A 72089-nucleotide genomic window follows, 5' to 3' on the forward strand; every position below is an offset into this window, starting at 1 on the left:
TTAAAATGGTTTTTAAAAATTTTAAAGTGGGTTGTATTCTAGCCGAAATAAAACAAATAAGACTCTCTCCAGAAGAAAAAATATTATTATTAATTTCCTTGCTCTGTTAAACATAAAATTTTTTTTAAATAAAAAAATAAAAAATCAAAGGGGGCTAATAATTCTGACCTCAACTGCTTTTTTTTTCAAAATAATTTAAAAAAGTTCTTTAAAAACGAAATTATTTTACAACAAACTAGTTATAATATTAGTTATGAGTAGTTTTGCTAAAGGTTTTTAGATGTGTTGGTGATTGGATGCGTTTTTAATCAATTGGGTAGCTTTACATAAAGGAAAATTAAGACCTGTTTAAAATTATTTAAGACCTACAAGACAATATTTCATTGAAGACCTTTTAAGAACTAAAATTGTGCATTTTAAAATTTAAGACATTTTAAGACCCGGCGGATACCCTGTGAGTTCAAAACTCTTCAAATGAGTAGATTTAATTTTTAGTCAATTTTGAGGTAACTACACTCATTTCTTTTGATAAAGTTGACTGCTAGGTTTTACAGTTGAACCGTGCACAAGGGTTAATTCATCAGAAGATTGTTTCCCCCGCTAAATAGTCACTGTGTTTAGATCATTCACACCCCAAACCCAGATTCTCCTCTTGAAATCTTTTATTCTTCTTCACATATGCAAAACAATCACTCATCACGTGTCTCCAAAACCTTCCTGTGTTTGCTTCAGTGTATAGATCATTGTTGACTCAGCCAAAATGCTGTGTGGCACTGATAAGTTCGGTTACCTTGTTGGTGAAGTTCAATGACAATTCCCCAAAGCTTGAAGCTGCGGCGATAAACCAACCGAAAGGTTGAATTTGGATGAAACATTTCTTTCATTTAAACGAGTTAAACACCGTATAGCATCACAGGACACAGAATAAAATCATCCCATGTCAACACATTCATTTCAAACACTGTAAGATGATACAATTTATTGCCGTAAACAGTGTAGGAAAATGAAAAACCAATGAATAAAAACAGCCGACCTCTATAGTACAGTAAGAAAACCAAAAAATAATGAGCTTCCTCATTTAGATCCAGTAAATCGTGAAGAGAAGGGTTTTGCGGCATGGATTTCCCCATGAGGGCTCTACACTCGATCCACTAGAGATGAAACTACAGCGCCTGGTGTGTCTGGACATGTGTGAGCAGTTCATTTGTGTTCAATAAGCTTGGAAAGGCAGTAAACATGATGTTATGGACCATAGCTTCTACTGTTCCTGTAAAGAAATGCATTGGCGTCAAGAGGTGGATGCTGCTGTAGACTGTAGACCCATGTGTCACCAACCAAACCTATCATGCATGCAACGGTGCTCTTCTAAATGAGTGAGATAGATGTGGCACATTGTTCCTGAAAGCTCTGGATGAGCCAAATTTGGTCAAGCTGCGAAAAATCTTTCATAAAGACAAAAGCAAGAAGTCAAAAATAAAAATAAAATAAAAAGCTCTTCACTTTGAAATGGTTTAATTAAGAATCAAGCTCAACGTTGTTGTCGGTTTTTTTAATTTTCAAATACAGTAAAGAAATTTAAAGAGCAAAATATAAAATGACACGGCGGCTTTTATGCCCACGCGTCTACAAATTCGAAACACAAAGATACTTTGGAAAGGGAAAGAGATCTTGAAGTCCTTAAACACAATGGTATCAACCTGGAAATGGAGTTGTCCTCCAAGTTAGGGTTCTCTGAGGCGTGTGGGAGGAGTCAGCAAAAACAGGCAGAGGCGGAGTTAAGACTATGCCCCGCCCCGTTCTAGAAGACCCACCTCCACAAGCTTTTTTTTTTTTTAAAAGCCAATCGGAAGAGGGCTCGTTTGGATTCGAGAGGAGACCAGCACCTCGTGCCTCTGCCTGCGTGCCGCTGGGAGACGTCTTTGAAAGATTTTATGGTGATCAAAGCCAGGATCCAGTATAGCCTTCCGGAATAATGCAGCCACACTGACACAGATATTAATTCTTAAGAGAACGGAAACATAAAACAAGAACAAAATGGTTACACAGGGTCCGGAGATGATGAAAAGTTGCACATAATATTAGAATCAACTAAACACAAACAGGTGGGTCAAACTTGCGTCGATCTAGCTACGTAGTAACATCGGAAGATGCGCGGCTCCCAACACACCGACTGTACAACTGGACTAGGTTGTGCTTTAACGCGCCAATTTACAGACACAAAAAGGACTAGGGAGAGGACAAGCACCACAAGTACAATCCAGTGTGCATTCGAAGGTTTCGCGTAAATGTTCGAATTGGCGGGGAAATAAAAAAATAAGAATAAGAATAAAAAAATATGTGAGGGCTCGTGTCGCTGTTGGAAATCACACCAAAGTAGGCCACCAAAAATCCAAGGAACAAAATACAAACAATGGTAGTTCTATCCGATTAACCTAATACTGCTTTTTCGGAAACGCTAACGCGAGTCGAATGCCGACCATTGAAATGTTAACTAGCTGCCCTGCAATACAAAGCACACAAATCGAATCGGTGTTATTTTTTCGCACAATGAAAAGGCTCGACTCTTTAGTCTACGTCGATTAAACAAGCCAAAGAAAAACATTTAAAAATCACTTTCCATTCCATTTAACGGAGCAGCTCAAAAACAATCAAAACAAAAGAAACGCTTGAATCTCACCGAGGACGTGAAAGAACGTTCCCCCACTGAAAACTACAGTACAGAGCAGGCACTAATTACAGGGAAGCAAAGGTGGACATAAAACCATTGTTAAACAGTTTTGCCATGCATTCACGAGCTGCTCGTTGGTGTGCGCAGGTGTCATGACGATCGGTCAATGTGGGCGTGGTCTTTAGATTTGTTTTGTTTGTTCTCCGTTGAATAAATATATAGTCACGCGATCTGAATTCAGAAGGATGGACTCGGTTCATCTCTAATAGGTAGGCATGATGACAGAGGTCTTATCGCATTCCCATTGGCATGATACGCTTTGTTGTCGTCGTTTGTTGTCCCTGTACCTCGCCCTTCCCTCCCCCATTTACCCCTCCTCTTCTTCCTCTCTCCCTCCCTCCCATTCTTCCTTCCTTTTGGAGCGCCGAGGGAGGCTTCAGTCTCTCTTAGTGTTTGTCTTTGGTAATTACCTCCTCCCTGGGTTTGGCACCCCCAAAGATGGCCGAGTTGGGGTTGGCCACTTGGTTAAGGGGACCTGCCACTGTACGTGGCTTCAGCTGTAGCCTTGGTCTCTGCGCTCTTTCCTCTGCAAACAAAACAAAACATAATTGAGACAGTAGGTGTGAGTATTGTATGTTTCATGTAATTGACAGAAACTTGACGTCAAGTCAACATGAAATCAATTTAGGGCGTGCTCACACGATGCTATTCGAACCGTGACCAGGCCAGTTTACCGGATCGTTTGAGAAGTGCGAGTGCTCTGAATCGGGCTCAGGCACGGTTCATTCGGCCAGCCCTGCCCCGGTTGGAAGAGGTGTGCCAGAGCGTGGTACGCTTGCGTACAAGTACAAAACACGCCTGAGCCTGAAACTGAAAGCGAAACGTGACTTTTATTAATAATTTATTAATAATTCTTACGGTTCAATGAATGCAAACTATCGTAGATTATTAAAGACACAAACTCTTCACTGCACGACTGCCGCACCTTCAGCAAACCTCCTAATTTCCTGCAACACGAGGTCAAAAGTTGCTGATCTGTTCGGCAAAATATTGGCCTGCGTGTCACTGCATATCAAACGACTAAAACGACATAACTAAAGAAATCTCCACTGTGCTGAACGAGAGCGCCCACTGAACAGTGCATCATCGATGACGTAAGTGTGTCCAGGCCTGAATGTAATGTAAGTGGGGGCCGTCGGGGTAGACGGAAAAGGGGGGCAAGCGTGCTTTGGCCTGGTTCAAGGCAACTGTACATAGAGCGAGTACGCCCTTAATCAAGAGAAATATTTAAGAAACAATTTAGGCAAACTTAAATAATATTAAATTGGAATGAAGTATATGCACAGCTAGTGTTTTCAGCCAATGATAAACTTCCGGTAAAAGGTTTGTGTGGCTATTTTTAATTTCATAAGGTTCCTTTTACAGCATTGATGCTGTAACGCAATTACAACAGTTAAATAGAAAAACGTGATGAAACGCTGTGTAAACAAGCACTGTCTGAAGCAGCAGGCTAGGTCAGAAACTTCATTGAAAATACCAGTGTTGGGCACCAGCACCACAACAATTAGTGACGCTACTAGCTCATCTACAATTCTCAGTAGCATAGCAGTAGCAAAGCTATTTCTTTTTTCAGTCAAGCATCGCAGTAGCATCTACACAAGCTACATTTACTAATCGCGGATCAATACTGATGGAACAGACATTTAAATGCATATGATGGAGAGAACGACGATTTCTTTTTTTTTCCTATTTTACAACAAACTTTTTGGTGCGTTACTGCCACCTCTCGCTCTGGTCGGTGATGTCGCCAATCAATTAGGTGAACGCGAGACACTTGATAGAAAGATGACTGAGGGAGAAGAGTTATTTCGGAAGCAGGATTCCTCGAGACCATACCTCGAGAAGTACATGTTAAGATGCAATAACTTTAATTCTGATATTGTGCTCAAAAAAATACTTCAGTCATTTATACTAACTAATGTTTTTAAACTACAGAATAGTTAAGTACTAATATATATATATATATATATATATATATATATATATATATATATATATATATATATATATATATATATATATATATATATATATAAATAAAAGTCATGGCACTACATATATTATATAGTTTATAATATAGTATAATATGTACTGGTAAACTGGTAATAACTAGACCTGGTAATGACTATTAGTTCATGATAGTTACTAATGATACTACATTATGTAGTGTAATTCATTAATGAAGAGTTGTAAATAGATACACAATATAATGCTCATTTCTAAATATTTTCCATTTACTATAAATTACTATAGTATTTTAAATGTGTAACACCTGGTTTACTGGACTTTTTGTTTTTGATGTAACTAAGCTACTTTTGCCATGTAGCTTTTAGCTATTCTACATTTTCCAGAGAGTAGCTCTGGCTTTTAGTGTAGTTAAAGCGCACGTGTATGCTACAGCGCAGCCTCTGCGTTGACGCATAGCTCTACGCCGTGGCTGACGTGCACCTCTCAAAAAATTTAACTACACGTAGTAATGATGTGTAGCGCAAGCTCTGTGATTGGTCAGCTTGGTATGGCTGACAAGTCTGGGCGGGACCGATAGCTGCGCGAGCCCGATGGAGCGATTGTTCACAAGTGTGGAGTCCCGTGAAGGAGCTCCGCATGGAAAGTTTTGTTTTGTGTTTACCTCATGGTTAAAGTTTTTGCACGTCCGCCGGTTCCTGCCTCAAAATGTGCGAGCCACTTGTATATTAAGGAAGAGTTCTCAAAAAACAAAACACCAGTGAAGAAACTCGACACTGAGGAACATTAACACCTCACTGCCAACTAGCGTTTCGGAAGTGTTATTGCAGAACAGAAACAGCGCTACGCTACGCTCAATGCAGGCACTGTGAGTCACGCCGATCACTTGACGCACAAGTGTAAACCGGGCTTTAGCTGAAGACTGATAATAAATCGTGTCTAGCATGCTGTCCCGGGAGAGAGCCCTGAGCTCAGAAGATCTGCGAGCCCGGGGCTCTCTTCTATTTCATTGGGAGAGAGAGGAGTCTGAGCTCAGGTAGGTCTCGAGAGCTTCACCAAATTCGTTTGCTCAGCCTATTCCTTGATTATTAGGGAGACTATACCAGCATACGGCTATGTGGTGAACACCTAGTACTAAAACACTCATACACTGTGCCAATTTGGTTTATTCAATTCACTTATACTGCATGTCTTTGGACTGTGGGAGGAAACCGGAGTGCCCAGGGAGAACATGCCAACTGGCACAGCCGGGACTCGAACCAGCATTCTTCTTGCTGTGAGGTGACAGTGCCAGTGCCATGAATACAAACATGGTGACTGAAAGAGAAGAATAGTTTCATAAACATCCGTCAAACAGCCTTCTCCACAAGAAGTGTCACTGCATCACATCTTTACAATGTATTCTATTTGCCTGGTGACAAATCAACGTCTAGAGCAGGGGTCATCAATCTCGGCCCTGGAGTGCTGGTGTCCCTGCAGGGTTTAGCTTCAACTTGCTTTAACACACCTGCCTGGGTGTTTGAAGTATACCTAGTAACACCTTGATTACCTTGTTCAGGTGTGTTTGATTACGGCTGGAGCTAAAATCTGCAGGACACCGGCCCTTTAGGAACAAGTTTGGTGACCTCTGGTCTAGAGAGTCCAGCTCAACCCTTTAGGTAGCAGATTATTGTGCCAGGCACCCCAACAGAAGGGAACCACAAAAAACAATTATTGAGTCCATATTGATTTCATGTTGACATACAGTTAAAGTGAGAATTATTAGCCCTCCTGATTTGTTAGCCCCCTGTATATTGTTTGCCCAATTTCTGTTTAACAGAAAGATTTCAGCACATTTATCAACATAATAGTTTTTAATAACTTAATTTTTAATAATTTCTAATAACTGATTTAAAATTTGACTAGATATTTTTCAAGACACTAGTATGTAGCTTAAAGTGACATTCAACCCTCTACCGCATGCATTATGATAAATCTATTTAAAAAATATTTGACTGTTTTTCCTTTTCTTAAAACGGCTTAACTTCAAGAGCTGTAAAAAATAAATAAATAAAAAAATTTTTTTTAAAAAGTTGATTTTTTTTTTTAAGGGTGCTTTATGAAATTTTGCCAAATGGCAACAACGTCCAACAGTGAACCTAGAAATTTTACATTTAAAACTTTCCTTTTAATTAATAATTTTGTTGTTTGAAATTATTTATTTGGTGTTGCAGTATTACAAGCTTCAACACGGAACCTATAAATGACACCTTATCCATACTTTACCACAACTCATATTCCAACAGCTTTCATTCATACCACTCTTTTTTGCTGAATATTATTAAAAACAAACCTAATATTGTATTATCATGCATACAACATCCAGTGAACATAAATATTTTCTCCTATAAATATTATAACAAATAACAAGTCTAGTATATCCAGATGCATCAGAATAATGTAGCAACTAGCAAACAATGTTTATATATATTTTACTATATACTATGCTACATCTTATCTGCCTCTGAGCTAACTTACCTGAAGTGTCTCTATCATTCTCATGGTCACTAAAACCCATCTCACCCTCACTTTCATCTGCAGGAACAGCCAGATCTCTCCTTTTCTTCTTTCACTCACCTTAGAACATGGTGGTGCTCGCTAATACGCTGTTCCCTGCATTCATATCAATTCAAAATTGTATTGCCATAAAAACTAGATTTTATCCATAATGCAAATGCCATTAACACATGACTGGTCAACATTATATTCCTAGCATTCATGTTGTTATTGTTACAACTTAAAAGTTCACAGCTGACCTTGCTAGCAAGCTAACCCACTGCAATATTGCATGTTCGACTATTGGACAGTGTCGCCATTTGGTAACATATATATTTGATCAATTTACAAAAAAATAATTTGATTAACAATTTTTTTTGAGTTTTAAATATGTCATCATAACTTACTGGAGGTGCTGTTTCAGATTTTTTTTGTGGATCTGAAAATTTGATCAATTGTTTATATTGACGTTTACATTTGCATTCTGCAGTTACTCACAATAAACTCCAGTCAGTCAGAAATCACCCTACAGAAAAACACAGCATGTCATGTGACTTAACCAAAGCACATCATTGGCTACTCTAAGTTCTTCTCGTCCCCCAAAAAAATGTAATGTTGGCCTTTAAGAAACAGTGGCAGGGAAATTAACATAAGTATCATATTGCCATATGGTTACACCGTGGAGTAGAGGGTTAAAGGCTTAAATAGATTAAGTTAATAAGGCAAGTCATTATACAATTATGGTTTGTTCTGTAGACAATCAAAAACAAATATAGCTTAAAGCGGCTAATAATTTTGACCTTAAAATGTTTTTTTCAAAAATTAAGTGCTTTCATTCTAGCCGAAATAGAGCAAATAAGACTTTCTCCAGAAGAAAAAATATTATAGGAAATACTGTGAAAATTTCCTTGCTCTGTTAAACATAATTTAGGAAGTATATGAAAATAATAAACTAAATTCACAGGAGAGTTAATAATTCTGAATTCAACTGCTCAGTGTATCTGTTTTGAGAATGAATAAATGTGACACCATCAGATGGTTCTCTGAAGTCTGTCTGGCCTCCTCGAGGAGGTCCATCTCTGAAGCGTCCCATGCCGCCGCCGCCACCACCTCCACCTCCTGCACCCCCCCTTCTGTCGCCAGGGCGACCGCCTCCTCGACTCCTCCCACCCATGAAGTCATCATCTCTAAATCCTGTGGAGAGAGAGAGAGAGATATCTATGAGTACCATGTGGCCTACTCTCCCATTCCACGGCTAAGCTGTACTAAAATACTGATCCAGGAAAGGTAATACACAATAGAAGTTAAAGCTTGAAATGAAATGAAAAGGTAAGCCTGATCCCAGATCAGTATTTATAGACAACTTCTATTTGGAAGGAAATCTGACTTCACACCAGCAAGGAGACTCTGCAGACACATGACTGATGGTAATGAGATGGAGTCCCGGAGAGATCAATGCTCAAAAATTAACTTAAATATATGGAAAAATTAACATAACATCAAAACAGACAGTAGCTCATCATCTAAATACTGTAGCTCAGTCCTTAGAATTATATTTCATTAAATATTCTGGGTTATTCTCATAAAGGTTTGTTAAGTGAGACTAATCCCCTTGATAAAGTGATCAATAAACATGTTTTTTCTAATTGAATAAAAGACACATTTTATACAACAGTTCTCTCTGCTTATCCTGTCTGACTGGCTGATAGCGGTGCGATATTCTAGTAATATCAGAATATTATACTGTATATTTAGTATTCAGTCAGTATATTATACCTGGTAACACTTGACAATAAGGTTCATTAGTTAATGCATTTACTAACATGAACTAATCATGAACGACACATGTACAGCATTTATTAATCATAATTAAACATTTACTAATGTATTATTAACATCAAAGTGCATGCTTGTTAACATTAGTAAATGCACCATGAGTTAACATGAACTAACAATGAACTACTGTATTTTCATTACCTAGCGTTAACTAACATGAACAAATGCAGTAGTAAATGTATTGTTCTTTGTTTGTTCGTGTTAGTAAATGCATTAACATTAACTAATATACCTTATTGTAAAGTGTGACCTTATACCAATATACTATGTATAATAATAAATAAAGCCTATTGACAAGAGTCCAAACACTTTCACTACAGCACTCTTAACTTTATTGTAGGTTCATGTCAGCCCAGAGCTAATAGATAATATTTACTAACACATTAAACACTTTTTATTATTTGTTAAAGTGAACATTGAGTTGAATAAATGCTTTCTAAGTATTTTTTCATCTAACCTAATGCAGTTAACAAATAGATAAACTAATAGATAGAACATTAAACATGGTTTATAATGACAATTATTATTATTATTAAAAAACAAGATTTGATAAATTGTTAAATGTGATATTTGTGGTCAAAACAAAACTCTACTGAGAACAATAATAAAACGAACAAATTCAAGATGCTCCTATGCTCATCCATGCTAAGCATGTTATCTTATAATTCGTTTTATTTTCGGCTTAGTCCCTTTATTAATCTGGGGTTGCCACAGCGGAATGAACCGCCAACTTATCCAGCATCAGTTTAATGTAGCGGAAGCCCTTCCAGCTGCAACCCATCTCTGGAAACATCCATACACACTCAAACACTACAAACTATTCAGCTTACCCAATTCACCTGTACCGCATGTCTTTGGACTGTGGGGGAAACCAGAGCGCCCGGAGGATACTCACACAAACGCAGGGAGAACATGCAAACTCTACACAGAAACGCCAACTGACCCAGCCGAGGATTGAACCAGGGACCTTCCTGCTGTGAAGCGACATCACTACCTTCTGCGCTACTGTGTTGCCTGTTATCTGATCATTTTTGCATAATGAGAAATACTTTGCAATTGTCTGTGATCCTCAAATTCTTTATAAAATGACCATGTAGAGCCAATAATCTATTACTAAAACCCAGAGAGTTGGAATTCTTCCCCATTTCACATGCCACACCTCCTCCAGACTGGTTGAAATCTTTTTGAGTGGTTTTATATTTCCTCGGTTTGGAAGCGAAATGATAAACTGATTTAATTTAAGATCGATAAACAAACACTTCACTTCTTTGGAAAAATTGTACGTTTTACAAGTCACAGAGTTAAACAGTTGAGTTTTACCATTTAAAAAAAAATCCATTAAGTCGATCTCACAGTCTGGCAAGAGCACTTTTAGCTTAGCTTAGCATAATTCATTAAATCAGATTAGACCATTAGCATCTCTTTTTTTTTTTTTTAAATATATTTTCCCCCATTCACTCTTCTGTAGTTACATTGTGAACTAACAACGATCGAAAATGAAAATTATTTCTGTTCTATGCTCAAGGGTTTCATAATCATCTCAAACATGTTTACTGATCATTTCTGCATAATAAAAAATACTTTATAATTGTCTGTGATCCTCAAATTCTTGCTCAAATGATCATGTAGTGTCAATTATAAATAACTGAAACCCCCAAGGGTTGGAGTTCCTGCCCATTTCACACGCCGCACCTCCTCCAGATTGGTCAAAGTCTTTTTGAGTTGAGAGTCTTCATATTTCATCTGTTTAGAAGCTAAATGACAAATTGGTTTAATTTAAGTAACAGCGGTAAACAAACACTTCACTTTTTTGAAAAATGGTAAATTTTACAAGTCAACTAGAGTTTAACAGTCGATTTTAACCATTTTTAATCCATTCAGCTGATCTACCGGTCTGGCAAGAGCACTTTTAGCTTAGCTTAGCATAATTCATTGAATCAGATTAGACCATTAGCATCTCTTTTTTTTTTCTTGATGATTTCCCCCATTTACTCTTCTGTAGTTACATTGTGTACTAAGAATGACCAAAAAAATGAAAATTATTTCAGCTCCTATGCTCAAGGGTTTCATAATCATACCATACATGTCTAATGATAATTTTTGCATAATTAGAAATGCTCTGTAACTGTCTGTGATCCTCAAATTCTTGTTAAAACCATCATGTAGAGCCAATTATTAAGTACTAAAACCACCGAGGGTTGGAGTTCCTGCCCATTTCACCCGCCGCACCTCCTTCAGATTGGTCAAAGTCTTTTTGAGTTAAGTACGTCTTCATATTTCATCTGTTTAGAAGCTAAATGACAAACTGGTTTAATTTAAGTAACAGCGGTAAACAAACACTTCATTTTTCTGAAAAATGGTAAATTTTACAAGTCAGCTAGAGTTTAACAGTCGGGTTTAACCATTTTTAATCCATTCAGCCGATCTACCAGTCTGGCAAGAGCACTTTTAGCTTAGCTTAGCATAATTCATTGAATCAGATTAGACCATTAGCATCTCTCTCTCTTTTTTTCTTGATATATTTTCCCCCCAAAATGAAAATTATTTCAGCTCCTATGCTCAATGGTTTCATATTCATACCAAACATGTTTACTGATCATTTTTGCATAATTAGAAATGCTCTGTAACTGTCTGTGATCCTTAAATTCTTGTTAAACCATCATGTAGAGCCAATTATTAAGTACTAAAACCCCCGAGGGTTGGAGTTCTTGCCCATTTCACCCGCCGCACCTCCTCCAGACTGGTCGAAGTCTTCTCTGGAGTCTCGTCCCCCTCCTCGGGCCCCACGGGAGCCACCGCGGCCTGAAAGGGACACGGGCTGTTTAATAGGGGCAACAATTCAAAGCGGAGATCAGCGTGAAACAGAGGGCCAACCCCAGACAACGCTTCTACTGAACCAATCAGAGATTGCTGCTGACAGGAAGACACCAGCCGGAGAGGGAAGTGTAGCCTATGGGAAAGCACTCCGTGTGTTAGAGGGGAAGGAAGAGGAGCTACAAAGAGTTTCTCTATTGAAGGGTGAGGGAAAACAGAAGAACAAAAAGATGAAATATGAACAATGACTGTGAGAAACCCGGCTTAGGAGCAGCGAATGAGAATTGAAGCTGTAGAAGCGATGCAGTCATGCAGAAGAAGCACAGAAGACAAAAATACCACCAAAGCACACATACATATCAATACTGAGCATTGCTTGGGGTGGGTGGTTAGACCAACATTTTGGTCAAGGCTCTAACTAAACTGATCATAAATTCTAATAACACTAAAGATGGCTTAAATCAGTGGTTCTCAAACTGTGGTAAACGTACCACTAGAGGTACGCCGGCTTTCTTCTAGTGGTATGCAGAGAAATCGCTGAATAATTCAAGTAAAAAAAAAATTTGCACACTTTTAACCCTTTGCCGTGTACGTAGGGCTGGGCGATTTAGCAAAAAAAAAAAAAATCTAGATTTTTTATAAAGTTTGACCGATTCACGATTTCGATTCTTTTTTTTATTGTGTAACTTTTTTTATTGTGTAACTAGTCTTCTCAAAACATTACAACAACATGACTGAAGGTAACTTGAAAAACCATCTGGTTAAGGAATATTTTTAATGGGCATGTCCAAAAAAAAAAAAAAAAAAATTTCGGTCAAGGTGTAAATAAATGTAAAACAAATTCACGAGTTAAATAGCATTGCTGAAGATTTGAATAAAAAATATTTGTGTAAATATTGCAGTTGCAGGAATACAGAGGTATTTTTTGCAAGTTTTGCTGAGCCTAGGAAAGATTGGCTGTCAGCTCGGCTTTGACTTTGTCTTCTGATTGAATGTCAGGTTGTAATGCTGCTGCCTTTTTCTTAAAAAGATACAGTGGAAGTAAAGGACTGAACATGGAAACTACAGCCTAATTTAACCCAATGTATGAAGTTGTGGACGTATAGCAAGAGCAAATAAAAGCACCAGATGTGTGTTTAATATAAAATAATATATTTAATCTATTTTTCTTTTTCCCCCTTTTAAATACTGATCATTCGATGCGCTTTGCTGCACTCTCTGTATTATGCTGCCTGATCTGTCTGGTTTTCAACTAGGTCCGCTAAATGACGTCATGGGGGCGGGTACTTTCATTTTCCCTGCTACAGTGAGTCCCTCACTTCTACTTGTGTTCAAACCAAAAGGTCGGCGCGGTTTTTCACATGGCAGGCTTTTACGTCCTTCATACATGTTGAGATCGAGTTTATCGACTTGATGAGGAAAAGTCTTGACAATCCACACAGATGTGCAACAAGTAAAATCCTACATGACTTCACGCTTTAACAGGCAGTCAAGCAGGTCGCACACCAGAAGCGCCGCGACACGGCGCGAACGTGACAGTTTAAACTAACACACACCAAATGCGCACATTTGCATGATATTTAACATGAAACTAATCAGATGGCGCTCTGTGAGCCGGCTGAAATGAGAACTGCTTCGTGAATTGTGGCTGGGGGGCGCCGGTGTGTGTATAGAAACCTGTTTAGAATTCTAAAATCTATGGCGTGGTGCTGCGCGTCCCCGAGAGGCGCTTCTGGTGTGCTTCCTGCATCATACAGAGAGTGAACCAAAGCGCACTGGTGCCATTATAATGTATTAAATTTATATATTTTTAAAAAACGCAATTACTCGATTTAATTCAAAATTAAATAGTCTTAAAACGTAAATTCGAATTAATCGAAAAAAAAAAAAAAAAAAAAAAAAAACGGAAAAAAAAATAATAAAAATCGCCCAGCCCTACGTGTACGATAACACCGATTCGATCAGTACATTGATTTTAATAGGTTTTATTTAAAATTTTTGATGTTTATAATGTATTCCATCATTTGTTACTAATTTCCTCTCCATTGTAGCTCATTTTCTCTTCATTTTTGTAACAGTTGTTGGGGTGTATTTTTATATCCCAATGTTGACAGGTATGGTTTAATCACTTGCTTTTTTTTTGTTTAATCACGTCCTCAACAAAGAGTACAGAATACAATATAATTTAAAAATTATAACAATTAAAATTAATATTAAAGCGACTTTTGTATCAATAAAACACATTAAAAACGTGTGTTTATCCCATTTTATTGACTATTGTTAACTCTTTTATTGATTACTTCCTGTCATTTTTAGATACCATATCACATTTCTATTTGATTTGTTATTTGAAAGGATTTTTATAATTAGCATCGTAGTTTGTTAATTTATTTATTTGTTTGTTTGTTCATTCATTCATTTATAGAATCAAAGGAGGATTCGGTTTGTGAGCCTTAAAGCTCCCTCTAGAGGTCAACAGTTGAACCCGCCATTGCTGTGCTCAAGTTTAACCACTAGATGGCAGCACAGTAAGCAGATCTAATTTTTAATTTATGTAAATCCAATTCATAGATTTAAAATACAAGTTAATGTTTAGATTTCAAAGATATAAATATGTTGCATGTATATGATTTATTCGTAAATTTAAAAATGTATCAAAAAGAGTTTATATATGAATATGATGACATATATCTCATATCTATGAGGTCCAAGGAACATTTCCAGGTTTTGATAACCAGGCTACTATGTGATAACACTTTACATTTAAGTAGAGAAGTTTTATTTTTACTTTTTAAAAACAGTGTCAATTTAATTAACTTTTAAAAGGACATTTTAAACATTGACTTCTTTTTTTATATACTGTAAGCACAGTGCAATGTTAATGTTTAAACGATTTATAATATTTAAAGTGGCTGACGATAATAAATATTCTTAATAATAGGAATTAATCTGCCTGGGTTTTTTAATGCAGTGCTGTAGCTGCTTAATTAGGCCTACTATGCTACTGTACTTCAATACTGGTTATTATAGTCAGGGTTTTTACACCTTTTCCAACTTCAAATTCCAGCATTTCAAGCACTTTCAAGGTGCAATTTTCTGCTTTTCTAGCACGGTAAATTGCATTTGTACATGCTGTATGTACTTTTCACATCTGAATCCATTGTGCTATTTAAAAAAACACAATATAACATTTCAACAAAGTGTTGAATACTTCGGAGCATATATTTATTGGGATAGTCCACCTAAAAAAGCTAAAAAATAAATAAATAAATAAAAAAGTTCAGTTATTGAATGAAGTTTGATCTCTTACACAAAGCTAATATCTCAAAAAAATAAGCTTACAGCCAGATTTTGTTTGGGTGTAGTACCAAACTTTCATGACGTCGTTCATTATATTTCATGTGCATTGCTGTTCAACATTCATGTAACAACAACTTAAATGCCTAAAGTAGAATAGAATATTCTTGCTGCAAATTAATGAACTGTTCATGTATCACGCATTAATGCTACTCTGTAGGTTTATTGTAGACATTCATAAATATTCCTAGCAAATCTAATAATCGCTGGAGACATACTCGTTACATAAACGCACTAAATCACACTCAGCAGCGTTTATTTGAGAGCGCACAAGAAGATCTGCGCGTCCTTGAAGCAGCTTATATTTGAGGGGGCGTGCAAGAAGTTCTGTGCACGAGCAGAGGAAATCAGCGCAAGCACAGAGATTAGGCTATTACATAAATGCGATCCCGACTTCTAATACTGCGCTCACAACATTTGTCATTGAAATAAAGCCACAGGTAGTTAGTAGATCAGTGTAAAAAAAAAAGGCCTGCCTCCACATCTGGAAAAAAATCCTAGAGCAAACACTGAATCTAGTTCCAATTTATACGTATATCCATGTAAAAATTTATTTACATAATGCTTGCACCCCACTAATAATGTGAGAGTATGTGATTGGCCAAGAACAAAAAAGTAGTAAATAACCTATTTTCAAGTACACAGATATCAGTTTTCCATGACTTTTCCAAAACTTTGTGGGTTTTTCAAAACCTTTCCAGGCCTGGAAAATGCCACGTCAAAATTCCATGACTTTCCCAGGTTTTCCATGACCGTATGAACCCTGTTATTATCATCGTGATAATATTTTTTTCTATATTTTGTGCAGCCCTACTAGTGATTATTTTCAAGTGCTGTGTAATAGCACTGCACCAGCTTCAACCATGGTAAAGCAGCAAAAGTCCTTGATATTTACACCATTTTATTTTATTTATATGCTACTCCCATGTCCACTAGCAGGATACTAGGGCTGCTCGATTACGGGAAAAATCATAATCACGATTATTATTTTGGTCAAAATTGTAATCACGATTATTTAAAACGATTATCAGTTGAAGTCAAAATTATTCGCCCTTCTTTGAATTTATTTTTATATACAAATATTTCCCAAATTATGTTTAACAGAGCATTTGTTTTTACAGTATTTCCTGTAATATTTTTTCTTCTGGAGAAAGGCTTATTTGTTTTATTTCAGCTAGAAAAAAAAGCAGGTTTAAATATTTTGAAACCTATTTTAATACCTCAATATCATTAGCCCCCTTAAGTAATATATACGTTATATTGTCTGTAGAAGAAACTACTGTTACATAATGACTTGCCTATTTACTGTAATTAAGCCTTTAAATGTCACTTTAAGCTGATTACTAGTATCTTGAAAAATATCTAGGAAAATATTATGTGTTGTCATGATAGCAAAGATAAAAGAAATCAGTTATTAGAAATGAGTGATTAAATCTTTTATGATTAACCTGTTTTAACTGTAAGAAAAAAAATTAACTACAAAAGTCCTTCAGTCAAGAGCAGTGAGTGGATTTTGTCCTTTTGTTGTTTGATTAATAATAAAAACAGCAGCAGGAATATCGCACGCTGTCACTTTAATAATAGTGCGGCTCCGATATGACTTCTCTTTCACGTGTCTTGATTCTCAACTTGTTTGTATATTACACAAATGAGGATTAATATGAATAATCACTAAACACCGCGCATGCATTTGACCATTAAATCGCTCGCATTAAGATGGGGTTAGATGTCCGTGTGCTCTGTTGTCCGAGGCTAAGCGCGCAGCACACACACACAACAGCACGTGCTCTTTCGCGCTTTTAAAAATATGAATGATGCGCATCCCATGCTGCTCAAGTTACATTAGGGTACATGCTTTTAGTCACTTTCACGTGGAACTGGAAAGGAGGCGGTATATGATGGAATAATCGTTTATCTCGATTAATGGTTTTTTATGATCGTTAGAAGCCGTAATCGAAATCGAAACCGGATTTTCGATTAATTGCACAGCTCTACAGGATACAATAGTTCAAATCAAAGTCATCCGAAGACAAGAACATTAAGATTTTAGGACGACACTAATGAAAAGTTTTGATCCTCTACAAATGCTGACTAGCATGTACCATTGTTCAGGTGTTTCACACTATGTTTTACTCCTAAACAAACAATGATTGTGAATTAAAAAACTTTAAAAGACGTTCAAAACAGAAAAGGATCTTTACTTAACACTGTGTTTAAGCTGACTGTTATTATCTGTGGGCTGCCTTCATGCAAAAACAGCTTGTCTAATTTGTAAGCAAATATTATGGACCACCTCTTCCCCTGAATACAAATGCACAACTGTGAATCCGTCACTCGATGACCATATGACTCAGCTACTGAACACAGGTCATTAGTTCCAGGGATGACTTATTTTAAATGACCCAAAAACTGCCCTTTCACAAGGAGTTACTTAAATAAACGTGCATTTAAATATGTCTAGAAGGTAACGGTGTCTCTACAGTACATATAATTGGACCCACCAGCCCCAGCATTGCTCACATTGCTAAGAATAAAAACACAAAGCAGCAGAAAGTACACATATCGACAGGAAGACATGAGTAAGCGGCACTAACAGACGTAGATGATGAAAGGAGTATCAAGCAGCCAGTACCTCTGTCGTCTTTCCGGAAGCCAAAGCCTCCGCCGCCACGTTCTTGCCTTCGGCCCTCTGCGATGTCCACCCTCAAAGATCGATCTCCTAACAGCTGTGGAAGAAAGATCTCCATCAGAACAGACTCAATACAACAAACGGTACACTAAAACTCGGCTCACGCAGTCATGCTGTGCGTTTTTGAATAATTTAACAATGCAAAACGATTGTAGCATGTCAGATTGTGTGAATATGAAAATCAAGATGCGGCAAACACAGACACACGCTAGAAAAGTCACCAGGGCTTGTATGAACTTTGCGTACGCCAGAGTTCACACTCACGTTTGGATTTACTAACGATAACGTAAAATTGTGCATTGGTCCACGCCAACTTCATGTCTGGCGTACGCGTGTTTCGTGTGTGTGTTTTTTTCCATTGGCAACTCCTAGAGGCAATTACGTTAAATTGCACACTACAAAGTATCGCACCAACAAAGTATCTTGGCAACTGGTTCTTTCCAAAGGGAACTGGCAGATCGCTCGGGGTTAAGCCAGTCGTCTTTGAGCCGTGTAATGGCAGCTGTATGGGATGGGATCATCCGCATGTCTAGCAGGTATATAAGGTTTCCACACCATGCAGTTGGCCAGCCAAACATTAAAGCGCAATTTGCATCGATCACCGGTTTTCCTAATATAATTGGAGTGATCAACTTCACGCACATTGCTATGAAGGCACCATCTGAAGACGAATTTGCATATGTGAATAGGAAACATTTCCATTCTATAAATGTGCAAATAATATGTGATGCTCAAATGTGATTGGGCAGCTGGAATGCCGGTGATAAGAGCAGAGGGGGGCTGCTGTACAGCCCTAACAAAGTGTTCCCACAGACACAGATACTACTCCAGACAGTAGTGTCGCCCACAATTGAGGCAACTCTCTCCTCAAAGGGTGTAAGTTCAGCATCCCCTGTTCCCCTGCCTGTTCTACACTTTGATGGTGCGCCGCTGTTCTCCTCTTAACCTGCACCTTTACATCGGACCATTTCTTTATTTCAATTCCCACACAGTGCGATGTTCAGACCCAACTGCGTTAACCGCGTCAGCTAAACTCTCACTATTTTTTTCTTTTGTTATTAATTCCAGAGGACAAACTTGCAAATAAAATCGTTTTTTCCAGTCTATCTCTGATAGGAGCACCTCCAATTCACATTCTGTGAATTTTCTCTTTTTGCTTGCTTTTGCCATTGCGGTTTTCAAAGTAGAGTCATTATCATATTTATTAGGGGGAGGGGTTTTGCGCTCGTGTACGTGCGCTCAGTTTCACGTTAAGTCGGATGTACAAATATATGCGTGGGATTCCGCATACACAGTGTTTCATACATCTTTTTTTTTTTTTTACCATGTACGCACATTTACAGCTGTCCATATGCAATGTTTTAGTATTAACTCAACGCAAATCTTTGTACATGAGGCCCCTGGAGTTTGACGTCATCCATCAGTGACACTTTCCCCATTCAAGTTCTGACATGCTCATGGCAAACACAAATAATCTGTAACAGTAGTTTTGCTTACAGCATGCTTTAATAGTAAAAAAATCAGGAAAAGTATGAATAAACTTTATTTTTTAATAAACCACCAGAAAACCTCAATAAAACATTGGTCGTTTCTCTTTATTTCCCTGCAGATTCATTTTTAAACGATGTACAATGAACCCTTTTTTACAAGACTCTTAGGACATGTTTAGCTGTCATCAATCAGCGTCTTAAAACCTTGAAAGATTTTAATATTTAGATTTTTTTTTTAAACATGAATGGGCCTGGGATTTTACTGGGATTTTCACGCACAACCATCAAAAAAAGAGAAATTATCCAGCGAGCGGCAGTTCTTTGGGCACAAATGCCTTGTTGACGCAAGAGGTCAGAGGAGAATAGCCAGATCAGTGGATCAGTCGGTTCCAGCTGATAGGAAGGCAAAAGTAAGTCAAATAACCACTGCAGGTATGCAGACGAGCATCTCTGAACACACAACATGTCCAACCTTGAGGCAGATGGGCTACAGCAGCAGAAGACTACACCGGGTCAACCACACCCGGGGCCAGTGTGCGAGATGCTCGGGACAGTAGACAGCATCATTACTGGCCTGATTGGGCTGCCTTGTGAGTCAAGTTTAATTTGGCTTTGACTGTTGTCAGTTGCATGCAAATACAGTCTTGGGGTGCTTTCACACCTAGATGTTCTGTCTCGCTTGCCCAGTTCGTGCAGTTCGTTTGGCATATGTCTATCCTTCATAGGCCTGATCGGGCAAATAAAAAAAAATACTTAGCGTTGAACCCTGCAACAGAAGATTGGGGAAAACGTTGCCTGATTTGATGAGTCTCGATTTCTGCTGTGACCTTCAGATGGTCGGGTCAGAATTTGGCGTCAACAAAATGAAAGCATGAATCCATCCTGCCTTGTATCAACAGCTCAGGCTGCTGGTGGTGGTGTAATTGTGTGGGGATATTTTCTTGGCACACTTTAGGCCCATTAGTACCAACTGGACAGGTGTACCTAATAAAGGTGCTGGTGAGTGTATATCTAATAACTGCCAATATTTAGCCAAAAGCAGAAGACTCTTACATTACATATGATAAATATGCAAAAAAACACATCTCTACTATATCTAGTTCAAAGATCAAATTGAAGCACCCAAGCAGCTGTATTCAGCAATTGCATTGCTTTCCCATGCAACTGTAACCTAGCAACACCTGCCCCTGTGATGATGCAAACATTTTGCGAGTCAGAAGCCAAAAAACACTGTGTGGGCCAATTGAACTCGAATGCCAACCAGGAAATTGAACCCTAAACCCTACCACAGCAGCAACCATCCCAGACAAATGTAGACATTAAACCTTAGCATAAATTTGTATTGTTGGCGCACAGCCATGTTTTCAAACTATTAGAACTAATCTTAGAAGAGATAGTAAAGATTTAAAAATGTTAACTGATCAAATCAGACATAATTTTTATGTCCCAGTCTACATTCTGCCCAGTTTCAAACATGAATCCAACCATATGTTTAAATGAGCACAACATAGAATATAAATAGCCTATCACTGCCAAATTATGATGTTTTTTTTTTTAAATGTACAAATCTTGATATCATAAATGAATGCTTAAATTAACAAAATGGGTTATTCACAACCTCTAAAATACAGTAAATCGCAATATTATAAATTCAAGATTTTATTTGTCTAAAACAATTAAAAATCTGCCTTAAAGTCCAACTGATTTAAAAATGTCTACTTCATATACCTTAACTTTTAGATCTATATTCAGCTACAGTGTCACACAATGCTTCAGAAATTATTTAATATCCAAAATGATCAAGAAAAATCCTTTATCAGTGCTGAAAGGTTTGAACAAATTCAAAGAACAATATACTCAAGCTGCAAATCTTTGTAAAGGTATTTACTGTAATTAAATGTGTCTTTGCTGACCCCAAATAATTTACTGACCATAAAAAAAAAAAAAAAAAGTAAATTATGAAATTAACTTACGGCACCGTCATATGTCAAAGCCTCTTTCAGAGATTCCAAGTCGTCAAACTCCACATAACAGAAACCTGGGACAAGAAAAGAAACAATTATATAAAAAAAGCTTTATCTGCAGTTAAAAAACTACCCTAGAGCACCATCTGCTCTTTAAAAATTAGCCTAGAGCGCCATTTGCTGTTAAAAAAAATAGACTAGAGCAGTGTCTGCTGTTAATAAACTATTCTAGAGCGCTGCCCTGTTAAAAAATTACCCTAGAGTGCCATACACTGTTAAAAAAACTAGGCTATGGTCCGCTGTTAATAATTTAGCCAAGAGCGATGACCTCTGTTAAAAAAATTATCCTAGAGTGCCAACCTCTGTTAAAAAACTAGACTAGAGCACCATCTGCTGTTAAAAATCTAGCCTAGAGCACCATCTGCTGTTAAAAATCTAGCCTAGAGCACCATCTGCGGTTAAAAAAAATAGCCTAGAGCGCCATCTGCTGTCAAAAAACTAGACTAGAGCACTGTCTGCTGTTAAAAAAAACTAGCCAACAGCACCATCTGCTGTCAAAAAACTAGAATAGAGCACTGTCTGTTGTTAAAAAAACTAGACCACCATCTGCTGTTGAAAACTAACCTTAAGTTACATCTGCTGTTAAAAAACAAGCTTAGAGCGCCACCTGCTGTTGAAAACTAGCCTTGAGTGCCATCTGCTGTTAATAAAGCCTAGAGCGCCATCTGCTGTTGAAAACTAGCCTTGAGTGACACCTGCTTTTAAAAAAACAGGCCTAGAGCAGCGTTTGCTGTTTTAAAAAAAGAAGTTGTTTCCCAGTACATATTTAATGCATTTTATGTCTAAGCCTGAACTTGACAAACTACATATAATATGCATATATTATGTATCCTTTTCAAGTCCGACCTTAAGAAGTGGGGGGAGTTTTAAACATGCAGCATGCTGCAAAGCCTACCTTTGAACTTGTCTGTCTCTTTGTCTCGGACTAGTCGAACGCTCCTGACGCTGAGGTCTCTGAAAATGGCATCTATGTCTCCTTGCACTGTGTTGAAGGGCAGGTTGCCAACGTACGCTGTGTAAGGAGGCTCTGTGGGAAGTTCCTTCTGCTTTCGGGGTCCGCTTGGGCCACCACCACCTCGGGGTCTGCAAAATAAAAAAAGATAATACTAGATTGATTAGCTGCAGTTCAATTAATGATTAATTCCATTCTATAGTTGTAAATTGATTTTAAGAAACTGATCATTTAAAATGTAGAGACTACATTAAGATAGAACATAGAAAAGAAGAAGATTGAGAGATATTAAAAAACTGCAACATAAATAAAAAGGTTGTGTTTTAGGACTTAGGGTCCCAAGGCTGGAATTGCTCAGAGCCCCAAAATCACTAAATCCGCCCCTGACCACTGATTTGCCTAATAGGGTATGTGCAGAAGTATGCGGAAAGACTTAATTTTGCAGTAACCTGGGTCATGCGTTTCCGGCGAACAGTATGCAAAAGTGTAAATTGGTTGTTATTGCGTTATTTCAAGCAAATTCGTACTTCCGGTTTGAAACGAATTTCTGAAGCTGCGTCACGGTCATGACATAATAGCGTGTATTCCAGCGTGCAGACTGGGCGTCTGTGCCAGAGTGTGTCTTATTACGTCTTACAGTGTGCTGCATTAATGCATGAGTAAGGCTTGGTTCAAACCAATCAGCGCGCTCTATTGTGCAACTTCATTAATATTCATTACTGTCACAGTGTTTACACGACAGAGATGCCACGTTGTGTTGGCAAAACAAGCGTGAAGTGTTGCTTTTATAGTTTGCTGCAGTTAAGTTTCGTTTTCATTTTCTCTCTGTGAGAGCGCAGACTCACGTGTGGATTAACAGTGTACGCGACGCTCGACAACAAAAACTTACGTGTCTAAGGAGGCACATTGTTTACCCGAGAGCTGTTTTCATCTGCAAACGCTGAGATCCGGATTCGCTTGTAGTATTCTCTTCATAAAGACGCGGCTCTAGTTGCTGGTGATTGTCCTGTCTCTACAGATTTGGTAAGTGAGCGACCAGTGCTCTTTGTTTATTCAGTTTGTTTGTATCGAACTAAGTTAACTATTGCACGAGTGTAAACATGTTAGCACCACAACCAAACTTTAACCTCGTGTAGGGTTTTCACCGCATTTAGTGACCGGAATAACACACGCGACTCTCTGACACTACCTGCTATGTGCATCTAAGTTTCCGGGAAATGCGGAGGTTTTTTTTCTCCCATTCGCCGTGCGGTATCAAACACTGCATGAAAAATACACGCTTAGAGCAGTTCCTCGAATCAAATATCTCGTTTGTCGCGAGGGACATGAATGACTTCCCTGAATGAAAGAGCCAAACTGCAGTTAAAGTCCACCATTTAATAATTTAGCAAATAATTCGACTACGGATGTCCTTGTAGGTTAAACACCATCCCTTTCTACTGTGTGTGTGTGTGTGTGTGTATTTTGACCCTGAAACTCGCCCGTGCCCAAATAGACACTCCCACACCCTCCCACTTTTCTTCCTCCGACACCCCCCCCTAAACAGAGCTGGACACGCCCACTTTTCTGACTTTTTCCAAAGTAGAGGTGTGAAAACACCCTGCTGAAACGAGGGGGTTTCATGGCCCTTTAAGGTCTGTTTTCTTTAAAAACCAACAATCTTCACTGCCTGATAGAAATATGATATAAAGTGGGTCTGTTGTACAAGCACAGCATTAAATAAAATTTTCCCGCGCCATCTCTTTACAATATGAACATTAATTTTACTCCAGTTTTTTCAATGGAGCTTTAGCGCTAGCCTGTCAATACTGATGGCCGCGTGCGTGTAAATGGCTTTCATCTCGTTTTATGCTTAAGCAACTAAATGAATGCTGAAGTCTATTTAACGGATTATATTTTAATTCCATTACAACATTGATGCTGTAAAATTAACCTTATAAAATAGAAAAAGGTCACATTAACCATTTACAGGAAGTTTATCAGTATGGGAAGAAACACTAGCTGTGCATATAGAGTGGAGGAACTATGACGTCACCTTGTAGGCTAATCGCCTGCTAGCATAAAACTGGTTCCCTCAAAATCCATAGATTTTCTTATAGGCTTTTCGAAGATTGCAAATAATGATCTCTGTGTTTAAACCGTTCATTACACTTACACGTTTTGTCCAGTTAGATAATCCTCACACGAAAATACAACTTTGAGCACTTTTACATCTTTAATGCAAACGCAAGAACTGAAAAGCTAACATAAGGCTATAAACGGACTACTGAGCCTTCAGGGGAAGGTAAGAAAGAGAGGCTGCACTGGTAAGCAGTATCTTTATAATATTTTTAATTAAAATAAAGGATCAACAAATTAATATCTCGACAGCCTTTACAAGTGAAGGAATTATCTACACACAACATGAATTCCCAATTAGAAAAACACAACAAAATATAAAATACTAAGAAAATACTTAAAAAAACAGACAAATCCAAATGCCTGTATAATGTCTCCGACACCGCCTGAAGTCCCATTTAGCAACTTGATAGCAACAGTCTTTTTAAAGAAGCTTAATTAATTTGCAAAATCAAGAGTGAGTTGTAACTGATTATATCGTAGAATAAAATGTGAAAGTATCTTAAGTTTGTGTTAGTCACGAATCTTATTTAAGCGATTTAACTGAAATCCCACTGAAAAAACCCATTGACTTTGACACGAGGGAACCGGAACTGCTGTAATGCTAACTCGCTTCCGGGTTTCTACATACAAATTGAAGTCATAGTTCCTCCACTATACACTATTACCCCAATTCACCAAGTTATCAAAGCTAACCTAGTTAAGCCTTTAAATGTCACTTCAAGCTGAATACTAGCATCTTGAAAAAATATTTAGTCAAATATTATGTGCTGTCATCATGATGATGGTAAAAGAAATCAGTTATTAGAAAATGAATTATTAAAACTATTATGTTTAGAAACGTGTAGAAAAAAAGTCTTCTCCGTTAAACAGGAATTGGGGAAAAAATATACAGGGTGCTAATAATTCAGGGGAGCTAATATGTGAAAACTGCTCAATAAAACAGCTACTGACAGTATGTTTTATGAAATCTATAATGTATTTGATTGTTGGACGACTACTTTGCTTTCTGTCTGTAACACAAGATTCAGTTCCATTTGAAGCGAATCAGTGAGCGCTTCTGGTGGGATGTGATATGCCAGAGACATTCCTCTGGTGTCAGAAGGAGGCCCTGAGATGAGCTATAGTGTGACATGACATCTCCGCTCTACCTTATGTTTTCAGACCTGTGCTGTCCAAAGCAAATGGGAAGTTACTGCTGCTGAGCAATGCCAGCGTTATGGATGTGACGTTTGCAGGAAAAACTTAAAACATAAATGCACAGAGAAAGTATGTTAACAAGATAATGAAACATGTTTCTATTAGAACATGTTCTATTCCAAAACAGCTAACCACAGAGTTATGGGGTCAGAAAAACATCAAGCTTTATATACATTTTATAGTTTAAACGAGGAAAATAAGCCAGTGTTATGGAGGTTACCCAAATGTTTGTGAGTATACAAACAAACTTTGTAGAAATAATGTGAATTGAACTGCAAAACCCAAAAGAAATGATAACAAAAAAAGAAAGAAAAAGTTGGCTCTCTATACAGGGTTCATACTAGGGGCGCACGATTGATCGAAAAAAAGATCACGATCTCGATTCGACCCTACACACGATCTTAATTAAGCTTTTCTAAGATTCAATTATATTTACAAGGTCAGGAGAGAAGCAAGGCAGTCACACAAGTCTTCACAGGAACATTGACACCTTCAAATGGCGTTAAAAGTGTTACAAACTATATTTATAAAGTATAATTCACCCAGAAATGTGATTTCTGTCTTCGTGTAATACGTATTCACGTCCGCTAAATCATGCGTGAGCTGACCACGAGCTACCGAGAATGCATGTGTGTGCACGCAGCACACCAATGATGGCTAACGGTACTTAAGTGAACAGAACCTGCATAGGCTGTGAATAACAAGTAATAAAGTTTTAAATAACGTTCAGTTTGTTGCACAGAGCGATCGTTTGAGAGCCACGTTGAAAGAACGATTTGCCTGTGTGTGTGTTTTATCACAGAGACCGCAGCCATGAGCCGCACTAGGAAGTGAAAATGAAACTGGCCGCACATCATTTAAATGATCACATCGCATTTTACGATCATTTAAAATAAGGAATTTAAAATATGGTGCAATCACTCACTTTTATTAATGTCTAATCATATTGTTTCACCACGGCCCTTTTCGCAGCGACATACGACAGAAATTTGCAAGCTCTAGAGTAACTGCAGCTTAAGTCACTTTGGACAAAAGCGTCTGCTAAACGACTAAATGTAAATGTAATTTCCATGACTTTTCCAAAACCTTGTGGGGTTTTTTGTTTTTCCAAAACTTTTCCGGGCCTAGAAAATGCCATGTCAAAATTCCATGACTTTTCCAGGCTTTCCCTGACCATATGAGCCCTGTCTACAGAACAAACATTATTGTTGTATTTGATTTGACATTTTTGCATTTATGAGGAAAAAGCTCCGTTGAGGATATGACTTATGTGAAATTGGCACTTGTGTGACTTGGTTAATCAGGGTGCTTTCACACCTGTGAATCGATTCAGTTGTTCCGAAACAGAGATTAAAATTTTTACATTGTTGCTCTTTGCTCTTGGAGCGGTTCGCTTTCACACTGCAAAGTTTCTAATCGGACCAAAAGAGCTAAAACAAGTCACGCGCGAGTAAACTCTCCTTACATTGGTCAGAGTGTCAGGGTTTATTTTGCAGCGTCCCGCTCAGCCGTCAGGAGAGGTGGTGGTTTGGTGGTGATTGACAGGGTGCGCGCGTGACGTGTCTGAGGAGAGACACAGTGGGGAGGGGTGAGAAGGGTGCGCGACGATGCCTATTTGAGAACTGGGAGAGAGACGCGAGATTACCGGGAGATCATCACTCGTTTGCGGGCATCCGGAGACTCGCGGAACTTCCCGCCCTACTCATAATTCTCTCTTCATATAGCCGTAAGCCTATTACATATCCATAAAACACTGTGATATAACCGCGCTCGGATCGGATCGCTTTCTCACTGCAATCGAACCGCTCCAGGGTTCGTTTCAATCGAGCCGAGACCACTTCATTCAAGCGATCTCGGAGCGATTACTTTGGCGCGGAACAGAGCGTGATTGCCCTGTTCACATATGCCAATCGAACCGCGCTAACTGGGCAAACGAGATACGTTCCGAAACAAAAGTGTAGGTGTGAAAGCACCCTCAAATATAATGGTTTGAAAGCACTCATTTTTTATATTTTACAGTACTGTAAAATACAAGCCTACACACAAAAAAAAAAAAAACTAGAAGGGGTTTCGCTTTTTTGGGTTGACATTTGCATGGAATTGCTCTGCTGTTCGTAACCCAACAGAACCGAAAAACATCTAAACCATAAAGGTCATATTGATTAAATAAGCGATAAATCTCCATCACTTAAAGGTTGGCAGATGATCTTTTTAATTATAATTAATAATCTTTATTTAAAACTAATTTTAATTTTAGTGGGTCACCCATTGAAACCAAGCAGGTCTGCACTCGGTGAGTACCTGGATGGGAGACCACATGGGAAGTGGTGTTAAGGCTGATTTATACTTCTGCGTCAAACGTTGGCGTATGTTACGGCGCTGACGCATAGCCCTTCGTCGTGGCCATTGGCGTCACTGACGTGCACCTCTCAAAAAAATGTAACTACACGTCGCACCAACGTGTAGCGCAAGCTCTGTGATTGGTCGGCTTGGTAGCGTTGACGAGTCTGGGCGGGACCGAGAGGCGCACAAATGGCGCGAGCGATTGTTTACAAGTGTGGAGTCCCATGAAGGAGCTCCGGATGGAAAGTTTTGTTTTGTGTTTACCTCATAGTTAAAGTTGTTGCATGTCCGCCGGTTCCTGCCTCAAAATGAGCGAGTTTGAGCCACTTGTACATTCCGGAAGATTTACACCTCACTGCCAACTAGCGTTTCGGAAGTGTTAATGCAGACCAACAGAGACAGCGCGCAGAAGTATAAATGCACAGCCACGCACGTTGCATGCGCCGTGGGTTACGCCGGTCACTTGACGCAGAAGTATAAATCAGGCTTTAGTGTTAGATTTGCTCTTTTAACATACACTCACCAGCCACTATATTCGGTACACCTTACTAGAACCGGGTTGGAGCCCTTTTTGCCTTCAGAACTGCCTTAATCCTTTGTGGCACAGATTCAACAAGAAACAGAAAAAATTCCTCTGAGATTTTGGTCCATATTGACATAATAGCATCACACAGCAGCTGCTGTAGATTTGTCGGCTGCACATCCATAATGCGAATCTCCCGTCCCCAAAGGTGCTCTATTGGATTGGGTTCTGGTGACTGTGGAGGCCATTTGAGTACAGTGAACTCATTGTCATGTTCAAGAATCCAGTCTGAGATAATTTGCGCTTTATGACATGGTGCGTTGTCCCGCTGGAAACAGCTAACAGATGATGGGTACACGGTGGTCATAAAGGGATAGACATGGTCAACAACACTCAGGTGGGCTGTGGGATTGACACGATGCTCAATTGATACTAATGAGCCCAAAGTGTGCCAAGAAAATATCCCCCACACCATTACACCACCACCACCACCATTAGTCTGAACTGTAAATAAAAGGCAGGATGGATAAATGCTTTCAGGTTGTTGACACCAAATTCTGACCCGACCATCTGAATGTCGAGAAATCGAGATTCATCAGACCAGGCAACCTTTTTCCAATCTTCTTATGTCCATTTTTGGTGAGCCTGTGAGAATTGTAACCTCAATTTCCTGTTCTTGGGGTGTACTTACACTATGTACAGTTTCCTTGGACCGGGCCGAAGCATGCTTGTCCACCCTCCCATCCCCCCCGATGGCCCGCACTCGCATGCATTCGTGCCCGAGTTTGCTTCCGTCATCGATGATGCGCTGTTCAGTAAGAAGTGCTCTCGCTCAGCACAGTGGAGATTTCTTCAGTTATATTGTTTTAGTCATTTGATAGTGACGCAGTCAAATATTTCGCCGAACAGATCCGCCACTTTTGTCACTCATAAACAATCATAAAGTCCTCGTGCTGCAAGAATTAGGAGGTTTGCTAAAGGTGTAGCTGTCATGCAGTGAGGAGTTTGTGTCTTTAATAATCTACGATAGTTTGTGTTCCTTGAACTGTATGAATAATTAATAAATCCAAATGAAACAGTCCCTTAAAAGTCTTGTCTCGCCTTCAGTTTTGGGCTCAGGTGCGCTTTGCACTCATACTTAACTCACTCACACTTCTTAAACGATCCGGGAAACGGGCTTGGGCACGGTTCGGTTAGCACGGTTGAGAACGCCTTTTGCTGACAGGAGTGGCACCTGCTGTGGTCTTCTGCTGCTGTAGCCCATCCGCCTCAAGGTTGGACGTGTTGTGAATTCAGAGATGCTCTTCTGCAGACCTCGGTTGTAACAAGTGGTTATTTGAGTTACTGTTGCCTTTCTATCAGCTCCAACCAGTCTGGCCATTCTCCTCAGACCTCTGGAATCAACAAGGTAATTGCGCCCACAGAATTTTCTCATTTACGGACCATTTCCTGTAAACCCTAGAAATGATTGTGCATGAAAATCCCAGTAGATCAGCAGTTTCTGAAATACTCAGAGCAGCCCGTCTTGCACTAACAACCATGCCATGTTCAAAGTCACTTAAATCACCATTCTCCCCCATTTTGATGCTCAGATCAAACTGCAGCAGATCGTCTTGACCATGTCTACATGCCTAAATGCACTGAGTTGCTGCCATGTGATTGGCTAATTAGAAATTTGTATTAACAAGCAGACGGACAGGTGTACTTAATAAAGTGGCCAGTGAGAACAGCTCAGTAAAAATAACTGCATTCAAGTATGCATATTATACTACTAATGTGGTTCAGCGGTGACTTATTTGTAGTTTGATTCATATTACCAATGGAGACTACTACTGCATTTACACTGCTGTCCTTTTATTACACAGATCTAATGCAAAGCGACCTGATACAGCCCAGATGTTTATTTTCACAGACATACACACTGGGTTTATGTGGCGATCGGTGTGTGTTTGTTTATTATAACCTTGAGTGTATTTGAGCCTTTAGGTTTGCGAAAAGGGGGTTAGTTTGCATTTGAAAACAAAACATTGTGTTATTTCTTCAATTTTGTTTTTAAGATTCTTTAAATTTCTTCTTTTCATTGAACACATGTTTTCAGCTTTCTTTAAGGAGCAAATGAAGGGAGGGTTTTGGGTGAACGATCCCTTTTTTAAGAACTTTAAAAACAAGGAAATACCATGGTATACTGAAACATTTAACTAATAACTGATTAAATAAGGTGTTTGGCCATTTTAGCTTGAAGAGATCAGACAGAGGTGTAAAAGTGGCTAAGTCGTCGTCAACCTCAACTTTCAAGACTCTGTACACACAAAGGTTCCTCAGTAATAATGCAGCACAATAAACGAAGCCCAAATTGAACACAAAACCCACAGGTTTACATACATCAAGTGGACTTACTTTCTGTTTCAATACTCAAGAAGCGATTAATGCCACACATACCTGAGAAACGGTATGGACGTAAAACCATAGCCACAAATGTGTTAAACACTATGTCAAATTGGCTTTATATTTGCAAATTCGTTCAGTGACTACTTATTATAATATCCTTATATTGTTTATCATGTTAAGTTACTTTGAATATTCGGTCTGAAAGCACAAGTACGACTACAAAACAACATTAGCACGATTTAACTGACTGAACATTGGTGTGCTTTGATAGTCATTGTCAGCTAATAATGATTTCGCGGTATTTAGAATCTTCCAATAACACTTTTCTGAAATCATATTATTAAAGAGAAAGTCCAAATGTGTGGATATAAAACCAACTTTACCTCAATAACAAACACAAGATCCCTCGTTTGTTAAAAGTGGACTCTAACCGCGCGAGCAGAATACAGATGCACATGTTCATCTACATGACACTCACACCAGAGACTTCCACTGTGCATGTACAAAACTGTGAAGGCGCCATTATCTCAAGCTACCATCATTTTGCTCATAAACTAACATTTTGGAGTGTTTAAAAACTGCGGAGAAGCATAAATGGGAGTCAAACCGCAATTTAAGGCCCAATGTAACTTAACGTTAGACCGTGCTAAACACGCCAGCATGCTGTCGCCCAAATAAAGCAACAATCATGACATCATAACCTGATTTAAGAGGCATAGTCGAAAAGGAATGTTTAAAAAAAACACACTAGGCCTCTGAAATAATCAGTCAGCCGCGAGACATGCAGCCCATGTGGGCTGAGTTTCTAGCCCGGCCTTCATTCATCATAGCGGGGAGCGCGCCGCCGCTGCGTGGCCTACAGCCGCTGGGTGTCCTGCAAACCGGCGGCCACACGCACAGCCCTGCTGACTCCCACCTAAAACGCACGCCTCTCCGCTCCTCGCACGCGAGGTTTCTTACCCTCTTCCACCGCCAAAGCTCCCGTACGCCCGATCCCGGTCATCGTAGTTATCGTAATCCGCCATTGCCGAAGATGCTGTTCAGAGAAAGCAGCAGTCTGACGCTGAAGGACCCCAAAATATACGGCTGCGAGATTTAGCTGACCTCCGCGTGCCTGACAAATCATCCTTTGAATTTTATACAATACATCTAAACGCGGACGGCTTTTATATTGTGTAAATGCTTAAATGTAACGCGCGCGTTTAATTGTTAGGGGGTGTGTTGAAAGTCACATTTTGAATGCGAATATTGAAGGAGTTTTGAATTAGGCAACGGCGGGTCGACTCGACTCCGGTTAAATGTAGTATCAGCTACTTCTTTTGGAGGGACGCACTGGTGGGGTTTTGATTCAGTGTTCGGATCTTTTAAATCAGTTCACCAAATAGATTCATTTAACGTTAGTGATTTGTTTATTTTTTGCCAGTAGGGAGCGACAAAGAAGGCAAGTTGTTGAATTGTTCACCCGAATGCTTATTTAAAGCGACCCAAACTTCTGTCATTTGTTTACTCATCCTACACTTGCTCCAAACATGTATGAGTTTCTTTCGTCTGGTATCCCTCTATGGCAGGGCTGCCCAAACATTTTCGTATGAAGGGCCAAAAACTAAATATCATTGAGAGCCGTGGGCCGAAGGTAAATATACCAAACTACAGTAAGCCTATATTACATTAACGTTGCCATGGATGATCTCCTAATTTATTTAATCATATTTATGTAATAGAAAACCTCACTTTAAATGGTATTAAGTAATACCGTATAACTTTTTAAGTGAAAACATATTGCAATAAAACATAAACAATCACATTTATAACACTAGACAACGCAGTGGCGCAGTAGGTAGTGCTGTCTCCTCACAACAAGAAGGTTGCTAGTTCGAGCCTCGGCTGGGTCAGTTTCTGTGTGGAGTTTGCATGTTCTCCCTGCGTTTGTGCGAGTTTCCTCCGGGTGCTCCGGTTTCCCCCATAGTCCAAAGACATGAGGTACAGGTGAATTGGGTAAGCTAAATTGACCATAGAGTATGTGTGTGAATGAGTGTGTATGGGTTTCCCAGTGATGGGTTGCAGCTGGAAGGGCATCCGCTGCGTACAACGGCGGTTCATTCCTCTGTGGCGACCTCAGATTAATAAAGGAACTAAGCCGAAAAGAAAATGAATGAATGAATGATTTTATAACACTGTGGAATTCAACGCTGAATACCCTAGTCAAGCAGAATCTGCCTTTGGCTTGATTTGCTCACCAAAGTCTCTGAATTGTCGGGTGACAGTCTATAGATTTAAATCAAATCTGAATAATTTACACCATTTCATTGAAACATTTCATTTTAGTCAGCGTTTAACAATAAAACAAACAAACAAAAAAGGTTACATTAAATCTAAATTGAAAATCTCGAAACCACCCCCATCGTTCCCCCTCTCTTAGATGGGATGGTGGGCCAAATTAAAAAGTAACATAGGCCAACTTTGACCTCCGGGACCTAGTTTGGGCATCTCTGCTCAATGACATGAATTTATGTTTTAGAAGGAAAAAAAATAATCACCCTAACAGTACTTTGTTTGTGCATGTTTTATTTTCTCTCTCTCTCTCTCTCTCTCTCTCTCTTATATGAGGTTCAAAAATTGTTTCCTGTACAGGGCTCAACAATAAGGACAGCCCGGTGGCCCTGGGTTAGCGTGAGAGACACTTGGGACAGTAGACCGGATCATTACTGGCCTGATTGGGACAGTGCCGCCTTGCTAACATTTAATTTGTCTTTGACTATTTGTCAATTGTGTTCATTTTAAGTTTGTGCTTTTAAGTCCTTAAACACTACCCTTTCTGTGATGTTGTAAACACCATATTGATTTCCAGTTCCTCTTATCTGATTGAGCATGCTATTTTTTTCTGTAACCTGGTAACAACCGGTACAGCGAAGAAACGGCAACATGGCGGCAACATCAAATTATAAGGCTAAAAGAAAATGTCTGTTTCTAACGCCTTGGAAGTAGACATTTATGTGGAAACAACATGACAAAATAGAAATAAAGCGCACAGTTTTCATCAGTTTGACAAGTCAGATACTTTTTGTTAAATAATTTCAAACCGCAATAAAATACCTCCCACGTACTGCTCTTTTTGTTTGCATAACACTTTTATTGACTTTTTTTGAAGTATTGAAATTTCCCAGACTTTATTTTTGACACATTATTTAATATATGTGGCTAAAAATAGCTATTAACTTCCCTATTTTTTTGGTGGGGCCAGAGAAAATTTTTTCAGGGCAAGTAAAAATCTGAACCACTGGCCCGATCAGACCAGTAGAAAAAATCCTTAGCGTTGAACCCTGCCAGGCCCGGATTGGCTAATCGGGAGGACCGGGAGAGTTCCCGGTGGGCCGATCCGTTTTTTGCCGCAAGGGCCGGTGTTTCTAGCTGCTTGCACTCTCAGCCGTCACACTTTTTTTTTCATATATTTATGTGACCATAGCCTCACTCTTTTTATTCATTATTTTGCTGCAGCTCCGCTCTTCTTATTTATTGTCTCGCAGCCCCATGAGCAAAATGCAGCCTGCAGGGTAATGATGATGTAACTATCATTCCGGCCCCTTAACAAGAAATGGTGCCATTGTGGTCCAGTGGTCGGCACAATGCATTTCGACTCTGTCAACCTGTGTTCAATCCTCACCGGAGTAAATCACACTGAACTGAGCTAAACTGAACTGAACTGAACTTAAACACTAAAACCTGAACCACACTGTTCCAGTTACTGTGACCATTTATGTGAAGCTGCTTTGACACAATCTACATTGTAAAAGCGCTATACAAATAAAGCTGAATTGAATTGAATTGAATCTTTTTTTCTTTTTTTTAAGACATATAAACCTGCAAGGTGGTTGAACATTTGAAGTTCTAAAGCAGCTGTTTTCTTGAAAAAGACCGGATAGTGTAACTAAAAACTGGAAATGACCTTATTTTAATATAGTCAGTCGTGAACTGAGGTGGGCCGGTCTAATGCTTGAAACTCCAGGCCTGAAAAGGAGTCCCACTCTGGCCCTGAACCCTGCTGTAGTACCATTGCAAACAGAAGTAATTAAGACTGTATTTCCCAGGATTAGTGTGAGAGTAAATTTAGAAGACTGGCAGGAGGATGATGCAAGATTACTTTCTTTTAAAACACTGCAACTTGGTTTCTTTGACGAAATATCTATAAAGTCATCCTATTGTCTTTGTGTTAAATTTTTTTAATTTGAGATCTTTGAGAGAAATTCCAGAAACCAAATGGGCAAATTTTGTTGAAATGGGTACTGCTCCAAAAAGGTGTTGGAGGTCATTATATAAGCCATCAATTGAAAAAAGAAGCGGGGATTTACAATGGCAGATCTCTCATTGGATATTGGCAACAAATCGTTATAGGAATCATTTAAATCCGGCGATGGCCAATTTAGCTTAATCAATTCACCTGTACCGCATGTCTTTGGACTCTGGGGGAAACCGGAGCACCCGGAGGAACCCCACGCGAACACAGGGAGAACATGCAAACTCCACACACTGCAAAAAATGCTTTTCCTACTTAGATTTTTTGTCTTGTTTCTAGTCCAAATATCTAGAAATTCTTAAATCCTGAAGCATTTTCTAGACAAGCAAAACATATTGTCTTGTTTTAAGAAATAATATGCCACTTTGGCACAGCTACTTTGCTTACCTCATTGGCAGATTATTTAGCTTGATTTAAGGAAAAACTCGCTTCATTTTGGCATATTATTTCTTAAAACAAGACAATATGTTTTGCTTGTCTAGAAAATGCTTCTTGATTTAAGACATTTTAGATATTTGGACTAGAAACAAGACAAAAATCTAAGTAAGAAAAGCATTTTTTGCAGTGCACAGAAACTGACCCAACCGAGGCTCGAACCAGTGACCTTCTTGCTGTGAGGCGACAGCACTACCTGTCACACCTGTTGCAGTGCCCTAGTTTGGACACTTGAGGGCACTAGTTTGTTTTGTAATTTCACTTCATTTCCCATAATCCTTTGTATTACTGATTGTGTTATGTTACAGCTGTTTTGTGTTTGTTAATTTAGTCCTGTCTTTATAAACCCTCTTGTCCTCTGTTTTAGTTGCCTTAGGATTTTGTTAGTTCCTCACATCTAGTATGTTTGTCTGGTTATCTAGTTTTTTTTTGTATTACGATTATTCTTGGATTGTGTTCCATTGTGGATATGTCCTGTTTGTGTTCGTTTTTGTTAGCACTTGTTAGCACTCCTACCCTGTCCTTGTATTTACCGTTTTTGGACTTTTGCCAGTTACTTCGTCAGGTCATCTAGTTTTTGTATCTTGCTTCTAGTTCTGTGCAAGATTTGGAAATCTGTCTTTTTGGATGCCTTTGCCTTTTTGTTAATAAATTGCTGCACTTGGATTTTTGCATTTAGTGATCTTTCCCCATTTCGTGACATAAAATGAAGTGAAACTACAAAACAAACTAGTGCCCTCAAGTGTCCAAACTAGGGCACTGCAACAGGTGTGACACTACCTACTGCGCCACAGCGTCGCCAGAATGGAAACGATTTAGTAAACAAATTAGAAAAATGCTAAACCATTTTCAAAAAACTAAATCATTTTTATTTGTGGATTCTAATCGACATTTCCTCAACATTAAATCTCCTGCACAACACTCACTCAAAAAAACAAAGATTTTGGCTGCTTGTTCAAATTACTTATCTAAAATGAGTCGAATCAACACAATTCTTGACTTCTTTAGGGGTCAGCTTAATTGTTTTATGTTCAATCTACTTTAATTTGCAAAAACAATTAAGTTAACCTAATCGATTTGTGTTGGAAAGGAATGAAGGAATTCTGTGGAACCCCGCATTTTTTACAGTACTCACTCACTCACTCACTCACTCACTCACTCAAATAGTCCCTGAATTATCAGAGGTCGCCACAGTGGAAAGAACTGCCAATTACTCTTTCATATATTGTATCCTCCTGCACAGCAAAAGCACAGTCATTCAGAATGTAAACATAATCGTCATAAGATTTATTACACTAAACCTCCACTGGAGGGAGGCAGAGTCCTGAGTCAAGCTTCACACTCCTCAGACACACGACAGACATGAGTTTTATTTAACACTCGACGGGTGGAGTAAAAACCTCTTTCCCTCTCACATCATGACCTTCTACACCAGTGACCTCCATTCACATGGATATACAGAATTACAGCATAAATCTGCTCCACAGAGAGGGAGGGTGAAGCGCCTGACTTTGTGTTTAAAGGGCGTACGTGGAGCTCGCGGGAGGATGCAGTAGTTGTTTTCTTTGATGCCAAATATAAGTCCCGTATACACAGAGTTCAGTATGCGTCGAGTCCTCCGCAGTGATGAGTAGTAAAAACACTCTCCTGTGAGCTCAGACCATTTCATTAGTATGCACTGGAGTTGTATGATTGATTTATGTGGAAACAGGGCACTTTATAGCGCTGAAAGCCTTTCACGGCATTTGAATTTTTTTTTAGATTGATGAGGGACAAAAGCTAACTGCGGCAAGAAGAGAATGCTAAAGAGAAACATCTCCAGAAGAAGAGAATCAGACCATCAAAACATGTAGAAACATGGAAATCTGTCCATTTCTCTCCGTCTTTCATCTATCTGTCTGTCATCGGTCTTTCCGTCTGTCTTTGTATTTGTCTGTCTGTTTATCTATCTGTCCGTCCGTCCATCCATCCATCCATCTGTCCGTCTGTCAGTGATCTATCTATCTATCTATCTATCTATCTATCTATCTATCTATCTATCTATCTATCTATCTATCTATCTGTCTGTCTGTCTGTCTGTCTGTCTGTCTGTCTGTCTGTCTGTCTGTCTGTCTGTCTGTCTGTCTATCTATCTGTCTGTCTGTCTATCCATTCATCCGTCTGTCTATATGTATGTCTATCTCTTCGTCCGTCCGTCTATCTGTCCGTCTATCTGTCCGTCCGTCCGTCCGTCCGTCTGTCTGTCTGTCTGTCTATCTATCTACCTGTCTGTCTGTCTGTCAATGTATGTATCCATCTACCTGTCTGGCTGTCTGTCTATCTATCCATCTGTGTGTCCGCCTATTTGTCTGTCCGTCAATCCATCTATCTGTCTGTTTGTCTGTCTGTCTGTCTGTCTGTCTGTCAGTCATCTATCTATCTATCTATCTATCTATCTATCTATCTATCTATCTATCTATCTATCTATCTATCTATCTATCTATCTATCTATCTATCTATCTATCTATCTATCTGGCTGTCTGTCTATCTATCCATTTATCTGTCCACCTATCTATCTATCTATCTATCTATCTATCTATCTATCTATCTATCTATCTATCTATCTATCTATCTATCTATCTATCTGTCTGTCTGTCTGTCTGTCTGTCTGTCTGTCTGTCTGTCTGTCTGTCTGTCTGTCTATCTATCTATCTATCTATCTATCTATCTATATGTCTGTCTGTCTGTCTGTCTGTCTATCTATCTATCTATCTGTCTGTCTGTCTATCCATCCATCCGTCTGTCTATATGTCTGTCTATCTCTTCGTCCGTCCGTCTATCTGTCTGTCTATCTGTCTGTCTATCTGTCCGTCCGTCCGTCTGTCTGTCTGTCTGTCTGTCTATCTATCTATCTATCTACCTACCTGTCTGTCTGTCTGTCAATGTATGTATCTATCTATCTGTCTGGCTGTCTGTCTATCTATCCATCTGTCTGTCCGCCTATCTGTCTGTCCGTCAATCCATCTATCTGTCTGTTTGTCTGTCTGTCAGTCATCTATCTATCTATCTATCTATCTATCTATCTATCTATCTATCTATCTATCTATCTATCTATCTATCTATCTATCTATCTATCTATCTATCTATCTGTCTGTCTGTCTATCTATCTATCTATCTATCTGTCTGTCTGTCTATCCATCCATCCGTCTGTCTATATGTCTGTCTATCTGTCCGTCTATCTGTCCGTCTATCTGTCCGTCCGTCCGTCCGTCCGCCAGTCCGTCTGTCTGTCTGTCTGTCTGTCTGTCTGTCTGTCTGTCTGTCTGTCTGTCTGTCTGTCTGTCTATCTATCTATCTATCTATCTATCTATCTATCTATCTATCTATCTATCTATCTACCTACCTGTCTGTCTGTCTGTCAATGTATGTATCTATTTATCTGTCTGGCTGTCTGTCTATCTATCCATCTGTCTGTCCGCCTATCTGTCGGTCCGTCAATCCATCTATCTGTCTGTTTGTCTGTCTGTCAGTCATCTATCTATCTATCTATCTATCTATCTATCTATCTATCTATCTATCTATCTATCTATCTATCTATCTATCTATCTATCTATCTATCTATCTATCTATCCATCTGTCCATCCATCCGTCCATCTAACAATTTCATTTCACTTGTAAATATAGATCCTTTCCTGTCATTTAAACCTGTAACACATTAAAAAAGACATGTAAAAAAGTTTATGGCTAGTGATCAGGTAAATTAGTTAAATAATGATGTGATTTGAAACAGGTGATGTCAACAAGGTGATTATAATTATGATTTGGTACAAAAGCAGCATCTAAGAAAGGTCTAGTCCTTTAGACGAAAAGATCTCCGATCCCTCAGGAGGCACTGCATCAAGAATCGTCATTCATCTATAAGCGATATCACCACATGGGCTCAGAACTACTTTGGCAAACCTTTGTCAAGAACCACAATGCGTAGTTACATCCACAAATGCTAGTTAAAACTATACAGTGCCAAAAGTGAGCCCTATGTTAACATTGTACACAACATTACATCAACATTCTGGGCTCGCAGGCATCTGGGATGAATCATCACACAGTGGAAATGTGTACTGTGGACAGATGCATTAGTTTTTCAGGTACTTTGGGAGAAATGTACTCTGTGTGCTCCGGAACGAAGAAGAAACATATCATCCTGACTTACCAGCAACAAGTCCAAAAGCCAGTGTCTGTCATCATATGGGGTTGCGTCAGTGCCTTTGACAAAGGTAACTTGCACTTCTGTGATGCACCATTAATGCTGAAAACTACATTGAGATTTTGGAGCACAATATGCTGCCTTCTGTTCCAGGGACGCCCATGCATATTTCAGCAAGACAAATGCAAAACCTCATTCTACACACATTACAAAGTCCTGGTTGTGGAGGAAGAGGATATAGGAACTGGACTGGCCTGCCTACAGTCCTGACCTGTCTCCGATAGAGCATGTGTGGAACATTTTAAAGCACAAAATGCGACAACGAAGACTCCGCACTGTTGCCCACCTTAAGACTTGTTTGCAGGAAGAATGGGGCAAAATTACACCTGAAACACTTCCTCACGTGGTGTCTTCACTCCCTAAATGTCTTTTAAGTGTTGTGAAAAAGAACGACAACATTAAAAAGTAGTAAATGCTTCACTGTTGCAAGAATCAAAATTGGAGTATGTGTTTACAAAAACTAAAATCATTCTTCTGCGATTATCATAGCACATTTTCAGTATGGTATCATTTCCCAGCATTGATTATTGTTGTATACTCTTTGTCCTTATGAGAAGGGCCTGATGGGATCATATTGTTTTGTTTGCTATACACAAGACAAATCAAGCACATGAACAACACAAGTTGTCATAACAAACAATGTCATCTTTGCGTTTAAAATGTCACAACTGAGCAAATGACACTTAAAGACAACTGTTATAAGCATGCAAAAAATCACATTCATGTCAGGATTATAAAGCTTTAATGACTGTCTTATAAACAACCTTTCAAGTAAAGTGTTATCTTAGGCAACTAATCCAAATCTTTACCCACATTTTAACCCTAACCCTAAAGGGCACCTATGGTGAAAAATCTAATTTTCAAGCTGTTTGGACAGACACGTGTGTAGTTATAGTGTATAGACCGTCATATTGGGGTTATATACACACACACACAGTCCATTTTTTTTCTTCAATTTAACAACTTAAAAACGGTGGACCAATTGGAACAGTTTTCAGAGCAACCGCGACTTGACGTTGGAGTGCGGTCCCCCCACCCACCAATATTGATTGACAGGGGCGTCACGATCATATTGTCAGGATAAAAGGAGACCCAAGCGCAAGGGGGAAGTTCAAAGGGATTTATTTAATAGAAGTAAATCAACAATTCTGCTCTCATCAGCAGTAGGAAAATAGTCATTCAATAATATCATAGATATTATTACAGGCCAGGCCCGTGTAGAGACAGTCCAAAGGGGGGGGTGGCTGGTTGTTGTGCGCGTACTGAAGAGCGGTGTTATCGCGAGCGTACTGATCAGCTGTGTTGTCGCGCGCGTACTGATCAGCTGTGTTGTCGCGCGCGTACTCAAGAGCGGTGTTGTCGTGCGCCTACTGAAGGGCGGGACCGAGGGTGTGCCGCGTCGCGGGGGCACTTTTGATCATTTTGGAAGGGCACTTTCTATCCAAGACTAAAAAGGGCATGTGCACTGCACAGGTTGAGCCCTATGTGTGCACGTGCCTGTTACAGGCAGTCAGAAATCGACCCTCCTCTGGGCGATGATGGACTGATCAAACGAAAAGACCCTCTTGGTTAAGCAGTAGTAAAGTAGGAACAGACCTCAGGGAGCCGAGAAGATGAGACCTCACTCGAGCGTGGACTGTGGGCAGAGCAAAGGTGAGCCAGAGCACAGATGATCGGATAACAAGTGGTGAGATTGATAATACAGGACTAAGCAAGACAGAGTGCAAAATGTGATTTCTTGAATAGGGAGTACCGGTAACACACGTAGCTCTTAGACACAGAATCCATTAACAAGCACAGAACGAAGGAGAAGGGGAGACTAAATAGCCAAATAATCAGGGAGAACAGGTGAGAGCAATGGGGACGGGGAAACAAGAGAATCGATAACAGGTGAAACTGCATACAAATGACAATACACAAGAGGGAGACAGAGAAGACACAAAAAAAAAACCCCGACACATAGGCTGTTTCTTAATATGCATTCTTTAGCGGTCTTGCGTCCTCGTGTTCTCGTGCAACGTCATCATCAGCTGCCTAAGTTCAGTTCCAATACTCAAGACCGCAAGTACGGAGGACGCGTGAAACTTCCCGGATGTGATCTTGATATTGAGGACGCAACGATGCAGACTTGAGCACCGAACTCGCTCTGGAAGTCCCAGAAGTCATTGCGACTGGAGGTGGGAAGCGCAGCATTTTATACAGGTTTATTATTCAAGTTCAGAGATATCACTTATTTACATCAGGAGTTTCCCTAAATGAAACGGTGAAAGTAAACATTAACATGGACATCTTTATAAAGGAATAAACACATTAAGGGTGTTTGTTTGCTGAAATTCGTATTACAATTTGTTTTATTTATATTGTGCAGAGTATATTTATAATGTTTTTATGCAAAGTATATATTTTGAAGAGGGGGAAAACAATAAATCGTTGTATGAGTGCTGTAATGTTTAAATAATTTCCATTTAAAAGGTCATGTGACTATCAGGAAGAACGCAGCATCCTATTTCTCAAAGGACGCATTATCTGTCCTTGTGGTCTCCTGAGTTCGTTCTTCCGAGGACACCTGGCAAGACCGGTCTCCACAAGAACACAAGTCCGTTCTCTGCGTTCTTGGAATAGAGAAACAGCCATATCCTCAGTTTCTTGTTTCACGTCCGCCATTTTCAGTCAAAGTGATGTCACTAAAGGAACACCCTTGCTCTATTTTTAGATGTAAGGCTCATTGGGCTCAACAAAAGATCAATTTTCTCCACATTATCGCTGTAATCGGAATTATTGTTTGTACCTTTTGGTAGGTTTGCAAACATGTGTACTTTCCATTGCGTCTACAGTACCTTAAACTTCAGCCGTTTGCATTTCTCGCGAACACAGAAGCTCCCAGTGATCTTACCTATGCAGCTAGAAAAGTGCAAGTGCGTTGCCTCATGAGCGCGTCTCTCCATTGGAAATAAAAAAACAAACTTGCCTGCAGGTCGTACACCAGAAGCGCCTCTTTGCGTGATGCGATGCATTTCGGAGTTCTTGCCGTGGGTTTCTGTCAGGGTGCACACTGCGGCGCTTCGGTCGACGGCTGGGCGACGCGGGCGGCCACCGACTTGGGTCTCCATTGTGTTTGCCCTGGTGAAGGCCTGTGTTTGGAGTTCTGGAATGCATGGCTCTGGGTGGCACGACGATTCGGGACACTTTATGTTTCTGCCGCACCACAGAGTGTCTGGTATGCTGTGTCGCGGCTTCGAGCGGCGCATCCAGTGCCTCAGTCAATGTTAATTCAGTGTGCGTGGTTATTAGTCCCGGTGTACAAGCTCGGCACTTGAAACTAGCACACAGTTGGCTGTAAAACTATACAGAGACACAAATGATTGTGTACTCTCTGCTTAGTCTGTGTCCGAGTCATACATGTACGGCTGAATGCTGATCCTAGCTTAGCTTCTCTCTGTCTGCCTGTCTGTTGCAAACACAGAGCGTGGGAGCTCTTGGCTCCGCCCCCTTGTTAGGTTGGGCGGGAAGCTGAAACTAATTTTCATGTGAAGCAACACGCCCCTAAAACAGCGAGCTGTGTACACGCCCACAACATAACACTTTTGAACACATTATAATAAACAATTCTGACCTGTGTTTTGAACTGAACCTAAACTGGCACACTCAGAAGAACCATAATATTAATATTAAATCATAATAAAAGGGGAAAACTATGTGTCCTTTAATATTACTCAGAAGTGAAATAAAGTTACCACTGTTGTAGCAAGCGCATAAACAAAACGCAAAACGCAACCGAACATAAATTCACAACACCGCTCTGATCTCTTAATAGCACAGATTTACTCGTTAACATGGAAGATTGAAGTGCTAAAAATTATTAATCTGGCCATTTTAACAATTATCAGACACAGTGGATTGCGAGAGATTAATTGACAGAAGATGCTGAGCAGGTGGAGTGATAATGGAGGTCACTTTGCACAGTTATCGGGCACAGTACAAACGATGTAGTAATTAATCTCACCGGGGATTGGGTCTGGAATAGATTAGCGGCGTGATTGCTATGGTGTCTGTAGTGAGCAGTACATAAGGGGAAGAGCATGCTGGGTTTCATTAATAAACTTTAATGTGAATTGTGCCGCGCTAATACTGCATCTCAGCATATGGCCAGCGGTTCCAGAGGGCCAACGCATTTATTTCACATTACAAAAGGTTAAACTATACACTTGATGAGTTGGGGATTAAGAGAATTTGTAGCCAGCTGAATTACACTACTATATTGTGTAGGTCAGGTTTGGTTTTAAAGGGACAGTCCACCCAAAAATGAAAACTGATTCATTATTTACTCTCCCTCAAGTGGTTTTAAACCTATATAGTTTTTTTATTCTGTTAAACATTAAATAAGGTACTTTGAAGAAAGCTGAAAACCTGTAACTATTTACTTCCATCGTAGAAAACAAATGGAAGTCAATGGTTACAGGTTTCCAGTATTTTTCAAAATATCTTCAGGTAATCTTCCAAATCTTTGACTTTTTTTTTTCCTGGTCAGTAAAAAGAAGATATTTTGAAGAATGTTAGAAACCGGTAATCATTGACTTCATAGTAGGAAAAACAAATGCTATGGATGTCAATGGTTACAGGTTTACAGCATTTATCAAAATATCTTCACGCAGTCTTTTAAATCTTTATGACTTTTTATTTCCTGGTTAGCAAAAAATATATTTTGAAGAATGTTTGAAACCGGTAACCATTAACTTTCATAGTAGGAAAAAAATCTATGGAAGTTAATGGTTACAGGTTTCCAGCATTTTTAAATATATCTTCACGAAATCTTCCAAATATTTATGACTTATTTTCCTGATCAGCAAAAAAAGAAGATATTTTAAAGAATGTTGAAAACCGGTAACCATTGACTTCCATAGTTGGAAAAACAAATGCTATGGAAGTCAACAATTACAGGTTTCCACCATTTTGAAAATATATATCATCACGCAATCTACCAAATCTTTGACTTTTTTTTCCTGGTCAGCACAAAAAAAAGATATTTTGAAGAATGTTAAAAAACCAGTAACCATTGACTTCCATAGTAAGAAAAACAAATGACAAGTAAGTCAGTGGTTACAGGTTTCCAGCACTCTTTAAAATATCTTCTTGTGCGAAGAAGAAAGACTCTCATAAAGGTTTGGGTGAGTAAATAATGACAGAATTTTCATTTATGTTTGTGTGAACTGTCCCTTTAAGACTTTTAAAATGTTATATTAAATAAGTAATTCACGCTATTCAATCTAAATTAATCTACATTTTTGGCCATATATTATACATATTTTGAGGTTGAATGATGCTCTTGACAGGTTTTGTGATATTTATTCACATATAAAATACAAACATGTGTCAAAATTCATTCATTTATTTTATTTTCGGCTTAGTCCCTTTATTAATCCGGGGTCTCACAACGAAATGACCCGCAACCTATCACAGGAAAAAAAATATGTCAAAATAATGAAAATATTTTTAATATGTATGAACATGAATGTTTTAAAATATCCCTCTGTTGCACTAAAATATGCAAATGAGTTTAACAGGCCGACCATTTTTAATAATTCTTCACCCTCATTAATCATACAGACTTTAAAATGTCATACTATGACCTATTATGTGTCTCAATATGTTAAATACCCTACATCCAGACCATTTTAACATATTGTACAGTCGTTATTTTCATACCCAGTTTACATGGAGATTGATTGCCTAGGCACAGTCAGTTTAATATATGCTGGATTGTTTTAACCCAATGTTGGGTCAAAATTAGACAAACCCAATATTTAGTTAAAGGGATGATTCAGTCAAAAATGTACTCACTATTCACTATCCCTCAAGTGTTTCCAAACCTCTATGAGTTTCTCTCGAGCACTATAACAAATATACTGAAGAAAGCTAAAAAGCTGTAACCATTGACTTCCATAGTAGGAAAAACAATGGAAGTCAATGGTTACAGGTTTTTATCATTCTTCAAAATATCTTCTTTAGTGTTCAACAGAAAAAAAAGAAAGTCAATAAGATTTTGAACAAGTGAAGGGTGAACTAATCCCTTTAAATTTTAAATTTAAATTAAACTTTAATCCAATGGTCGGGTTTGTCCATATGCGACACAACACGAGTAAAGTGCGAGTGTGTAATTGTGTAAAACATGACCAATTTAAATCAGTGTTGGGAAAAGTTACTTTTAAAACTAACATATTACAATCTCAAGTAAATTTTTATTTAAAATTAACTAACTGTGTTATCCGGCTGCATGGTGGCACAGTGGATCGTGCAATCGCCTCACAGCAAGAAGGTCGCTGGTTTAAGCCTCGGCTGAGTACTTCTGTGTGGAGTTTGCATGTTCTCCCCGTGTTCGTGTGGGTTTCCTCCAGGTGCTTCGGTTTCCCCCACAGTCCAAAGACATGCTTTACAGGTGAATTGGGTAGGCTAAATTTTCCGTAGTCTATGAGTGTGTGTGGATGTTTCCCAGAGATGTGTTGTGGCTGGAAAGGCATCTGCTGCGTAGAACATGTGCTTGATAAGTTGGCGGTTCATTCCACTGTGGCGACCCCAGATTAATAAAGGGACTAAGCCGAAAAGAAAATGAATGAATGTTTTACATTGGATACTGTACCACATGCAACCCAGTACTGAGAAACACCCAACACACTCACACACTAAGGCCAATTCACCTATATCGCATGTGTTTGGACTATTGGGGGAAACCGGAACACCTGGAGTAAACCCACTCGAACATGAGGAGAACGTGCAACTCCACACAGAAATGCCAACTGGCCCAGCTGGGACTTGAACCAGCGACCTTCTTGCTGTAAGACGATCACCTCTGAGACACCTTGTCTTTAACAGAAGAAAGTTATTTACATTTTTGGGTAAACTAAATTTTTTAAAGAATGCAAGTTTTATGTTTGTTTTTTTTAAAGTGTATTTTCAAGTAAATGTCTGCGAACAATTCTAATAATAAAAATATTGAAAAAAAAAAAAAAAAAAAAAATATATATATATATATATATATATATATATATATATATATATATTAAAACGTCAATAAAAGTCACTGTTAAACTAAGTTGAAATCTCAACATTAAAGGTCATCAGAGCAGAGATTAATCTCATAATGCAATTCACTGTAAAATAATGGAACTAATATTGAAGAACAGAAGTACTATGGAAATCAATGACCGGTAACATTCTTCAAAATATCTTTTTTTGTGTTCAACAGAAGAAAGCCACTTTAAAATATACATTTTCAGGTTAGCTTTAGGTATAATTTCTGTAAGTGTCAAACTGTCCTCTCAGTGTTCATCATATTACTATAGATTTACAGTGCATTCCCTGCTGAAATATCCAGCTTAAACCAGCCTAGGCTGGTTGGTTGGTTTTAGCTGGTCGACCAGCCTGGTTTTAGAGGGGTTTTGGCCACTTCAAAGCTGGTTTCCAGCCATTTCCAGCCTGGTCTTAGCTGGTCAGGCTGGAAAGTGACCAGCTAAAACCATCTAAAACCAGCTCGACAATCCTGGTTTAAGCTGGACATAGCTGGTTTTGGTTGGGCTCCCAGCTTAGTTAGGCTGGTCAAGCTGGTTTTAGCTAGTCATCTCCCAGCTTGTCCAAGAAATGGCTATAAACCAGCTTGGAAGTGGCAAAAACTCCTCTAAAACGAGGCTGGTCGACCAGCTAAAACCAGCCAACCATCCTAGGCTGGTTTAAGCTGGATTTTTCAGCAGGGTATCCATTTAAAAGGTTTTGTTTTAATGCATTCAAGTCGATTCAACCGTTCTTTGGCCAATTAATGACGAACAACACGAAACTGCGCACTTTAAACACGTAACATTTCGTCCCTACAGCAGCTTAATTCACACAGCTGCATAAAACATCCCACCTCAGATATGAAAACGGTTTTTGTCCTTCCCATTGATAAAAAGTTGTCGCATCCCTTTGTCTTCGCTTAAGAGTGAGGTAATCATAAATGCGGACTCAAATATCACAGATAGCAGAGCGGGGACATACCCTTGTTTAACCCCCATACATTAAAACAACAACCCTTGTCTTGTAATCTGAACAGGGGCTACTGTATGTCTGAATGAGGCTGCTGCTGCTGCTGCTGGAGCGTTCAGATGATCAAAGGCGATACGTCATTGCGCGCTGCAGCGATTGGCTGGATTCTGCTCCTTTTTCTCCAGAATTTGCAACCGCGACCGGTCTTCGCCTCCGGAGCAGCGACATCCCTACAGTAGAGGCAGGTAAACTACCGGTTTTAATGTAGATCTTCGCATGATGTTCGTTTGATTGATTGAGCCAGTCCTTTCTTTTTTTCTTCTCCTCTTTATTGGCTACTTACGATTTTGCTCTGACGGTAATTGATGAGCAGCATTGCTGCTGGCTGATCTGAAGGAATGCCGCAGTTCAAATGAATCTGCTTTTAGTAAATTGTAAGCCTGGCGGAACAGGAGTAGAATTAAACGCGGCATCATTTGCGCACAAAGTTGGCGAGCAGCGCGCGCCTTTCTGAGGCGATTTTTAGGCGGCTTTTGTTCTCTAAACAGCTTGCGTGTGTGCGTCAAAGGTGTGGATTTCAAAGTCTTTTAAAGGACGTCAAAGTTGACGTGACTAGAAATATAATTGCTCTTGTTGTTTGTGCTAAAACACACATGCTCTTTTCTAACGCTGGATTCCTCATTGGATCTATTTTAGGTGGACTTGTTTCCCCTCAAGAGAAATGAAGGCAATATAGCGCGCGCATTCGGCAGGGGTGGACATTTCTATTCGCTTTCGCCTCCTCAGTTTTTTTTCTCCCCCTGCAATACAGACACTGGACTAAATGAGTGCCCGGACCTTGGAGAGACTGGCGCTTTCCATTCCCCACTGTGCCTTAAACGGAACCGGCAATGGCACCTGCTTCGACCGGGTGGATCAGCTGTTCCAGGCGTTCTCCTCCACCGCCGTGCTTTTCGTGCTCATCACGATGATTATCGGGATAATATTCGTGTCCGTCACCACCTTCCACTTTCACAAAAGCAAGATGAAGAAGCGCAAGATACAGAAAGCGCAGGAGGAATACGAGCGCGACAACTGCAGTCCCAAAGCGGCCAAAGGAAAGCCGGCGGTCCGGCAGTGCATCATGGTGAGACCCCCTACGGCAGTGCGGAAAAGTGATCCAGATCCCGGCCTGACGGAGGACACTGGACTCTCAGGACATCAGCCGAAGGATGATAACTTGTTGGAATCGGTCGCTGTGTCTTGATAACCCAGCCTTCAGGAGGACCCTGTAAATAACCTCAGTACCCATATGATATTACCTACGGAATATATCGATTCTTTGTATAAGCATTAGAGTTGATAAGTTTTCATCATAGATCCCGAAGGAGCCCTCTGGATGCTCAAAAAGGAGGAAAGATTGGGGGAAAGGCAATGCTGACGGAATGTCTATCATAATTTAGATCAAAAATGGGATCCAATCAAGAGAGTGCTGGATTAAAGTCTCATCTTGGATTAAATTAGCAAAGTCTAAATGAGTTGATTTTAATAGACAGTACTGGAATGTCCATCATAATTAGGAGACAATAAGGAGAAACTGACATTAATTATCTGAAAGGATACTAAACATGAATGGGATTTGATCATAATTTCAAGCAAACTGAAATGGGCTCAATCCTGAGTGAGAACCTGATAAATGAATGTAATTGAGAATACATTAATGAGTTGATCTTTTAGCAGTATTTTAGGATGACAGTGATGCAATTACTGAAATACTGTATTAATTGGTTAATCCAATTGCATACTGAATAATTAAACATTGTAAAAAATTAGGATGAGATGGGGAATTGAATTCCTGGGGAGAATAAAATAGACAATCTAAAAAGGGTTTTATGAAATAATAAAAACTAATTAGGAGTCAATCCCACCCCCCAAAAAACACCAATTAAGAACACATAAGCATCAAATAGTTAATAAACTCGTATAGAAATTGATGAGAAACCTCTTAAAAATCACAACTGTTTCTCTTTTGTGAAAAAAAAAATCTTGGGGGAAATAAATATTGATCAAAAAATATATGAACTAAATATAAATGACATTTACTTTAGTTCCAACCCAGTCCCAACTGGATTAAACAGCAATCCTCTACAAATCTAATTATTACCATGACTCTGATTTTGATATATTTAAGAGTCAACTCATATGTGGATCCAATGAAACCTCTCTTCAATCCAAAATGTGAATCCTCTAAGAACATCCCACTATTCTCAAGCCACATTTAGCTCAGAATTACAGCTAATCCATGCACTAATTGGCTGTATCCCATTAGCGTTACCTACAAATTATGATAGGCATTTCTTTGGGATACATTGTTCGTCTCGTCCACTCTTCTTTATATCGCTGTGCATCCAATGAGGAGGAATAATTGTAAACAGGGCCATCACCACTGACAAACTACGGACCTACTGACAGTACTTCAGAGTTTATGACTGACGCTCTCTTGTATAAAGTCTGTACAGACGCTGGGATAAAGACAATGGTCTTCTTCAACACAACTCGCGATGATTTGCCTTTGTTTGAGTTTTAGGCAGCGTTCTTGTTTCGTTTGACAAATAAACCTCCTAAATTGAGATTTAATCCTATAATCTCGGTGGCTTTTTTTTTTCCAGGTAGAAGTGCAGTTCGTGCCATTCTGGCTTGGCATGAACAGGTTTAGTGTTTTTAACCCCTTAATCCCCGAGACTGTTAATGTGCAATTGCAGCTCTAGTGGTAGTAGTATAGCCTATATTGTTTCGTTCATGGCACTGTATAATCATAGTAATATTTATGTAACCTGGGGCATTTGGGTTTTGTGTTACAGCTCTGTATTAACGCTCCTTTTTTTGGCATTTCCGCTCTAGATGAATATAACACTTATGATCAAGTACTCTATTTTTTATTATTCTAGACTAGCGTAATGATCAATAAGTAATAAGACGAGATTTTAAACAAGTCATTTTATGTATTTCCTTGACATTGTGTTTTTAACGGAAACTGGAGCTATAGACCGGAATATCACGTATTGTAACAGATTGCAGTTTGTTTTGATTTTGTTCAATGCATTCGATTTTGAATTAACAATAAAGTATTGTGCAAAAAATTGTCTTCTTTATATCTTCAGATTCATTTATTTTAAAAAAGCAAGGCCCTGCTGAAAAACAGCCTGAATCATTTAGAGTTATCGTTTAAAATAGGGCTGGGCAATAATTCGATGATCACGATATATATATTTTCCAGTAAAATGATAATGACAGTTCGATAACTGTTTGGTAATATTTATACACTATGCGTAACGCTGCGCTAGCATTTTAAAAATATTTTTTACTGATGTTGAAAAATAATATAAAATAACTTGTAGGCTAATGTCTTTGCTTGTTGAAAACTTGAACAGTAAATGCTGAAAAAAAATTAAAATAGTTTGTTGTTTATTATTTTATTCTATATTGTCAGAAAGCTAAAACAATTCACAAAATGTGCTGCACAAAGGGATTGGCATGCTGAAAATTCTTTAAAATAAAAAGATATAAAGATGTGACATTTATCGTGATAAGTATAGGTACTGACTGATGTGAAAAAAATTATCGTGATAATTATCGATATCGAATGATGTGAAAAGAAATTACCGTGATAATTACTGATATCGACTGATGTGGGAAAAAAATATAGTGATAATTGTCGATATCGACTGATGCGAAAAAAATATAATTATGAATATCGACTAATATGGGAAAAAATTATCGTGAAAATTTTCGATATCGACTGATGTGAAAAGAAATTACCGTGATAATTATCGATATCGACTGATGTGGGAAAAAATTATCATGATAATTGTCAATATCGAATGATGTGAAAATAAATTACCATGATAATTATTGATATCGACTGATGTGGGAAAAAATACAGTGATAATTGTCGATATCGATTGATGCGAAAAAAATTATGAAATTCTAAATATCGACTGATGTGGGGAAAAAAATTTATCGTGATAATTGTCGGTAATCGACTGATGTGGAAAAAAAAGTATTGTGATATTTATCGATATCGACTGATGTGGGAAAAAATACAGTGATAATTGTCGATATCGATTGATGCGAAAAAAATTATGAAATTCTAAATATCGACTGATGTGGGGGAAAAAATTTATCGTGATAATTGTCGGTAATCGACTGATGTGGAAAAAAAAGTATTGTGATATTTATCGATATCGACTGATGTGGAAAAAAATATTGTGATTATTTTTTATATCAACTTGTGTGGGAAAAATTTATCGTATGAATTGTCGATATTCAACTGATGTGGAGAAAAAGTATCGCGATATTCATCGATTTCGACTGATGTGAAAAAAATTACAGAAATAATTGTCGATATTCAACTGATGTTGAAAAACATTTTTCGCAATATTTATCGATATTCGACTGATGTGGGAAAAAATATGATTATAATCGATATCGACTGATGTGAAAAAAAATGATTGTGATAATTATCAATATCGACTGATGTGAAAAAAATTTTTGTAATAATTGTCGATATTCGACTGATGTGAAAAAAGTTATTGTGATAATTATCGATATCGACAGATGTGGGAAAAATTATCGTGATAGTTATTGATATCGATTGATGTAGAAAAAATGATCGTGATAATTATGGATATTGCCTGTTGTGGAAAAAATTATCATGATAATTATTAATATCAACTGATGTGAAAAAAAATTATTGTGATAATTATCAATACCGACTGATGTGAAAATATTAATGTGATAATTATCTATATTAACTGATGTGGAAAAAAAATTTCTTGATAATTATTGATATCGACTGATAGGAAAAATATCCTGGTAATTATCGATATCGACTGATGTAAAAAAAAATATTTTGATAATTATCGATACCGACTTATGTGAAAAAAGTTATTGTGATAATTATCGATATCGACAGATGTGGGAAAAATTATCGTGATAATTATTGATATTGACTGATGTGGAAAAATTATCGTGATAATTATCGATACCGACGGATGTGAAAAAAATTATCGTGATAATTATCGATAACGACTGATGTGGAAAAAATTATCGTGATAATTATCGATATCAACTGATACTTCAAACAAAATTTAGAAATCTGGCCAAAAAGTTATTTTTAAAATTGATTTCAGCAGTTCATAACCGCTCACCAAAGTGAACTCTTATAGTATAAAACTCATATAGTATAAGTATATACAAGTTTTAGGAACAACAAATAGTAACTTGACTTCTAGTTGATCATTTGGTATCAGAAGTGGCTTATATGAAGGCAAAGATCTATCTATCTATCTATCTATCTATCTATCCATCTATCTATCTATCTATCTATCTATCTATCTATCTATCTATCTATCTATCTATCTATCTATCTATCTATCTATCTATCTATCTATCTATCTATCTATCTATCCATCCATTGTTCTATCTATCCTCCAAGAATGTGTCTATCTATCTATCTATCTATCTATCTATCTATCTATCTATCTATCTATCTATCTATCTATCTATCTATCTATCTATCTATCTATCCATCCATCCATTGTTCTATCTATCCTCCAAGAATGTGTCTATCTATCTATCTATCTATCTATCTATCTATCTATCTATCTATCTATCTATCTATCTATCTATCTATCTATCTATCTATCTATCTATATATATATCGATCGATCGATCGATCTATCTATCTATCTATCTATCCATCCATCCATCCATCCATCCATCATCATCCATCCATCCATCATATATCTATCTATCTATCTATCTATCTATCTATCTATCTATCTATCTATCTATCTATCTATCTATCTATCTATCTATCTATCTATCTATCTATCCATTTATCCACCCATCCATTGTTCTATCTATCCTCCAAGAATCTGTCTATCTATCTATCCACTCATCCATCCATCCATCCATCCATCCATCCATATTTCTATCTATCTATCTATCTATCTATCTATCTATCTATCTATCTATCTATCTATCTATCTATCTATCTATCTATCTATCTATCTATCTATCTATCCATCCATCCATCCATCCATCCATCCATCCATCCATCCATCTATCTATCTATCTATCTATCTATCTATCCATCCATTGTTCTATCTATCCTCCAAGAATCTGTCTATCTATCTATCCACTCATCCATCCATCCATCCATCTATCTATCCATCCATTGTTCTATCTATCCTCCAAGAATCTGTCTATCTATCTATCCACTCATCCATCCATCCATCTGTCTTTGATCTGTCTGTCTTTCTTTCGGTCTGTCTACTAACTATCCATCCTTCCGTCCACCCATGCATCCCTCTGTCTGTCTCCATCCTTATACTGGATTTGTTTTAATTATTTTTTTGCTTTGTCTTTGTGTCCGTTTTGAATGTTAAATCATTTATTTCCACTCAATTCGGATTTGAATTTAAAACTGGGATCTCAATATACCTTGATTCAAGTTCAGGAATGGGGTTTCCCCTCAGTACATCTCTGATAGAGAAACACCATACTGCTTCTGCTGCCATTGGCGTGAGTGTAATATGTGAAGCACGACAGTAAAGCACATCTGCCAGCTGTCTAAACTCTACTTTTGGAGCTGAAGCCAATCACCCCTCACAAATCAAACAATTATCATCCCTCCATTTACGTTACAAGGCTAATTGCTTGACTGCTGTAATAACCACCTGGTGCCGGACATGAACAATAGTGACAGAGGAGCACCGCTGGGCAGAGACCAATATCTGCTTTGTTTTCGTTTCTCCTTCAACTGAATGTCAGAGCAGTTTGTATGTGATGGCTCTGACAAAAGGGGAAAAAAAGAACAAACAAAAGATGTGGGAGATCTTTGCACCTGCCCTCCAGCCAATCAGAGAGTGTCTGAGTAAATACACCTGTGTGTGCTTCACACTGCGCAATGTGCCAAACTTGTGCCCACTACACAGCCCACTCTCCTCTCTATGTCTCATTGTGTGTGGGCTGCCGCAGCCATTGGCAGCACATTGTACACGTAACGGCTCTCTCTCTGCCCACATCATATTAGTGTATGAATTTATTATTTGGTATAAAGATTATGGCTGGATGGCTGAAAAAATCAGAATGAATAAGGTTGCTTTTGCTTAATCTGTATGACTTCTGTACATTATGCTGGGCACACATTAGCTAGCAAGCTTTTTTTTGTTGTTGTTGTTTTTAAAAGATGTCTGATAGACTTCTAAACATACAATGCATCCGGAAAGTATTCATAGCTCTTCACTTTTCCCACTTTTTTATGTTACATCCTTATTCCAAAATGTATTAAATTCATGTATTTCCTCAATTCTACACACAATACCCCATAATGACAATGTGAAAAAAGATTTTTCGAAATTGTTGCAAATTTATCAAAAATAAAAATAAAAAATTGAAAAATCACATGTACATCAGTATTCACAGCCTTTACTCAATGCTTTGTTGATGCACCTTTGGCAGCAATTACAGCCTCAAGTCTCTTTGAATATAATGCCACAAGCTTGGCACATCTGTCTTTAGGAATTTTTGCCCTTTCCTCTTTGCAGTACCTCTCAAGCTCTATTAGAGTGGATGAGAAGCATTGGTGTACAGATAGTGCATTAGATAATGTTCAATAGGATTTGGGTCTGGGCTCTGGCTGGGCCACTCAAGGACATTCACCAAGTTGTTGTGAAGCCACTCTATTGATATTTTGGCGGTGTGTTTTGGGTCACTGTCCTGCTGGAAGGTGAACCGTTGCCCCAGTCTGAGGTCAAGAGCACTCTGAAGCAGGTTTTCATTCAGGATGTCTCTGCTCATTGCTGCATTCATCTTTCCCTCTATCCTGACTAGTCTTCCAGTTCCTGCTGCTGAAAAACATCCCCACAGCATGATGCTGCCACCACCATGCTTCGGTGTAGGGATGGTGTTAGCCTGGTGATGAGTGGTGCCTGGTTGTCTCCAAACTTAACGCCTGGCATTCACTCCAAAACGGTCAATTTTAGACTCATCAGAGCAGAGAATTTTGTTTCTTATGGTCTGAGAGTCCTTTAGATGCCTTTTGGCAAAGTCCAGGCAGGGATTGTCTTCCGTCTGGCCACTCTACCATACAGGCCTGATTGGTGGATTGCTGCACAGATGGTTGTCCTTCTGTAAGGTTCTCCTCTCTTCACAGAAGAACACTGGTTCTCAGACAGTGACCATCGGGTTGTTGATCACCTCCCTGACTAAGGCCCTTCTTCTCCGATCACTCAGCTTAGATGGCCGGCCAGCTCTAGGAAGAGTCCTGGTGTTTCCAAACCTCTTCCACTAACGGATTATGGAGGCCACTGTGCTCAGTGGAACTTTCAGAGCAGCAGAAATGTTTTTGTAATCTTCTCCAGCCTTGTGCATCGAGACAATCCTTTCTCGGAGGTCTACAGACAATTCCTTTGTCTTCATGCTTTGTTTGTGCTTTGACATGCACTGTCAACCCTGGGACCTTATATAGACAGGTGTATCCCTTTTCAAATCTTGTCTAATCAACTGAATTTACCACAGGTGAACTCCGAAAAAGCTGCTGAAACATCTCAAGAATGATCAGTGGAAACAGAATGTACCTGAGCTCAAATTAGAGCTTAACGGCAAAGGCTGTGAATACTGATGTACATGTGATTTTTCAGGGTTTTTTTATTTTTAATAAATTCCAACTATTAAAAGAAATCTTTTTTCACATTGTCACTAAATCACGGTTCTTCCCCATTGTCGCAGATTGTATATATATATATATAATTGCACAAATTAGCCACTTTTCTGACAATAAGTAAAATAGTTTGTGAAGAGATCATGCTGGTTTTATTTTATGTTTTATTTGCATTGATATAAACAAAAGAAATAAAATAAATAAAAAATGCTTACAATGTTTATGATTACTTTGTGTGTCACAATTATTTCCCCGCCAGATTTTTCTTCACTAATGTCCTGCTTTCATGAAGTAGTATTTTCCATTATCCTTCAAATGATCTTGGTAAGACCCTGTGATAGTTATTTAAAACTTAGCAAGCTTTCTATTCGGAACCAAACAAAGTATTTATTCCAATCATAGATACAAATGCTCATTTACTAATTAAATAATCATTTATTTAGAATCTTACACTGATAGGATTCCGCAATGGATGCCATCTTGTGGTCAAATGCGGAAATTCGTTCAGTATGCTAACTCTCACAGTGCATGATGGGTGTTTTCTAGATGTTCATGGGTTGTACAATTGCTGTTGCAGTGGATTGTGGGATTAATTTAGTGCACTAAAGAACGCCTACTATGATTTCAGACACTACACATGGCTGCTGTTTTGTCACCGACTCGGTCCCAGTCATTCCCCTCGCTGACCAGCAGAGGTCACCATCTCCGGACTTCTAACCATTACGTCATCCTTCTCACTCAGATCCCAGCACACCTGTTCTCCATCTCACTAATGACCCACGTACCACATATAAGCAGCTCACACACACACTCCATTGCGAAGTCTTGTTTAGCCCCGGCCAGCATTTCTGAGCGTTCTATCTTGCCTGATCTCCCGTTTACCACTTCAGCCCGTTTCTCGACTTTGCTCTGTCTTCTGCCTGCCCTTGACCTAAAGCCTGATTACACGGACTCTGATTCTCGCTGCCTGCCCCTGACTAAAGCCTGTATCACGGACTCTGAACCACGCTGCCTGCCCTTGACTTAAGCCTGGTAATCACTCTGCCTCTGTTATCTGCTTATCATCGTTGAGTTGTATGTTGTATGTTCGCACAGCCGTGCGAGGTGTTGATGTTTAAGTGTGACTTAATAAATACTGCAAAATGGATCCCTCCGTGTCAGTCTCCCCGTTACAGAAGACTTCGCCCAACACGGATCCCGCAGCCATCCAGGTTTTGTCTCATGAAGTCACCACACAAGCTCAGGTATTGTCAACACACCAACAACAACTAACACACCTAACTCAGTTAACAGATGAACTGGTGAAATCCCTCCAAAACCTGCAAGCTGCTGCCACTGCGCATCCCACCGCCAACTACTCTCCAAGTCCACTTGTTGTTGCACAACCCCCGATGACTTCCGGAGTTCGATTGGCTTTTCCTGACAAGTTCTCAGGTAACCCAGCAAAATGTAAAGGCTTTCTATTGCAATGCAAACTGTTTATCGCCCAACAACCCCATCTGTTTAAGGACGAGAACGGGAAAATTGCTTTTGTGTGCTCACTGCTCACTGGGAAAGCGCTAGACTGGGCTACTGCAGTTTGGCCAGACAGTACCCCGATATTTCCCTCGTTTAATGACTTTCTCAAACGTTTCTGCACTGTGTTCGATCATCCGGAGGGTGGTCGTAACGCTGGCGAAGAGCTATTGTGTATCCAACAGGGAGATCGCTCCGCAGCTGAGTTCGCCCTGCAGTTCCGCACCTTGGCAGCGCAAACTGGCTGGGCTGATGATCCGCTTGTCATGCTCTACAGAAGGGCTCTAAAGCCAGAATTGCAGCGAGAGATGGCATGTCGTGACGATGGGAAAACACTGGATCAACTAATCGAGCTTTCCATAAGGTTAGACACTCTCCTCCGCACTCGCAATCCGCTCTGCTCAATTGCTTCCAGTCCTGTATCCCCTGAAACCTCCGCTGAACCCATGCAATTGGGTAGAACCCGTCTGAACCCAGAAGAGCGAGAACGACGGAGAAGAAATCACCTGTGCATTTACTGCGGACTTCCAGGTCATACGAAGGTTTTATGTCCCAACAAGCCTCTCCCTAAGACCCTCTCGGTGAGTGCAACCACTATGTTCACTACCACTAATAATGTTGTAAATCTACTTGTCACTTTGAGAAACGATGGAGATGAGATTGAGACTATGGCCATGATCGATTCAGGAGCCGCTGGTAACTTTATTGATTACACGTTTGCCACCACTCACTCCATTCCTCTAACCCCCTGTGATTCCTCCATAGCCATCACTGCTGTAGATGGGCGCCCTTTGGGAGAAGGACGTATAAAATTCCAGACCCTGCCAGTCTTGCTTCAAACAGGCTCTCTCCATGAAGAAGAAATTTCCCTTCTTGCCATCAACTCCCCTAAACACTCTGTGATTCTTGGGTTACCATGGCTACAACAGCATGACCCTCAAGTCTCTTGGAGAACTGGTGAGATCATAAAATGGAGCAATCAATGCTTTACCCAATGTCTGCATCCTGTTTCCCCTATCCAGATCAACTCAATTAACAAGACCAAAGACTCTGAACTCCAGCATGTTCCTGATGCGTATCACGATCTAACTGAAGCATTCAATAAGCAGAAGGCTACTAAGCTCCCTCCTCATCGTGATAATGACTGCGCCATTGAGCTGCTACCCGGCACCACGCCCCCTCGTGGTCGCATCTTCCCTCTCTCACAACCTGAAACTGAGGCTATGAAGAAGTACATCTCTGAGGAGCTAGAGAAAGGATTCATTCGACCATCTACTTCTCCCGCTTCAGCAGGGTTTTTCTTCGTTAAGAAGAAGGATGGCAGCTTACGCCCTTGCATTGATTACCGAGGCTTGAATGAGATCACAGTCAAATACCGCTACCCATTGCCATTGGTTCCTGCCGCCCTTGAACAACTCCGATCCGCTCAGTATTTCACTAAGTTGGACCTCCGTAGTGCCTATAACCTCATCCGCATACGACAGGGAGACGAGTGGAAAACCGGGTTCTCTACAATTGACGGCCACTACGAATATCTCGTTATGCCCTTCGGCCTAGCAAACAGTCCTTCCGTGTTCCAGGCATTCGTAAATGAGATATTTAGAGACATGCTCAACAAATGGGTAATAGTTTATATTGACGACATCTTGGTCTATTCCAATTCGCTATCTGAGCATATCCAGCACGTTCGGGCAGTGCTCAAACGTCTCATTGAAAACCAGTTGTATGCGAAGAGCTCCAAGTGCGAATTCCACCAGACCTGCATCTCATTCCTTGGCTACATTATCAGTCCAGAAGGCGTGGCCATGGACCAGCAAAAGGTTGACTCTGTGACACAATGGCCACAACCCGAAACCATCAGGCAACTACAACGATTCCTGGGCTTTGCTAACTTCTACAGACGCTTCATAAGAAACTTCAGTTCAGTCGCTGCCCCACTGACCGCCATGGTCAAAGCTAATAATGCTCGCCTTAAATGGAACCCCGACGCTGTCCGAGCATTTACCCAGTTAAAGACTCGCTTCTCCAGTGCACCTATTCTGCGTCATCCTGATCCCGAACAACCCTTTGTTGTCGAAATTGACGCGTCAAACACTGGAATTGGAGCCATCCTGTCCCAGCGATCCCTAGTGAATAAGAAGCTCCATCCCTGTGCCTTCTATTCTCGCAAGCTTAACTCCGCTGAACGGAACTACGATGTGGGAAACCGAGAACTCCTCGCCATGAAAGCTGCGCTAGAGGAATGGAGACACTGGCTTGAGGGCGCAAAACACCCTTTCATCGTCATCACTGATCACAAGAACCTAGAATACATCCGGTCTTGTAAACGTCTGAATCCTAGACAGGCAAGATGGGCGCTGTTTTTCACCCGATTTGACTTCCAAGTCACCTATATCCCTGGTTCGAAAAACATCAAAGCAGATGCTCTGTCCCGCCTCTCAGACAATGAGACCTCTGAAATCCCTGACGAGCCCATAATCAAAAGTCCTCTAATTGTCGCTCCCATCCAGTGGGATATAGATCAGGAGATCCTCCAAGCCGCCGAAAATTATCCTTCTCAGCAGCCCTGTCCGGAGAATAAAATCTTTGTTCCCCCGTCGCTTCGAGAAAGACTCATCTCCGAGGTACATGACCACCCCAGTTCCGGTCACCCAGGCAGCACAGCCACTGTGCAAATGATTCAATCCCGCTACTGGTGGTCATCCATACACAAGGATGTAATCAACTTCATTAACAAATGCTCACCCTGTCAGATGTCCAAACACTCCCGTCACCGTCCAGCTGGATTACTCCAACCCCTGGAGGTGCCACATCGTCCTTGGTCACACATCGCTATAGATTTCATCACCGATTTACCCATATCTCAGGGTAAAACCACCATCCTCACAGTAGTGGACCAATTTTCGAAATCCTGCCGCCTTATTCCCATTTCCAAACTGCCCACAGCCATGGAAACGGCTGAGTTACTCTGCGAGTGTGTGTTTCGGTACTATGGTCTCCCCGAAGACATCGTATCGGATAGAGGTCCCCAGTTTACATCCCGACTCTGGTCAGCATTCTTCAAAAATCTCCAGATCAACGTCAGCCTAACATCCGGCTATCATCCCCAATCCAACGGGCAGACAGAACGCTTGAACCAAGAGATCGGTCGATTCCTCCGCACGTATTGTCACTCGACCCAGAACGAATGGGCCAAATTTTTGATGTGGGCAGAATATGCTCAGAACTCCCTCAGAAAGGCATCTACTGGATTAACCCCATTTCAATGCGTGCTGGGCTTCCAACCTCCGCTCTTTCCCTGGTCCGGCGAGACCTCTGAACTCCCTGCGGTGGATACCTGGTTTAAAAACTGCGAAGAGGTCTGGAACGCAGCTCATACTCACCTCTCTCACGCCATAAGGCGTTTCAAGGAACAAGCCGATCGACACCGACGTCCTGGTCCCATGTATTCCCCAGGACAATGGGTATGGCTTTCCACCCGCGACTTACGCCTCAAGCTGCCCTGCAAGAAACTCAGTCCCAGGTACGTGGGTCCTTTCCAGATAGAAAGACAAATATCTCCTGTTTCGTTCAGACTGACACTCCCTAATCATTTTCGTATTTCCCCAACTTTCCATGTCTCTCTGCTCAAGCCTGCTGCTGGTCCAGCCGAGACGGATAGGGAGGTGGCAGCCGGTGAACAGGGTCCCCCGCCTCTCATGATCGATGGCGAAGAGGCTTACCAGATCCACGAGATCCTGAGATCCAGACGCCGGGGCGGTCAACTCCAATATCTCGTTGATTGGGAGGGGTACGGTCCGGAGGAGAGATCTTGGATTAACCGCAAGGACATCCTCGACACCACACTACTGGAAGAGTTCCACTCACAACATCCGGAGATGTCGGCCCCTCGCCCCCGTGGAAGACCCCGGCGTCGAGAATTGCCTCACTTCAGGAGCCGTTCGTTGGGGGGGGGCTCTGTCACCGACTCGGTCCCAGTCATTCCCCTCGCTGACCAGCAGAGGTCACCATCTCCGGACTTCTAACCATTACGTCATCCTTCTCACTCAGATCCCAGCACACCTGTTCTCCATCTCACTAATGACCCACGTACCACATATAAGCAGCTCACACACACACTCCATTGCGAAGTCTTGTTTAGCCCCGGCCAGCATTTCTGAGCGTTCTATCCTGCCTGATCTCCCGTTTACCACTTCAGCCCGTTTCTCGACTTTGCTCTGTCTTCTGCCTGCCCTTGACCTAAAGCCTGATTACACGGACTCTGATTCTCGCTGCCTGCCCCTGACTAAAGCCTGTATCACGGACTCTGAACCACGCTGCCTGCCCTTGACTCAAGCCTGGTAATCACTCTGCCTCTGTTATCTGCTTATCATCGTTGAGTTGTATGTTGTATGTTCGCACAGCCGTGCGAGGTGTTGATGTTTAAGTGTGACTTAATAAATACTGCAAAATGGATCCCTCCGTGTCAGTCTCCCCGTTACATGTTTTAAATAGTGCACTATTTAAGGGTATAGGGGATGATTTCAGATACAAAAAATAAAGAATCATGCTAAATTTCTATCAATTGCACAGTCTTAGTCATTAAAATAACCTTTGAGAGCAACATAAGTAGAATATTTTGCATATAGGGACTGTCGATACTGATCATAATTACATGTAAATGCTGTCAATTACATACACATTCTTCCAAATGACTAAGTACAGCATCCATTTCATTCTTATGAAAATCCCACCAATTAAACTAAATTCAGACGGGCTTTGAAGACACCATCACGTCATGTTTAATAACCCAGAACAAATTGAAGTGAGCTTTAGAGATAAGCCAGCAAATATTTCATAACTGCAATCTCATTGTACGATAGAAATGGAGTCATAGAAGAAGAAAAAACGAGTCAGTAAACAAACATTTAACTTAATTTTCCCCTCTAAACAGCTCCATCAAACAGCATATTTAATTTTTGAAACAAATGAATGCAAACTTGTGGGAAAGCTAGGTGTATTAGTGCCTTTGCTGAAAATAAATATAGATACTTTAACAACGTTTGATCGCAGCTTGTTTCAAGCTCACAGTGTAACTATTCATATAACTATTTACTAAATGGTTAGGGTTAGTTACATGTAATTTTGAATGATTAACTGTAATTACTGTAGGTAAAGTACATGGTATGTGTAGCAAGGACACCTTAGAAAAATAGTGTTACCCAATATTTTTTCCTGTTTTAGATTTACTATAGTAAGGACACTTTTACCATCTATATTTGTAATGCTAACATTAGATGCTAACACTAATTTCTATGTCAGGAACTTTTTTTTTACTATTTTACAGTATCTATATACAGTAGGACTGCATTTGATATGGTAATTACAGTTCCCCAGTGTTGGGTTGCTGCTGGAAGGGCATCCGCTGCATAAAACATAAGCTAAATGAGTTGGCAATTTATTCCGCTTTGGCGACCCCGGATTAATAAAGGGTCCAAGCCAAAAGAAGAGAATAAAAATAACAAAGAAGAAATTTTAATTTGGTTTGGTACACGTTATTTTGAATCTTTAGAATTTACAACTTTAAACATTTATTTCATCCATATATATATATATATATATATATATATATATATATATATATATATATATTAAGGGTGTAACGATACGCATATTCGTATTTAACCGTTCAGTACGAGACTTTCGGTTCGATACGCATCACGAACCGAATGATTCGATTCAGACTAATATCTAATAAAATAAAAGAGAATAGAACAACATATGTTTTCAGTGCAGCAACCTTCAGCATTGCATCCCTAAATTACGTGGCAGACCACATGCTGCCTTCCCCGCTGTCATGTTAAACAGTAGACCATCGCTTTAGAACTCAGAATATCACTTTATTAAAGCATACACTCATTAGCAATCTTGCTAGCTTCTGTGTCAGCCTGCTCGTACTCGCTCCGCCCCCGTTGCTCCAGCAACCCTGGACACTGACACCTCTAAACCACCTCTAAACACTACTCCAGTCAGGCACACGCTACACTAGCTCGCAAAATGGCTAGTAACGTTAATGTAATCCCAGACATCCCAAGTTTCTCAGAAGTTTAAGTTTGAGTCTCCCGCAAATGAATGCTCGTGTGATATTTTGCAATAACATTACCTGAACGGCCTCTTCACGCTTTTGTATTACTCCACCCACATGACAAGATGACAAGCAGATCAGTAAACTCACTACAGTTTGACAAATATTGCAGCTGTCAGACAACATAATGTACTTTTGAGGCTTTTTAGTTGAGAATGTAGTTATTTAGATGGCAACTATGCAGTTTATTTATAAGTATAGTGCCTATTTTAAATATTTATAATTTTGGAGATTCAGCATGTCGGCAGCCATCAGCCTGTCGTACTGAGCAGAGCAAAGACGGTTGCGCCACAAGATGGTGACAGAGACTGCATAATAATTCCTTAGGGGAGAAAATTCTGCGATTTTTTTTTTTTTTTTTTTTTTTTTTCAAACTACAGCTGATCCAATCATTATAAATCAGATAAGTAACATCTTTACTCAATCTTTCTCTTTTGTATGTTGTAGTGCTTTTGGGTTTTTCAGGTTTAATTTTTTTAATCTCTCAAATGTAAAAGAGAAATACTGGGAAATCTCTGTAGACTGATGGCATTCCATGCCGTTCAGCCTTTTAATCTTAAAATGTGAGCAAAATAACTGGTTTTGTCATCACTTTAGACATTATGCTAGAGAATCATTCAAATACTAGCTCTAAAGTGAATGACTTTGAAAGTCTTCTGACGTCTAGTTCTAAATAATGACTTTTTAAGCAATGGTTTTTGCTGTTCTGATGTCAGCTGCAGATGGGAATAAACGGTGGAAGAAAGTAGTTCCTCTTACAAAAGGATTTTTGAGGATTTTTAAAATAAATTTTTAATTTACACGATTATAATTGTTGTATAAATGCAATATCACACTCGTAGCAGTGCGATATGGCGGTATATTTTAACTGGTGGGGCACTATGGTACGCTGCCTGAAACCTTGAGCCAACGCACGCCTCCCACCAGTGCTTATATACAGCCATATCACACTGCTACTCAAGTGATATTGCTCCTTTATGCGACTCATTTTCATGTATAAAACATGTGACAAGGCCTGACTGACAGAAACATGGTGACAATTGTAAAATAGGACTTATTTGTAGAAATTATTAATAATTTGATGTTTTTAATCTATTGATGTGAATGATAATAACTTAAACTTGCAATTTTTAAAGTTTTTTTTCTCTCTTTAAATAACAAAACAAAACTATTAAAGCTGTAGGTTCAATTAGGCTGAGAACAAGATACAGGGTTTGTACATTTGTAAAGTATTTTTATTAAAGAACAAAAAATCTGAGAACCAAATGAATGACATATTCCTTTACAGAACAACTGACAGAAATCAACCATCAGCTCATTTTAGACATTTTTGGGAATTAAATACTTTGTATTCACTGTATTTATGTTTTTATTTCAGGCCCAGATAATGTACATTTCTGATAGAATATTGAAATATTTTGGCAAGAGGCAAAATTACATTGCACCTAAATAAAATGACTCATTTTTAATGACAAAAATCATTAAAATATTAAGTAAACGTCTTGTTCCATAAAGATATTTTGTTAATTTCTTACAGTAAATATATGACAGCTTCATGTTTGGGGATTATTGTGCATTGCGAAGCAATTTATATAGACAACTTTAAAAGTGATTTCTCAAAAAGTTATTTATTTTTTTGAGAATTCAGATTTTTAGTTTTACTTTTTTTTGCTATATCTCAGCCAAAAAAAGAAAGTATACCTTAACTGAAAAGCTCATTTATTCAACAGTTAAATACATGCACAAATTTAAATTTTTCCACAAATGTACACTTATGACTGGTTTTGTGCTTCAGAGTCACAAAACTAAAAAAAAAATTCCAAATTTCATGGTGGATCTTTTTCAAACATATTGATTGTCTGCATTTTCTTAGCAAGTATTGATAAATGCCAAACATTAAAGTTTATTACACTAATGATCAAGCATATCAACCTCACATAGTTGCAGTCAGAATTATTAGCCATCCTTTTTCAAATATTTCTCAAATGATGTTTAACAGAGCAAGGAATTTTTATATTACTAAAGTATTTCCTAGAATATTTTTTAAAGGAAAGGACTTATTTGTTTCAATTCTGCTAAAATAAAAGCATTTTAAAAGTTTTTAAAAACCATTTTAAGGTCAGTGTTAGCCCCTTAAGCAATATTTTTTTGATTGTCTACAAAAGAAATCATTGTTATAGAATAATTAACCTAATTAAGCTTTTAAATGTCACTTTAAGCTGAATACTAGTGTCCTTAAAAAATATCTTGTAAAATATTATGTGCTGTCATCAAAGATAAAAGAAATCAGTCATTAGAAATGAGTTATTAAAACTATTATGTTTATAAATGTGTTGAAAAAATATACAGGGGGGCTAATAATTCTGACTTCAACTGAAGATGCTGAGAGAACACTCTAAGCCAATCGAAACATTAGAAATGAATGATAAATGTGCGTCACTAACGGAGCTATATATGACCACAGGTCCAATGATTAGCATGAAAAATGCTGAAATCAATGATCCCTGGAGCGATGATATAACCACAGCTAGCCTAGCATGATATGATGAAACCGTCCCTTTAGCATTGACAGTCGTGACGGATGTTGCTTGATATGCTTCTCTCCCAAACACATTCGCTCTTGCTGGAGGGAAACTAAATGAGAGAAGGCATAATTACCCAGCAAGACAAGGCAGCATGTCTCCTGACTACTGTGGCAATCTGTCAGTGTCAACGGTATTGGTATTTTCCTCTTTCTGGAGCGCTGGGAATACTTTTGCAAACTGCACTCAATTCAAAAAAAGGCCTGTAGAGTTTAGACTTGTGCATTATAGCTAATTAAGAAAGCCGCAGTGTATTTAGGACACCCCCCCCCAAATAGTTTTAAGAGCTACCCAAGCAGGCACACAATGTCATGATGGTAATATTGGGTTAGATTTAGGTCGTGATGTCGGGTGACCAAAATTTATTGTCTAGCCGGTGTCTAACAACAATGTTATTTTAATGTCAACAACGTTGATATTTGGTTGATTTTGGGTTGTGTTGGAAACTGTCTAAAATACAGAGCTAACAACTTAAATCAACATCATATTGAGGTAAAATATGAAATTATTTGTCAGGTACTGCAACCAAAAACCAAAATTTTATAGACATCATAGTGGTAACATCCACACAGCATCAAGCTCTAACATGATTAGATGTTAATATTTGGTTGTTTGTAGGTTGTGTTGGAAAGTGACCAAAATCCAACGTCGAGCCAACATCTTCAACCAACATCATGTTGACGTCAAATACAAACGTTTATTTATCAGATATGGCAACCAATATTCAACGTCTGTTTGACATCATAAGTGGTAATGTCCACACAACGTGAAGCTGTAACATCATTAGACATTGATATTAGGTTAAATTGTGTTGGAAAGTGACCAAAATCCAAGGTTGAGCCAACATCTTAAACCAACGTCATATTGACGTCAAATACTGACATGTATTTGTCAGTTCTGGCAACCAAAACCCAGCGTTTAATAGACATCGTAGTTGTAACATCAACACTACTTCAAGCTGTAACATCATTAGACGTTGATATTTCGTTGTTTTTAAGTTGTGTTGGAAAGTGACCAAAATCCAATGTCGACCCAACATCTTAAACCATCGTCACATTGACATCAAATACTGACGTTTATGTATCAGATATGGCGACTAAAATCCAACGTTTATTAGACATCATAGTTGTAACGTCAACACAACGTCAAGCTGTAACATCATTAGACGTTAATATTAGGTTAAATTGTGTTGGAAAGTTACCAAAATCCAAGGTTGAGCCAACATCTTTAACCAACGTCACATTGACGTCAAATACAAATGTTTATTTATCAAATATGGCAACCAATATTCAACGTCTGTTTGACATCATAAGTGGTAATGTCCACACAACATGAAGCTGTAACATCATTAGACGTTGATATTTGGTTGTTGGAAACTGACCAAAATCCAATGTCAAGCCAACATCTTAGTCTAATGACATTGAGATCAAATACTGACATGTATTTGTCAGTTCTGGCAACCAAAACCCAGCGTTTAATAGATATCGTAGTTGTAGCATCACTACTTCAAGCTGTAACATCATTAGACGTTGATATTTCGTTGTTTTTAAGTTGTGTTGGAAAGTGACCAAAATCAAATGTCGAGCCAACATCCTAAACCAACGTTATATTGACATCAAATACTGACGTTTATGTATCAGATATGGCGACTAAAATCCAACGTTTAATAGACATCATAGTTGTTACGTCAACACAACGTCAAGCTGTAACATCGTTAGACGTTGATATTAAGTTAAGTTGTGTTGGAAAGTGACCAAAATCCAAGGTTGAGCCAACATCTTAAACCAACGTCATATTGACATCAAATACTGACATTTATTTGTCAGGTCTTGCAACAAAAATCCAACGTTTAATAGACATCATAGTTATAACATCAACACAACATCAAGCTGTAAAATCATTAGACATTGATATTTGGTTGTTTTAAGGTTCTGTAGTAAACCGACAAAAATCCAATGTCGAGCCAACATCTTAAGCCAACGTCATATTGACATCAAATACTAACGTTTATGTATCAGATATGGCGACTAAAATCCAACGTTTAATAGACATCATAGTTGTAACATCAACACAACATCAAGCTGTAAAATCATTAGACATTGATATTTGGTTGTTTTAAGGTTCTGTAGTAAACCGACAAAAATCCAATGTCGAGCCAACATCTTAAGCCAACGTCATATTGACATCAAATACTAACGTTTATGTATCAGATATGGCGACTAAAATCCAACGTTTAATAGACATCATAGTTGTAACATCAACACAACATCAAGCTGTAAAATCATTAGACATTGATATTTGGTTGTTTTAAGGTTGTGTAGTAAACCGACAAAAATCCAATGTCGAGCCAACATGTTAAACCAACGTCATATTGACATCAAATACTAACGTTTATGTATCAGATATGGCGACTAAAATCCAACGTTTAATAGACATCATAGTTGTAACATCAACACAACGTCAAGCTGTAACATTATTAGACATTGATATTAGGTTAAGTTGTGTTGTAAAGTGAACAAAATCCAAGGTTGAGCCAACATCTTAAACCAACGTCATATTGACATCAAATACTGACATTTATTTGTCAGGTCTGGCAACTAAAATCCAACATTTAATAGACATCAAAGTTGTAACATCAACACAACGTCAAGCTGTAACATCATTAGACTTTGATATTTGGTTGTTTTAAGGTTGTGTAGTAAACCGACAAAAATCCAACGTCGAGCCATCATCTTAAACCAACATCATATTGACATCAAATACTGACATTTATTTGTCAGGTCTGGCAACCAAAATCCAACGTCTGATGGATGTCATAGTGGTAATGTCTATACAACGTCAAGCTGTGGCATCATTAGGGGTTGATACTTGGTTGTTTTTAGGTTGCGTTGGAAATTGACCGAAATCCAACGTCTGACTGATGCTGGACACTGATGTCATTGTCAGATTTCGTTTCTACGCAAAAGCAACATCCCATGACGTTGGTCTACAATGTCAGCCTGATGCCATGTTGACGTCCTGTGCCAGTTGGGTAATTTCTAATAAATCTAATTTGACTCTTTACCATGATGACAGTACATATTTTACTAGGTTATTTCAAGATATTCAAGTATTCAGCTTAAAATTACATTTAAAGGCTTAACTAGGTTAATTGGGCAAGTTAGCATAATTAGGCAAATAATTGTAAACCGATAGTTTGTTCTGTAGACAGTCTAAAAAATATTGCTAGAGTGGGCTAATAATATTGACCTCAAAATGTTTTTTAAAAATTAAAAACTGATTTTATTCTAGCCGAAATAAATCAAATAAAAAAAAAAGTTCAGAAGACAAAAAATTATCAGAAATCCGGTGAAAAAAATTCCTTGCTCTGTTAAAAATCATTTGGGAAATGTATGAAAACGAAATAAAAATTAACAGGATGGCTAATATTTTTTACTTCAACTGTATATACACACATTTGTACCACTATTATTACACAAGAGTATGCCACAAATTCAGTTTACTTAAATTGCCTGCTGCAATCTAAGGATTTACCAATGATTTTCTCTTCATTGTTGACCCGAAACGAAAGAGGTTATTTGTGAGTGCAGAGATGCTGACTGTCCATCCACAGAGACGAGCGCCAGATCTGCTTCCTCAGTGGCCCGACATTGATCCGACTGGGGCTAAATTTAGCTCTGCCTGACTTGTGCTACAGCGGGTTATTGCCTTTTGCTGAATTCAGATTTCAGGGTTTCACATCAATTTTAGCGGCATTTCTTTTTTACATGAAGGGAAGCATTGAGATGGGGAGGTTGTCAGTAAGGGTTGTATAGCCTACTATTATTAACTGATGGCTTTTTACAAGTATGAGTTCAATTTAAATCAATTGATCTTTATTTATGAAGCGCTTTCACAATGTAGATTGTGTCAAATCAATCAAACATAGATGAAGAAAAGAGAGTACAACCCATATTATTCAGGCCGGAATGAGAGTATTGGTTAAATGCCAGTCAATTTCTAGTCAAATTTAGTTGTTCTTCTTTAGATGGTTTCCGTAAAAATGCTAACAGATAGCTTTTTTTTTTTTTTTTTCCTCAAGGGAATGGACATTTTCTTCCATTTTAATTCCTTTAGGGATGTAAATAAACTTTTTACATTGTCCAGATTTCATATAAAATTGGAATCAGTTCAACTTTAGACCACGCCAAAAAAGGTTACCAGATTTAAATTATTAGTAATAAAATAAAACCTCTTTCATTTTCATTTATTTTCTTTTCAGCTTAGTCTCTTTATTAATCCGGGGTCACCACAGCGGAATGAACCGCCAACTTACCCAGCACATGTTTTAAACAGCGAATGCCAGTTCGGCTGCAACCCATCTCTAGGAAACATCCATATACACTCATACACTATGGACAATTTAGCCTACCCAATTTATCTGTACCACATGTGTTAGGACTGTGGGGGAAACTAGAGCACCCGGAGGAAACCCACACGAACACAGGGAGAACATGCAAACTTCACACAGAAACTCCAACTGACCCAGCTGAGACTCAAACCAGCGACTTTCTTGCTGTGAGGCGACAGCACTACCTACTGCGACATTCTTGGTTGAATGAGCATGCTGTTTTCACACTTTTTAATAGTGTTATTATGATGCTAACATGATTTACCCAACACAATCTCACAGCAATCCGAAACTTTTTGATTCAGTGGATAATTCGTATGAATTTGTACGATCTAATTTGTACAGTTTAGTACGATAAGCTCATCCCCCAATGACGGCTGGGTTTAGAGTTGGGGTTGGGTCACGCCTCCTTTTTAAATCATACTATTTCGTACGACTGAACTCGTACACAATGCTCAATTGGTACTAATGCCTCCAAAGTGTGTCAAGAAAATATCCACCACCCCATTACACCACCAGCCTGAACTGTTGATAAATGGTAGGATGGATTCATGCTTTCATGTTGTTGAAGCCAGATTCTGACCCTACCATCCAAATGTCACAGCAAAAATCGAGACTCATCAGACCCGGCAACGTTTTTCCAATATTCTATTGTCCAATTTTCGTGAGCCTGTGCAAATTGTAGCCTCAGTTTCCTGTTCTTAGCTGACAGGAGTGGCACCCGGTGTGGTCTTCTGCTGCTGTAGACCATCTGTCTTAAGGTTGGATGTGTTGTGCGTTCAGCAATGCTCTTCTGCAGACCTCGATTGTAACAAGTGCTTATTTGA

The 72089-nt window shown here is 39.0% G+C and overlaps 2 protein-coding genes across 8 annotated transcripts; one reads left to right on the top strand and one right to left on the bottom strand.

Annotated features, from left to right (window-relative positions):
• Window positions 1–645: 645 nt before the first annotated feature.
• Window positions 646–32059, bottom strand: eif4h (eukaryotic translation initiation factor 4h). 7 transcript variants are annotated; one of them, NM_205695.2, is made up of 8 exons: window positions 31923–32059; window positions 22334–22521; window positions 21388–21452; window positions 17868–17961; window positions 11795–11866; window positions 8258–8422; window positions 3139–3254; window positions 646–2001 (listed from the first exon to the last, which is right to left on the bottom strand). In NM_205695.2, the coding sequence occupies exons 1-8, from the start codon at window positions 31985–31987 to the stop codon at window positions 1996–1998; spliced, it is 771 nt and encodes a 256-aa protein (NP_991258.2). In that variant the 5' UTR covers window positions 31988–32059; the 3' UTR covers window positions 646–1995. The 7 variants fall into 7 exon arrangements, 5 of the variants coding, with proteins under 5 accessions (NP_991258.2, NP_001184257.1, NP_001184258.1 ...); NM_001197328.1 differs by having other exon boundaries at window positions 11777–11866; XR_015508440.1 differs by having other exon boundaries at window positions 1496–2001; window positions 8258–9046; window positions 9289–11866; window positions 31923–32013.
• A 16087-nt stretch (window positions 32060–48146) lies between these two features.
• On the top strand, window positions 48147–50560 carry si:dkey-35i13.1. The gene is made up of 2 exons (NM_001447074.1): window positions 48147–48185; window positions 48641–50560. Exon 2 carries the CDS (start codon window positions 48768–48770, stop codon window positions 49188–49190), a length of 423 nt encoding a protein of 140 aa, NP_001434003.1. The 5' UTR covers window positions 48147–48185; window positions 48641–48767; the 3' UTR covers window positions 49191–50560.
• The last annotated feature ends 21529 nt before the right edge of the window (window positions 50561–72089 follow it).

The sequence above is a fragment of the Danio rerio genome, chromosome 15, assembly GCF_052040795.2.
Source record: "Danio rerio strain M-AB ecotype USA chromosome 15, GRCz13ab, whole genome shotgun sequence".
Lineage (NCBI taxonomy): Eukaryota > Metazoa > Chordata > Actinopteri > Cypriniformes > Danionidae > Danio > Danio rerio.

Coding starts and splice junctions, on each gene's coding strand:
- eif4h (NM_001197328.1), bottom strand. CDS start 31,987: ATGGCGGATTACGATAACTACGATGACCGGGATCGGGCGTACGGGAGC. Junction 22,522..31,922: donor AGCTTTGGCGGTGGAAGAGG/GTAAGAAACCTC, acceptor TTTATTTTGCAG/ACCCCGAGGTGGTGGTGGCC. Junction 8,423..11,776: donor AGGTGCGGCGGGTGAAATGG/GCAAGAACTCCA, acceptor CTCTCTCCACAG/GATTTAGAGATGATGACTTC.
- si:dkey-35i13.1 (NM_001447074.1), top strand. CDS start 48,768: ATGAGTGCCCGGACCTTGGAGAGACTGGCGCTTTCCATTCCCCACTGT.